At 35.1% G+C, this 59,110-nt stretch overlaps 4 protein-coding genes across 5 annotated transcripts; 2 read left to right on the forward strand and 2 right to left on the reverse strand.

Annotated features, from left to right (window-relative positions):
- Positions 1-1,165: 1,165 nt before the first annotated feature.
- On the forward strand, positions 1,166-11,831 carry LOC138314525 (enolase-phosphatase E1-like). Of its 2 annotated transcripts, none has more exons than XM_069254903.1 (2): positions 1,166-1,643; positions 8,161-11,830. In XM_069254903.1, exons 1-2 carry the CDS (start codon positions 1,599-1,601, stop codon positions 10,429-10,431), a joined length of 2,316 nt encoding a protein of 771 aa, XP_069111004.1. In that variant the 5' UTR covers positions 1,166-1,598; the 3' UTR covers positions 10,432-11,830. The 2 variants fall into 2 exon arrangements, with proteins under 2 accessions (XP_069111004.1, XP_069111005.1); XM_069254904.1 differs by lacking the exon at positions 1,166-1,643 and adding an exon at positions 7,734-7,844 and having other exon boundaries at positions 8,161-11,831.
- Positions 11,832-12,140: 309 nt separating this feature from the next.
- Positions 12,141-20,787, reverse strand: LOC138314527 (COMM domain-containing protein 3-like). The gene is made up of 8 exons (XM_069254907.1): positions 20,583-20,787; positions 17,541-17,652; positions 17,138-17,201; positions 16,527-16,561; positions 14,221-14,281; positions 13,956-14,012; positions 13,361-13,420; positions 12,141-13,083 (listed from the first exon to the last, which is right to left on the reverse strand). Exons 1-8 carry the CDS (start codon positions 20,719-20,721, stop codon positions 13,021-13,023), a joined length of 591 nt encoding a protein of 196 aa, XP_069111008.1. The 5' UTR covers positions 20,722-20,787; the 3' UTR covers positions 12,141-13,020.
- Positions 20,788-21,099: 312 nt separating this feature from the next.
- LOC138314524 (putative leucine-rich repeat-containing protein DDB_G0290503) lies at positions 21,100-29,774 on the forward strand. Its single transcript, XM_069254902.1, has 4 exons — positions 21,100-22,048; positions 22,438-22,575; positions 22,897-23,022; positions 23,223-29,774. Exons 1-4 carry the CDS (start codon positions 21,100-21,102, stop codon positions 24,662-24,664), a joined length of 2,655 nt encoding a protein of 884 aa, XP_069111003.1. The 3' UTR covers positions 24,665-29,774.
- Positions 29,775-33,008: 3,234 nt separating this feature from the next.
- On the reverse strand, positions 33,009-55,681 carry LOC138314526 (cytochrome P450 20A1-like). Its single transcript, XM_069254906.1, is given in 12 exon segments — positions 33,009-36,814; positions 40,000-40,009; positions 40,012-40,063; positions 41,963-42,074; positions 42,203-42,323; positions 46,141-46,320; positions 48,099-48,177; positions 48,854-49,021; positions 49,409-49,554; positions 50,926-51,095; positions 52,852-52,901; positions 55,517-55,681. Coding segments are annotated over 12 exon segments (1,410 nt in total). The 5' UTR covers positions 55,589-55,681; the 3' UTR covers positions 33,009-36,564.
- Positions 55,682-59,110: the final 3,429 nt, after the last annotated feature.

The raw sequence follows: 59,110 nt of genomic DNA on the forward strand, positions 1-59,110 counted from the left end.
GACACGGCTCACTTGGCCGCCATGATGCTTCTCGTTAGAAACTCTCGCGCTCAAAATATGGCAACTAGTACCATATATGGAATGACCTACAAATTTTCACTACGAAAGAAATATAATGTCACAACGTTTTTAACATGAATTTTAACAATTCTTTTTCGCTAAATTCTGAATAATACTTACATTTGTTCAGTTCCACCATGTTTATTCTGAGTTTGTTGGCTTTTTAAAAACTTTTAAACATATTTTACCTGTTGAGTAAATCAAACATGGCGGCGTATTTGAACAGAAATATACATGTGCTGTGTTTGCCTTGGATTTTACTACTAATAGTTGATGAAACATAATAATCGAAAGGTTTGTGAATTGAATATTGATCACAGTTGTCAGAACAATACAGTTACATAAGGATAATACCCGAAAAATATAATTTTATCAGTCTCAAAGTGCGCATGTGGATCACAGCGGGGCTTGCAACACTAGCGGCAACGGGGTGGAAATTCATACCCTGCCGGGAACCGGAGTGGAGGCAGGGTATGATTATTCGTTCTAGCTACCATGACACTATGTCTAATTTAATTTCCTACATGTAAAGGCCCTTGGGCCTCTTGTTAGAAATAAAATTTGTTGAAAGAAATTGAAAATGATCCTGACATGGTCCTGACAAAGTAACACCATCAATTTACCATTGCCAAGGTAGTCAGATGACCGTCAAGGCCCTTTGGGCCTCTTGTTAATGTTGCAATCGTTTAATCGTTTAAGCTTTATCTATAATTCATACCATAAACAAAATTTGATTTATATAGCTTATAACCTATTATAGTATATATACAGTTGCATTTACTAAATATATAAAAAGCAATGTATATTAGTTAATTAAAACTAATTCCTGCCCAGCAAGCAAGATATATGATAATGTGTGTCACAAATATGCACAGTTGATATGTATATAATAACACTTTAAATACTACACACAGTCAAATCAAACGCTTCACCAAGCATGCCCTAAAACTCCTGATCACCTCAGTAAAGTGTAAGAGCCTTCATACCAGAAAATTAAATCCCTGTTATCGAATTAATTCTGAACGTAAATAGATCCATATACAATTGTACGACTGAACATAGACTTATGTACCCACTAGAGTTTTACCCCAAAGTGGCCTTGACACTTCGTCTGACAACGCTGTGTGGCCATTATGCTCTGGTCGTACGTGTAGACTATGCAAGCTTGTTACCTTTCAATATTTGGTCGATAGTTTTGTTATTTCCATTATGTATTGGGATATATGTCGTTAAATTTTAATGTCTTGGTCTTTCAGGTTAATCGATGGCTAAACAATCATGGAATTCAAACAGAACCGTGACTAGTGAAACCGAACAATGAAAGTGACAAACATTTACATCCAGTATTTCATGGAGTGTACTATAACACTTACCAAAAACGTGAATGTTCTGAATATGGATTATTTGGAATGTTGATTCACAAGCCATTATCTGGGTACATGACTGATTAAAACACGTGTACAGTGTAAAGACTTAAGGAGATCAAAGACTAAGGTGTTAACGTTCTTAATGGAATCAAACTACAACTAAAGGGAAATATGCTCACCAATGACGTATCAAGTGATATAGAGAAGATCATTAAGGTAAGATAAGCATATTGTTATACTAATAGGATATAACAATAAGAATTACATAATCGTATTCGTGAATAAGTTATTACATAAAATATAAAAGTATTCGTTTATAATGCAATAATTATAATGTAATCGTTTAACACTTTGGAAATTGGTGTTTATATGCATGTACTATAATACTAGGCATGTACTAAATAATACATATATGATATTGAATTAGTGTTCATTTGATATGGGATGTTATGAAATGAGTTTAAAAGTTCTTATTTTTGCGCGCCTTGGTGAGCAAAAATTACAACTTAATATACTTTTTATCACATAATTACACCAACCCACATTTTAACGTCAAAATGCGTTGCAAAAATTAATCGGAGGCCGCCATTTTGTCACGACGTCCTCGAATTATGACGTCACGCCATTGTTTCCTGTCATGTAATGACATCAGAATGTATTTCCAGTCAATCAACAATGGTCCAGGTTATAGCATACTAGTGTCATATGCAATAATATTACATTGGTAAAGTCACTGGATATCAGGCGGATTATGTGATAAAACGTCATGTAAAAAGTCTATATATACATGCACATTACAGTAAGCAGATAGCATGTGCAAAAAGGTAATCTTGTGCAATAAGTGTGCAATATTGTACTGTAATAAGAAATCGTTAATAACGAGTAAATCTAGCGTATATAGTAAAGAGTTATCATCTACAATAAAAAAAAGAAAACGTGGACAGTAAAAGGAGTAGAAAATATAGGGTGTTCAAATATAGTAAAATCGTGATGAAACGTGATACTAGCTAACATTTAGCAATTAAAATCAAATTATGGCGCATAGGTATGGTTTGCTAGATGGTAAAAAGAAACTAATAAACAATATTAATGTTATAAGTCAATGTCTTATGAGATGGCATAGGTTATTCAAATGGGGACCTACTCAAGGCTAAATGGATATTCATTAAAATCCATGATTGTATCCAGTATTGGGACAGTAAACAACACATGTATCGTAAATCTACCTTTAACACCATACATTACACAGTCATAAACAATTGAATCATCATCTTAAAGGTATTACGACTAGATTGTGCATCGAGTATCGACAAATAAAAATCGATATTTCATATAAAAAAGGCATGCATTTTGTTCTTTTGTACAAATCTATTTAAATAGAGGATCTTACACTCGTGACTATGTGATATGGAGTTTATCAAAAGAGTTCAATAATTCAATATGCCACGAGCCTTTAGGCGAGTGGAATATCCGATTATTTAACGAGTTTGATAAATTTCATATCACATAGTCAAGAGTGTAAGATTCTATTTATCACATAACTTTCAACAATAGAAATAAAAGTAAACAAAAATGGATTTCGTCTCTATATAAAATAGTAGAATTCCGGCTCGGGTGTAACGTTTCCGTCTACTGAGACAATCATGCGACGTCATATATAGATTATGACGTCAAAACTGCTTCTGACGTCACAATAGTGTTATTATACATATGTCTTACGATATTAATGCCATGGCAGTATGACATAGCTGGACAGGCCAGTTATGTGATAAATGTAAATATTGTTTAGTGCGTTGTACCTAATCAACCAACCGATATAAGTACAACATGTTGTTGTGTTGTTATAACATTATATACATACTAAATTATCACGACATTTATTTATCAGTATATCCTAATCGTTATATCTGACAGTGCAACCATTGGATACAATATCTGTATGTAATACAAAATATGTTATTCCATAAAAGTATGCATAAATATTCATGTGTACTCAACGACACATATGTACTAATAAACAGTAATGTAATGTTTATGTCATAGTGCATCCTCGGTCCCAGGTGTACGTCCCACTATCTGGGACCATAGGCAGCATTTGCTGTGGTTTTTAAATATTCATAAAACTACTTACCAATGAACAAGCGTGTTCAAGTTATCAGTGCCCTTTTGTAAGTCGAGTTGATCACTTATCTACTTATCAATAATTCACTGCACGCGTAACTCGTCCAATTGACTATATGAGATGTGGTCACACGATCAACTAGACCATGCTCAAAGCACGTGTTATGTGTTCAATTATTGCTTTTAAGTCCGGGTAAGTTTTTAAACGATTAAACTAATTGATACTTCCACTAATACACAGTTATTGATATGTATCAATAACTGTCACTATTGATAAACAGGCTTTTGAGTGTATCGATATAATGACACCTCTACACATGAATATGTAATACTGGGTCACATATATACAGAGTTCGTCCTTATATAAATAGTCAAGTACCTGTGTATCAAGTGAAAAACTATATGATATCGGTCTGAAAATGCACTCAATCATGACACAGGTATGTCAGCCTTCACGTGCATAAAGACAGGACAGTGCTCTGGGTAGCAGACGACTATTTTGAGCTGAGAAACAAGTATATCTTATCAAACATATATCATAAACAAACGTAAACAATGCACATAATTAACAAAACTGAATTTAAAAGTAATCCCAAATGTAAAGTTATGTAGAAGTCGCGATAGCATTAAATGTATTACAAATTGTAAAGAACGTTCATATGTTGTATATATCATCTACGTCCTTGAAATATATAAACAAAGTGTACCAAATCATACCGAGAGTATGTTTTGAAACACGAAATTTGAATGCAACCGTCTGGTTTTTAACGGAGCCAATCAAATGATCAGGATTTCGGTAATGAATTATTCATTTACCATGGTACAAATGTGGCCTATGGTCCCAGGGGTTAGTAAACGATAGTGCAACGAACACCTAGGACCGAGGATGGTCATGATGCATAATCATGTATTTCGTTTCTTTGATAAGCTATATGTATATTAGTTTTCAACACATCATTTTTTATATCATTTTTCCAGATGTCACACAATTTGCAATCATTTCATATCTAAATATCTTATTTCAATAAACAATAAAACCACATTCAGTTATAGAAGAGGAGGTAGTTATCAACAATTAAATCAGACAAAAGCGTAGGCCCATTCAGTCAAACTTGTCTATAAAGACAACCTAGAGGACAAGGGAAAATCGGTCTCTATAGCCAAATGATCTTAATATACAGGCAAATTGTTTTATAAATGGTCATGTGGGACCCCCAATTAAATGTTCTTAATACGCAGGTGGTCATTATAAAGATACATATTATCTTCCGTATCTTTTAAAGTAAGGGAAGGAATATCATACTGTATATAGGTTTCGCCATTAAAATGACGATATCTCTTTAGGATGATATCTGTATGCCGAAATGCACCAGTTCTTTAAATGGTTTTGTTTGTTTGTTTGTTTGATTGATTAATTTAACGTCCTATTAACAGCTACGGTCATGTAAGAACGGCCTTCCATGTATGCAGTGCGTTGCGTGTATGTTGTGCGAGGTGCTAGTTTTGGGAGACTGCGGTATATTCATGTAGTGTCTTCTTGTATAGTGGAACTACTGTTGCCCTTATTATAGTGCTATATCACTGAAGTATGCCGCCGAAGACACCAAGCAACACACCCCACCCGGTCACATTATACTGACAACAGGCGAACCAGTCGTCCCACTTCCTGTATGCTGAGCGATAAGCAGGAGCAGAAACTACCACTTTTATAGACTTTGGTGTGTCTCGGCCACGGGACAGAACCCAAAGCCTTCCTCACGGGGGCCAACGCTCAACTCAAGGCCAAAAGTGAGGCGGTGCAAAGGGAGGCGTTAGGAATGACTAAGTCAGTTAGGAAGAAAAGAAAAGATAAGATCCTAAATTTAGTCGCCTTTTACGATCACGCAATAGAGGCAGCAGGTACAATTCTATATAACGCCCTACCTGCAGGGCTCTTTAAAAGACTGTGCACGACAGACAGTTTTGTGTATTGGATAAGTGGTCACTTTTACAATAGAGAATCATAGATAATAAAAAGCACTAGGCAAAAATAACACATTGTATATCATGCGATAGAGCTATCAAATGTGATTTGATATAACAGAGGGAAGGAAGCCTGTAGAAAATATTTTTAAAAGTACATAATACCAGTCAATAAAAACGCATATGTACATTATCCATACCAATTTACTGTATGTTAGGAGAAGTACGTTAATAAAATAAAATTGAAACCCTTCCGCACCCGTAGGTATAAGTATTAAGTTACATATATCACCAATACAAAATGGTATCTAAAGTTTTATATAACGTTCTGGTTTAGTTTTTGAAAAAAAATGTCAATTAGCCTGGTCAGTACCTGGTAAGAAACCCATCCGTGCTGAGCACCTTAATATATTCCACATAGAACAAATATTTTATTACCAAACAACACCTGTTGACACAACTTGATCTAAAGTACCTCAGGAAAGTGATTCGGATACACCAAAGGAGAGGGTTATTATATTTCTAGTGAATTGTAAATACGTTTTGTCAGTGTTTCGTATTCATACAAATTGGGTCAAGTGGTGGGGAAGAGAGTCGCAATTATTGGGAAGATCATCTAAGTGAGAATACCACATTGACAAACAGTACATACTTTACCTTAAAAATGTTTTGTTTATCTAGACATTTTATAAACTTATCTATCGATCGATACATTGCCATTGATAGCGTGCACCTTTGCTAATTTCTTCCAAACTTCAAAATAAGATCCGTATTAGAATCAAGTTTATGCAATAAGAAAGCTAGAATATTGAAGATATTTGCTTACTCTTTAGTTGAAAAGTTGAAACATATTTCCGAAAATTGTTCGTTGCTTCAGTTGTTAAAAACAAATAGCATTGAGAGTATTAAAGCAGTTTAATACTGTATCAGTGATATTTTCATTTGAAGTGCAAGAAAAATTTTATGCAAAGAGTGAAGAAAATCGTAAATTTTATGCAAAGAGTGAAGAAAATCGTTGTATCTACATTTTGTTTTCAGAAATTCGATATCGTACAAAATAGAAAAATAATAATATCACTTGCATTGCATCACTTGATTTTTTCTCGTGATAATGGAACCTTAAAACATCGTGATGTAGGGAATACATTTTCATGGTTTTTTGTTTGTTTTGTTTTGTTTTATATAGATTTGGCTTTTTTTGAAAACTGTATGTTGACAAAGAAAAGATTTCTCCAAATTCAATTTTAACAGATATCCCACACAGTCATAGTTAACGGACTCTCTGGTCCCGATGACCTTCTACATTTTGTAGATATATTTGTAATCTGAACCTAATTGCTCGGGTGTATAAAAACATTTTTTTCATATAAACCACTTAATTGCGTAATCGATACTTACACGATCAGTACATGGGGTATATAAAAGTGAGGTATTTTTAGAATACATAAGTAGCTATATAAATAGGTATGACCTTCGGTAAGGCTATTAAAAAGACATAATGTATATAAATCGTTCTGAGATTAAAAGACTGAATTCTCTTTTATTCACAGTTATATATAGAACAAATTGACACGTTCAAAGCCCGTTTTGTTGCTGTTTATTAGGTTTTTATTAGATTCACGTTCTCAAAAATTATCTTGAGAGACCATTACTGTACATATGTCTCACAATACATGATGTTAGTATAATGAGGTTTATTTTGAAAAAAAAACCCGCTGTCTGTATTATTCTGTGTCAGTGATAGAGCATTCAATGAACGATTATTTTTTTGAGTTTCATTCAAATTAATGTATAACAAAGTTTACAGAACGAACTAAAGCGCGAGTTACAAATGCAACTCTTGATAACATACAGTTATCGATATCTGGAATATGACTCTAACACTCATGTCCATCTCTCTAAACACAAACAGCAAATGCTTCCAACTGTTTATGTATGGACAAAATAATGAATTAAACATGTATCAACAGACAGGCGCGTGACATACAATTATCATCTTAGCGGGATCGTAAGGAGTATAAAGATTGTCACGGGTCACACTAGTATAGATTCACACGAAGTATAGACCGATATCATGGTTCACACGGGCCGTTTGATAGTTCGATATGGTCATGGGTATGACTGGCTAGACCCTAAGACAATACATGGCACCGAGTCAAAAGCAACGACCTGGTAACTCGATATTAAATATCTACTAATCACATGGTCCTATCTATTAGATTGTTACGACAATTACACTCGTGTGGCACTTCGTAAGGTCCGCATACATTCATATATCAGTATGTGTTAAACAGGCTATGGGACACTTTTACAAGAATGTCTTTGGAGAACATGGTATATACCTAATAGGATGTAATTTTCAACAGACTGTGACTAGATATGTGAAAGTAATTTAAACAAAGGCGGGTAAATGTTTAAAGAAACTTTGACGAAACTGATAATATCGACTGTTGAAATATATATTCATCACAATACCTCACCGATATATTTTTCTTTAAAAATTATGCTTGCATCGATCCAGTCCCTTAAATACACTGTAATCACGAAGTTCAATTTTCCAGAAGTAAATTTCATGTTTGAGTCGACATTTGGAATTTAAATAATCCATCTAACTACAGACTAACAGTTCTTTTCATTTTTGTATTTTCAGACACAACCGGTAGTGGTTAGTCCGCCAGGAGACGATTATGTTGGTCGTGGAGAACTTCCAGGGAAACTCTCGGCCTTCGAGAAACTTATCCGTCATGCCATCTCCAGGTTTTCTATGGATCGTGTCTATGACCTACTCCGAATAGTGACGACGGAATTACGAACTCAAACAGCAGCACAAGAGGCGGCAGCTGCTGCGGCTGCGCTAGCGGAGGCTGCCGCAACAAAAGAAGAGGATGAAGAAACAATAGATCATCATGGAAATGACTCGGAGAAAGGCAAAGCGGACGGAAGTGAAAATGAAGATGGAAGCGAAGGTGCTTCAGAAAAGGACGTCGATAATAAAAGCGTAAAAAGTGACAAGTCAAATAAAAGTTCAGACCGTGCCTCCGTGAAGTCGTCAAAAAGTAGTGATAGCTCTAACGAGAAAACTGAGCATGTTTCTTCCAAAGCCAAACAAGTAACTAAAACTGTGAACATTACTTCTCTTAAACAGGTTCGTGAGATCATTAAAGGACTAGAAGTGATTGAGGCAGGAGGTGGAAAACTGACGGATAGGCAAATTGTGGCTTTGCGGCACTATGCAACGTTTGCAAAGGATGTGGCATATTTACGTGAGTCAAAGACTTACTTCTATGATAACGTTTACCAATCTCTACTCCAAGACTTCTATGATCCAAATGAACCGACCGAATCACAGAGTAGTGACAGCCCAACAGACAACGACAAAAACAATACATCCACGGATTCTTCTACTGTGGCAGGAACACGGAAAAATAAAAAAGTGAAAAATTCCAATCGTCTTCCAAAAACTAATCAAAGGAAACCAGAGGCTACGAAAGAAAATAACAGGAAACGAATACAAAACGTTGTTAGTGAGTTGGAAGAAACAATGTCTAAATGGACAGGACTATTGGAGGAAGATGATCAGAAATTAGAATATTTTGACCAGGACAGTCACCATGAGGTCGTACATTATTTACATTCTGCTCCATTCGAACTTGTGTTCCGAGTTGTTCCCGATGTGTTTATAAAATGTTATCGAGCACTCGATTTGTCCAGAGAATGGATCAAAATTGCAGAAATGATTTACAAAGGCAGACTTCCTCTTCGTCGCAAGATAACTCAAGACGAAGATGTAACAGCACCTGCTGATGCGGAAGAACAGAAAGAAGACACCCGAGAAACGGAGGAAGCCGAACGAAAAATGAGGGAGGCTACCACAAAAACTTATAACAACCACATGGCAAAAATAAAGGCAAGGATTGTCAATGTTACAGAGTTACTTCAATCCCACGACAATCAAATGACAGAACTGACCAAGGAAATGCAGACATTGAAGGCTAGGGAAGATAGGGTTGATAAACTCAATGCAAACTTCGAAAAAGCTGATAGTAAACTTCAAACTGCACAGAAGGAGTTCTCAAAATATCTCAACGAAAGACAGAAGACAATTGATGAAATTGCGGGAATACCACCTGGTAGCTTGCAGCATTCAGAACTGTCTAAAAGGGCAGAAACACTTGATAAGGAACTTACTAAACGACAAATCGAACTAGGTTTGTTAGAATATCAGAAATCTGTTGTTCAGGAAGATTTTCTATTAGAGCTAGAATTGAGGCCAAATTTTATTCATTTTGTCGGTGATGTCGAGGGGAAAATCGCAGACATTAAGACAGATGCCAAACAGAAGAAGACTGAGAAAGAAAAACTTGAGAAGCAGTTAACATCGATGATGTCTAACACAGATAAGGTTAAGGCCGTCATGGCTGAATATCTTGGCCGTGAACCAAACGATGCGGACATGGAGATTGCCGTACGACTAGCGGGTGCAGGAGAAGCAGACGATCAAGACGGTGAAGAAGAAGAATCTAAGAAAAACGGCGAAATATCGGACGATGATGAAACCGATTACTGGCAGAAAGAAACAAAGAATTACGATTCCGATGGAAGTGTGGGGTTAGAATCCGATCAAAGTTTCGTTTCAGTGTCGGATGATGTAGATCTCACTGAATTTCTTCCGTCAAATGTTGTATTCGGTGAAGTATCGACTGCTGACAGAAAAATGGCGGGAAAGGCAAGGGGTTATAAAGGTACACCTAAAAGGAAGACATTGGTTCCGCAATCATCACAGCAGTTTTCAGATGCGATGCGTGTGCTATCCCCAAACAATAACTCATCGTCTCAACGAGTTTATTCTGGGCCGAAGAAACTAAAGCCACATTCTAAGGTATACAAACAGATGCACGGCACAAATTATAGACCATCATGATGTATTTGCATCTTAGTATTTGTTCTTAAAATTCCATGTGGATACCGCAAAACGTGGCATGTAGCAAATGTGGAAATGTGTTACCAAGTTCTACATATAGCAAGGATACGCTGGTATGTTCTCGGCTATTGTGGAATACTGTGACGATGAATAGATTTACGAAGTAAGTTAGTTGTTATGTGCAGTTCAGTAGCCACTTCTTCAGGTGGCATTGCGGAACATCAACCGATGTTGGAGAGAATCACTTGGAAGTAAATTCTCCATGCATGAAAATTGTGAGATAACGTCGTCCTTTACAGTAAAGTCTGAAAACGACGTCCATATCTTAGCATAGACAGTTAAAATTATTCTGTATACAGACGACATAGTTGAGTGGATTGTACGAGATGAACCAGAACTACATATATGTATCAAGACAATAAAGAAGACAAGGTATAACGATACATAAGCAAACAATTGCAGATGCGTAATGAATCAATATATGAATAGTACTAGTTCATCAATTTATGTTTGATTATTTTTAATGTTGTATGAGAGAGGAATTTGGTTCACATGCTAATGTGTTCATGTTTAATTCCATTCGGTTAATTTTCTACTTGTGAATTTTAGTAAATTAAATGTTGTTTCGGCGTGCGTGATTGGCTAGTATACTGAATAACAATGTTTTATGGAAAGACAATTCACATTCTCAAATCCTTCCATGGTAGTTAATTGGAATATAAATATTAAGTGCTTTTAATCAGTAAAACGCCACTAAGGTTTCATTGAATGGAAAATCAGTTTCATAAGACAATTTCTAACATGTGTTCCTTATACGAGACAAAACTAAACGCCACCTAACGTTTTATTGTAACATATCGTTCAGTTTTTTTCCCGTTCTAAGACAATAAACCTTAACGATCGCAATTTATTAGTCAGGAATCATGTTTTACCTAACATATGCTGCTAAAAAACCCAAAGATTGTAAGAAATACACTCATTGTACGTCCTTGACTGCCATTAACCTGCTAAACTGTCTGTATAAGACATTCTCATTCCAAAGTGGGATTGTAAGAAATACACTCATTGTACGTCCTTGACTGCCATTAACCTGCTAAACTGTCTGTATAAGACATTCTCATTCCAAAGTGATATTAAAGCACACCAACCATCAAACATCGGTCAAAGTACCGTCATAGTATATGGGTACGCAAAAATGTTCATTGAACAGCAAATGAAGACAAAGCCACGTGGTCCGGAAGAGAAAGCGGTCACAGCTTCATTGATGCCAACGCAAATATCGATCATATATAGCGTGAACGTTGTAGAAATCTACAAAGGAACCAGATTAAAATCTTCAAATATGGGGGTAACATGCAGGGCACAATTGTCTTTTTTCTACAAAAACTAGGATACATCTTGAAATGATTTTTTGCTACCATCCTGGTACTTATATCACTTTATATACAGTATGTACAGTCAACTGGAAGTGGTGTGTAACACTTGTAACAATTAAAGGCCATTTCGTCAACCTATGTTCCCTCATAGTTACATGTAATATTCTTTACTAATTTTTTAAAACTGTACAGGGCGCATTTGACCCCAACCTCAAAATGACCTGAGTTAGTGACACATAAACTCCAGAGTTACTACATATATCTAAAAGGTGAACTATTATGCATTTTAGATTTGATAGTTCCACTTAAAGAAAAGAAAGCAACAATATAGTATTTGGGTATTTAATAACTTTATTTTTGTTCATTTTGGATTTAATATGTTGCAATAGATTGGTACATAAATATTTCTGTAACATACATGTAAGAGACGTACAATGAACAATGCCACAGGAATATTGTGATAGTCAACATTATACCGAACTTCCTATACAGCTGCATTGTAGCAGCGTATTTCATTCATCCTAATTTATATCATACACATATGAATTTATTTTAAAAATGCGGCAACATCTACTCTCTCATTCTATTATCTAGAAACACATACATGAAAGACTCTCACTCTGCTAAAACACCTCTCAAATCTTTGATTCTACTCAAAATGGTATACCAGCTAGTGTACAACATTTTCGATGCTGAATAACAAAAATATTATGTATAAGTAGTGATAAAATTACAAAAGAGTGTAATATATATTTTTTCATATTTCAGTAAGCTATTAGTTATTGTTCTTTTTTATTATCAATTCAAAACATGATTTTCAAATTTCTGTGATTAAACTCATTTTTCTAGCATATTCTGAGCAAGAAATATAATATCAGAGACATTGATCTACCAAAGAATTTCTTATTATGTTCCTTCAGCAGCATATCTGGATTTCAAACTTACATACCTGGTATTTAAATGTTTAAGTATTGTATTTAGCAAAATACTATTATCCGTAAGATAATTGTGTTTACACATATTGAACTTTTTAGATTGTTTTACTAAAAAAATAAATTTTAATATCAAACTTAAAATGTCTGCAGGAAATATTATGAAAAACATCAGTGTATCTAAGCACACCTTTCACTCCATTTCCACACACATTCTATACTTGTTATTTGGTCCCAGACAGTACTTAAGGATCTTTACAAATTGCTCCTTGCATTATCCTCTATTGTGATGAACTGATTTTTTCTAGACATTTGGTAGCATCTTTTAACTTTCCAACAAAATCCTGAAAATATAAGAAATAATGATTTAATAGTGAAAACCCAAAAACTGGCCCCTCCCCTCCATTAACAATAAAAAAGACATTTCCAATAAGGGCTGTAGATCTATGAAATGCGGAAGCATCTGAATTGATAGTACAAATCTCAGCTGGACAGGTTAAAATGGTTTTATATTTATAGCTTAACATCTTGATTGTTAAAAAAAAAAGTATTTCTCATTTGCTGAAACACCTGAAGACGACTGATCTACTTTAAGGTGACATTACGACAAAGCGTTCTCACCTGTAGCTGTTCCTGTGTACACGAGAATTGTACATCCTGGATACCTGGCTTCCCTGGTACCTGTAATTAGTCCGCCGGTAAATTATTGTCAATATCAGAATAAGATATGTGACCCTTATTATCCTTGTAGATGTACATTATAATTACTAGCCGCAACCACTGGGACTCAACATTTCCTATTACTCAGAACAAAACAACTGACCCGAGCCTTGGATCACTTTTATAATAATGACATGACATAATAATTTTGTGAAATTTGTCTGAGGGTCAGGTCAATGAATACTGTTTTATTCTTGGGCATACACTGTGTCAGGTCCATGTTACTGCAATATACTGTAAGGCTAGAGAAATGTTCATTTTAGCTTTATTAATAAGCGTTATAGGAGTAGATGTCGTGGGTTTGATCCACAATGAAGGCAGTTATTCCAATTAATACTGATACTGAGCTCTCTTAAAAAATTCTTAGCAAATTTTTTCTCAGTGATAAGTAATTAGTATACAACCATAGAGTTTCAACTGTAGGGGTATAAAACTGATATATCCAGACTGTCTAATCAATGTACTAAACACATACTGCGTGTCTATTTTCTCTTACCTCTGTCTTTAATGATATCAGGTAGACAGCCTCATTTACTTTTTCTAAGTGGTTGTTCTAGAACAGGAAACAATATTAATGAAAAATTATTCATTGAACATACCTAATAAGTGTACAGTGTAATTTTGTTTCACTGATTGATTGATGGGGCTTAATTAACATCATAACAGAGCCTAGGACACAATTTTATTTCTTTAACAAAACAATATCAAATGATTTTGTTAGTTTTTTTTCTTCTTTCCTTTTTTAATAATTGTACACTGACCTTTATGTAATAGTCTAATCTCCAATCCACATCCACAATGTGTGGGGGAGTTACTCCGACGCTGTAACAAAATATCACAGATATTGTACAATGTGTGGGGGAGTTACTCCGACGCTGTAACAAAATATCACAGATATTGTACAATGTGTGGGGGAGTTACTCCGACGCTGTAACAAAATATCACAGATATTGTACAATGTGTGGGGGAGTTACTCCGACGCTGTAACAAAATATCACAGATATTGTACAATGTGTGGGGGAGTTACTCCGACGCTGTAACAAAATATCACAGATATTGTACAATGTGTGGGGGAGTTACTCCGACCCTGTAACAAAATATCACAGATATTGTACAATGTGTGGGGGAGTTACTCAGACGCTGTAACAAAATATCACAGATATTGTACAATGTGTGGGGGAGTTACTCCGACGCTGTAACAAAATATCACAGATATTGTACAATGTGTGGGGGAGTTACTCCGACGCTGTAACAAAATATCACAGATATTGTACAATGTGTGGGGGAGTTACTCCGACGCTGTAACAAAATATCACAGATATTGTACAATGTGTGGGGGAGTTACTCCGACGCTGTAACAAAATATCACAGATATTGTACAATGTGTGGGGGAGTTACTCCGACGCTGTAACAAAATATCACAGATATTGTACAATGTGTGGGGGAGTTACTCCGACGCTGTAACAAAATATCACAGATATTGTACAATGTGTGGGGGAGTTACTCCGACGCTGTAACAAAATATCACAGATATTGTACAATGTGTGGAGGAGTTACTCCGACGCTGTAACAAAATATCACAGATATTGTACAATGTGTGGGGGAGTTACTCCGACGCTGTACAAAATATCACAGATATTGTACAATGTGTGGGGGAGTTACTCAGACGCTGTAACAAAATATCACAGATATTGTACAATGTGTGGGGGAGTTACTCCAACGCTGTAACAAAATATCACAGATATTGTACAATGTGTGGGGGAGTTACTCCGACGCTGTAACAAAATATCACAGATATTGTACAATGTGTGGGGGAGTTACTCCGACGCTGTAACAAAATATCACAGATATTGTACAATGTGTGGGGGAGTTACTCCGACGCTGTAACAAAATATCACAGATATTGTACAATGTGTGGGGGAGTTACTCCGACGCTGTAACAAAATATCACAGATATTGTACAATGTGTGGGGGAGTTACTCCGACGCTGTAACAAAATATCACAGATATTGTACAATGTGTGGAGGAGTTACTCTGACGCTGTAACAAAATATCACAGATATTGTACAATGTGTGGGGGAGTTACTCCGACGCTGTAATGAAATATCACAAAAACTGTACAAAGTGTAATGGGGAGTAACTCTGATACCACTACACAATTATCTGGGTGCTAGGAGATAGAAATCTGAGGTCAAAGTATATTGATCTAGACATGCACATGATAGCCGAGTGATTACAATGTCCCAACATATTACCACAAGCCCTCCAGTCCACCTCTGGCCAGCAAGTTTGAAACCTATGTGGGGCAGTTGCCAGATACTAACTACTGGTTGGTGTTTTTTCTCTTGGTACTCCAGTTCTCCTTCACCATCTAAACTAACCATGTCCTTAAACGATCCTGACTCTTGATATGACAATAATTTAATCAAATCAAAATTAGGACCACCAAGGTACAGCCAAGCCTTGATAAACACTTTGAGTTAATCGAGTATTGGAGTTACGTTTACATAAAATATACAGTTACAATTGTTAGTCCACGCCAACAAAGTGCTTCTTATCAAATTAAATAAATTAATCAAGTTGTATATCTGTTTAGTTACAAGTTCAATTGTATTTGATATTAAAATCCACTTTCACTGTGTTTTAAGTTTAGGCCTTCAAAAACGGCCATGCAGTCGGCAAGAAAACAAGTCTATGGTTGGTAGTTTTCCTTAGGTGAGCTAGCTGGCTTCACTATCATCAAAACCTTAACCTGACATCTCTTTCATATATAGATCACAAATATTATTGGGTAATAATTTTAGGAATAAAATACAAACAAATTGATCAAATTGTGGAAGTATTTACACAACAAGGGGAGATAACTCAATATTTCATTGGAACTCTATGAATCTCATTAAAATCACCCGTTCATGGCTTCGTCTCCTATAGTAAACAATTATTATGCCAAAACATCAAAGGTAATGAAAAAGTCATAAACTGATGATTTTAATGAGATTGAAACATTACCTTCTGTACAGACTTATCTGTGTACTTATCTAACACATTGTTTATTACTGTTACTTACTTTCCGAGTAAGATCTGCAAGATCTGTTTTCTTTCCTACAACAGGAAAATAACACTTGATATCTGTGTGATATTAACAACAATAAACAACTTAACACTTTATTATAGGTTAAGTATACATGTACATGTATTATAAATGTTTGACAATTAAAGTGTAAATTTCGGTAGGGAAAAAGCAGCAGATTGTCTCATTGATGTGCTATACAAAACATCATAATGTGTGATGTAGTTGAAATACAAGTTTCACAGACAAATGTAACTATTATTTATAGAAGTTAACTCAGAGCATAACTATCAGACAAAAATACATTCAATTGATCTTTAATTTTTGGCTAATGTAAAAGTGCTTTACTTTAAAAGCAATTATGTACTGCACATTGGATTTAGGAGAAACAAGTTTTCAATTTTTTTTTTCAATGGCTGTAATGATGACTAAGAAAAGAAAATGTCTAAACTAAAAGAACAAGTTATGATTTAAAGTTGAGACCTATATACAGGTATTATGATTAAAATCATCTGTTCATGGTGTCATTTACAGTATTACTTAGTAATGGAGGTAAGGACAAGTCATGAACAGATGAATTTGATCAGAGTGAATTAGGATGAATTTACCTGATAACTGGCTATAAAGGCCTTTGTTCTGTCAGCAGTAAACTTACAGTCCTCTAACACAGCCCTGAAACAATGAGGTCAAAACAATAACGTTTCTTTATGAAAGATGATGCTTTCAATTTCAGATAAATCTGAATTGCATTTAACTCAAATACAACAATCTGCACAAATCTAGAGTAATTTACAAATACAACATGTAGATTATTATAAATATACAAACGTACAAGCATTACAATTTATATATTTTGATAATTGGCCCTATTAATAATATTGGGTAAAAGTTTATATGTTTTTAAAATGTTCCCATGAACATGGAACACATTCAGCTTGATATAAACAAGTATTAAATATGCTTATACATGTCTATAAAGACCTAATTCTATAGGATAGTGGGAATACTTACTCCAGTGAGGCAGCCTCTGTATCATGTTTAGTGGCCTCAATAATACAAGACACTAGGCCCGCATATGCCTCTTTTAAGATTGCCTGGTCAACACCACTGAATGCTGCTTCTCCTACATTCAAAGATTAAAAGGAATACATTATAATTAGTGTGTCTATTGGAAGCTGCAGCTTACCTGTAGCAGTCTTCCTTGGATTAAATGAAAATGATTTAGCAATCTGATATAAAAAAAGGATTATTTTCATTTTCTCTTAATCTCTTTAAATAAAGTTTATAGAGGATGTTGTATGAGTGGCTATGTAGAGTGGAACTCGGTTAAAACAAACTTAAAGGCACTGCAAGAAAACTTCAAGTTATCCAAGTGTTCAAATTAAGCCATCAAATTAAGCCAGCTCTCAAGTAAACACTGGTAATCTCCTTAGGTACTTTATAGTATATAATAGGTCGGTGTTGTAAAGTGATATAGGCAAGTAATATGTCAATTCAAAATCATCGACGAAGGATGCAATATTATAAATATAAAACCATATACATAATTTTTTATTATATATACAAAATATTGATTTATTTATTCACACACGATGTAACAGAATGATATAAATAGCAGACATCATATATAATCTATATTTAACCGAGGCATGTGTGTTCACATAAAGTTGAATAAAATGTAACTTAATCTTTACATGTCGTCTCAAACAATTGTGTTTTATCATGATCACTGGTGGTTTGTGAACAGCGTAAGGTCTATTTTGCTGAGTAAAAAGTTCAAAGCACTAAATCAATATTGTTTACAGCCAAAGATACAATTAGTTCGACTCGAGTGATCACACAAATGACAACCGTCTGAGAGCACCTGTGGACCATGTCGCTGTGTCAGTCGGAATAATGTTTATGTTAGTAGAGTGCACATGTACATCTACTGCAGTTTTACATTGCTGATCACTGATGATTGTTGCTACAATATAACTCAGGATAATTGCTAAATATTTAACAGAAGTATGAAGAAAGAAATCAGCATTTTTGGCAATCTATTAGTCCAAGAAATGTCACTTGGAGTTATATTAACCAAAATAATATTAACATTATATCTATTATTTTTGTCATATGCATTTGGACCAAAAATTTACATTCATATTATTTGAGTTTTCAAGATTCAAATATTCTGGTTTTTTTTTAAAATAAAGATAAAGGGGGAATTCATTTAGGACCATGCAGCGAAGTATTTCATATAAAGCTAATTTGTCAAATTATCTGAGTTTGTATCAAACAAGTTCAACTTTCATATCCACAAGTGTAAGATTCTATTTATCACATTTAGTATTCATAAGATCGCAGCTCTCTACGCGGCCGAAGGTTGCATAGACCGAAGCTCTACTAACCATAACACGTGTGTAAGCATATAGATTCCAATACATTCCAGTGAAAAAGTCTTGCGCCTCCATGCTTGGACACTTGAAATTGTGTACCCCGTGAAAAAGTCTTTGCCTCCATGCAGGCACCCATCCATCCCCTTGCGCCTCCATGCAGGCATATCGCCATGTTTTAATTCTCGTTTATCAGCAGGAAGAGATTTGTATTTTTCCTATATTAATCCACTTGATACTGATCACATTTCCAATCATCAATATGTTTACCTTTATCAAAAAAAGCTTCCCCCCCTGAAGTTTAACTGCAGGTTACTAATAATTTTAGATGTGTACTTTTTCCTGTATTAATCATTTTAGACTGATGTCATTTTGCGCCTAGTAATAGTCATTAATAATGTCTACTTAATTAGGTATATTCTTCAATGTCTAATAAATAATGTTTCTAAACCACCTCCATTTGACCCGCATCAGACTTTTCTCTACAATACAAAACTTGTTATCAGTTTGATACACTTTGAAATTACTGTAAGTAGTCTTTTAGATAACTTACACAAAGACAAGAAACGACACAACTTAAAGGTACTGGTCAAAATGATATAATGGCTGTGTGTTGTCAAGAGCACTGTCCAGCATTATTGTCACGGAAGCAAAGTTGTTTTGAATGTAATTTAGAGATGCGAATGTGAAACTGTACAAAATGCTAAAGATGACGGCACATTCTACTCCCTACGTAATGTTATTTTTCTTTTTTTAGCATTAAGCATGCTTAGTGCAATTGGAGAGAACCATAGTAACTATACAAAACTCTTTTCTACAAATAAGAACTCATAAATCATTAATAAGTTTTAATTAGTGAATAATATTGGATAAAATGAAAGATATAATACACGAATAAATACTCTAAAAATAAGGTCCCGTTTCTTACGGTCTCGACTTGTCTTCAAAAAAAAATTTTTCACAAAAAAAGACATGTGACAACTGCATATAAGATAGAATACTCATGTCCTCCTTAAGAATCAAGTCCATTCAGGTCTTTAGACTAAAAATCGATGATACAAAACGGACATTCTGTAAGTATTTTATATTACACAAAGACAAGAAACACAATAAAAGGTTGTTGGTTTATAATCTCCTTCTGAGAAGACTGGGTGCTTACAATCTTTTTTTGCTAAGTTTTCTACATTGGCGAGTAAAACCCCAAGTCAAAAAAAAGTTGAACTAATCCAACTGAATAATTCTTTCTGACTTGTATGTGACAACTGGCGCTAGGACACAAATGTTTAGGAAGATAGCATTTAGTAAAAATCGATGATCGGACTTCAAGTTTTAAACATTTTTAATCTCCTTCTGAGATTACAATCCTATTTAACACGGCGATAATGAGAGCGCAGCAACCTGAGAGTTGAAACATTTCTTAAAATCAAGCAAAATAGCCGGCTTACATTACATAGAACCATGCATGCCAGAGATTCACGTGACTTACTGCACTAGGTAGTCCGCTAAAACTGCGGCCTGCGATTATGGTTCTTTTTAATGTAACGCGAATATCAGGCATGCATGGTCACGGCTCGTCTTACAAAAATACCATTGGTCAGTTTTAGCGGACTATTACTGCACATAATTATCAATGGTATTTTTGTAAGAGCCGAGAGCGGCTGTCGACAGTCATTATTACCTGATATTCGATTTCTTTGTTCCGAATCCACAATACCGTTAAATGCAGCATCCAGTAATTTCTGGTAACATTTATCGGGAACATGTGCAGAGTCACCGACAACGGATAAACTGTCGATTACAGCTGGTGACAGCTCCATATTATTCTGAAACAGGTGATCACTCCCCCATACACACTTTTTGGATTTCACAATTGAAGAGTTCCTAAACAGGGAGCACACAGTACGTAAATGTAAACATCACTGTAATATGTTATTTCCCCCCTTCAGAAAAAAAAGTGTTTTTTTTTTTTTTGACATATGGCAATATTAAGTTTGATTATATTTGAAAAGTTAATAAATATATAATTTATTACTAGATATCTACTGTAAGACAAGTAAAAAAAAAAAAAAAATTGGTTGAAATACTAACTGCTCCCTTTTCTAAGTAAACCGAAAGTAAAAGTAAGAAGTTGGGAATTTATCAGTTGAGGGAGTTCCCAAACTATTTTGATCTTTGAAGCATCAACGATCGCAGCGATGAACGCCCAATTAATTTATCAGAGGCAAATTGATGTAAGCAAATTACTAGAGAAGTATACGCCATATTTACGAAAGAAAATCGATCCATTAAATATAATTCATAATTTATCGGAGTTGTCAGTCAGTGACAGACAGCAGGTAGAATGCCAAACAAATCAGCGTGGTGGAATTGCAGGAATGGACAAATTATTGGATTGCATTAGTAAACGTTCTAGAAGATGTTTCTTTGATTTCTTAGTAATTTTAGAAAATGAAAAATATGCAGAACAATCGCAATATGTGATAAAGAGTGCAAATCTGTCTTCATCACAAGAATTACTCGAAGCAAGAAAGCGACACCACCAGCTTAATGAAGCGCATCATATGCCAGGAAATGGACAACATGAATATCATTTACCTGGTGCAGTACATCAATCTGTGCTTCATATGCCCACTTATGAACATTCACCACATACGCATACATATACATGGCCACAACCTTACCAACCAACGATTCCTATACAAACAGGTCCACAGTTCCTTCCAGGACAACCATGTGTAATCCCAGGAATTCCAGGACATGGATATCATCCTAATCCTGATCCGGGAAAAGGAGAAATTAATTTCAGGGGGGGTAATTCCACAAACAAAACCAAGTATGCACTTGATATAGATGTTACTCCATTAAACCCACCAGATACACAGGTTAATGAAGAGTACATTGAATCTAATGGCATGGCTGCACAAAAGGAATATTCATTAATTGGACAAGGCATAGCAGAAGTTCTCAGAGGAAACTCAATACTTCCGGAAGTAGAGTCCAGAAGACAGCTGCCTCAACATATTGATCATCAACAGAGACTTGGAATAGGTGAAATGGGCCAGAACAACTTAAGACAAAATTTCAGGTCAGCAGTGCAAGATCAATCTCAGCCTCTGAATCAGCAAGTGCCCACAAATATCGAAGGTAATGTATATAACAAAAACAATATTAATTTATATATACACATACATTTGTATATGTTCATGTATCCACTAACTGGAATGCATGGCTGGCATTAGCATTTATAACTTCTATTTACCATTATAGCTAAAATTGTTAAGAAAGAGCAATAAAGATATCAAGATATATAGTATATACCTAAAGATGAAGAAAAGAAATAAAAGGATATATAATCAATTAGGATATATAAAGAAAAGTTAAAGATTGAAAACACACAATTGATATTTATTGGTGACCAACCAATATGAATTACTACTAATCATGCTAAATTCTTGTGATCAATTGATTGGGAAGATTTGTGTCTGCATGCATTTTATCATAAATCGAAACAAATAAAAAAAACTCTTCTGTAGGTGATAAAGCTATAGAGGACCTACCGGATGAAGTTTTCAGTAAGCTAACAGCAGTGTTGTCTCGTGGAAGGGAAGAACCTTTATGGAGGAGAGTTGGACAAAAAGCTGGGCTAATAAGAAAAGAAATAAGATCAATTGGTGAGAATATATGTGCAAGTTTATCAGTCAATTATAATAAAATAATTATGTGACTAATGTTGAAGTGTTAATCTGTATTAATTTGTTAATTGTTTTTCAAGTTTTAAAAAATGAAAATGTATTAATGCCTGCTTCTCAGCCCAAACCATCCAGATTCAGAATTTCCTGGAATGCTGCATTCCTCGCTTTGTCATTAATCAAATCTGTTCCTAAAGCATTTCTGTCCAGCTGATCGTGAATTTTCCGATTTATTGGCGTCCAAGATTACTATGGGTCCATTTAGAAACCAATATAATGTTTAAAATTATTTCTTGACTTCAGAAAACAAAACAAACTGTGCAGAAGCATTATTGGATATGCTTAATGACGAAAAAAAGATGACTGTAAAACAGTTATGTGATATTCTACAAGAACTTGGATGCAATGAAGCTTTACACATACTTGAAGGTATGATATAAGATTTGAAAATTAAATAAATACTCAGATAAAAATGGTTATAAAAAAGCCTATTTAGTTTTGCACTTAAAATCAGATAGATATATAGGTGTTTTACTCAATATTTGTACTGCTTTTTCTTTTAATTGCAATGTGATCCTATCAAGTTCTTTATATGTTTTCATTGAGTATGTTTATTTTTATTATCATAGGAAGAACAGAGTTACAGCCGAACATTGAGGCGTATGATAATGATAATGTTGAAATGGATTCTTTAAACCAACTAGGAGGGGAATCGCCCCAGTATGAAGACAAAACCTCACTTGATATCAATACTAAGAGCCTAGAAAAGGAAAATCAAGAAAAAGTTATTGAGAATGTATCTGCTCCAGTGTGTCGAGAGGCCCAAGAACATGAACAGTTAAAATGTGAAGCTAATTTAGAGACATTCTCAACAATGTCTGGATATAGCTCGAAGTCCATAAAGAATGACAAGTATAATTCCATGGCGGATATGAGCAGTGCTGAAATGGAACCAAGTAATGAAATACTAGAAGCAGTATCAGATAAAGAAAAGAAAGGTTCTGAAATGGATGTAGAGTGTCTTTCTAGAGATATTTCAGCAAATTTAAGAGAAGGAAACGTTGAAACAACGATGACCTCCACTGCTCTTTCAGACGCTTCAAACAAAATTCAAAACTTAAATTTGACTGACTCAATGGGGGAGCAACCTGATACAAATGTAGGACAAGCGCAAGGTGATGCCAGCTTTTCTCGTAGCGAAAAGCCATTGAATCATGAAATAGTACAGTTACAACAGGAAATTAGGACACAGCACAACAGCAGCCTTGATCTCCAGCAGAGAGTTCAAACCCAACATGGTGAAGTATCTGGAATACAAGTGCAAGAAGATGCTAACTATTCCAGAAGTGAAAAGCCTTTGAATCAGGAATTGCTGCAATTCCAACAGGAAATTCAAACACAGCCAAATCTATCAAGTTTCCGTAACCTTCAGCAAAGTGTACCCACTTATGGAAGTGACAGTGTATGCACTTTATCTGCTTCGCAACAACAGAGGAATATAAGTAGTGCCGCTGCCAGCGGTTCTGAGGAGGATAAGAAAAGTGATGTCAAAAGCTCAGACATAAGCTTGAAAGGGACTGTTGATGGAAAATCAACTTTATCTGAAAACAAAACTAAAGAAAACATTATGTCAGAAAAGAATCAACAAATTCCAGATCTTGCTCCACAAGAACTTTCTGCCGCTGGTGGACGATTTTCTGATGGAATAAGTGGTGATGTCACTGCGACTGCTGTCCAAGCAGAAGATGATGAATTATTCAAACAAAGTGAACTTCCTCCAAATATTGATCATCAGAAATTTCAAAGGGAAATTGAGACACAGAGAAGTGCAGATGAGGAGAGTATTAATCAGTCACATCAGATTGTTGTTTCAGGAGCCCGTCCAGGAGAGGGCGGGAATTCTGTACCCCACCAGAACAGTTACCGAGACATTCAGAATTCTGTCCCAGTATACAGATCTGACGATCAAGACCATCCTGACGCGAGTGTACCAAGAAATGTGGATAGTCTGGTGATGGATGAAGATGAAACATTTCTGAAAGAAACACACAGGCAGTTACTACATAAATGACATGAGAAGATTCTGTTCTTTAATCAGCTTAAAATTATGCCTGTCTTTTATATTTAGTATACCTTCCCTAACTGCCACACATACACTGGTATAATGCGGAAAATATATAGTATTGTTCATAAATGTACTGGTGTCAAAAGTGTTGCACAGCTGTGTCACATGTGTTAGGTTTGCCATATCATACATAAAACAAAGTTTTAAAGGAATCTACTTAATACAGATTTATTTCAGTTATACATATAGAGGACATGGATGTGATGCAGTGATGTAAACTGCAGATATGTCTGGTTAGGTGTTATGGTGCTGTAGATTGTGAGTCTGAGGCCCGGTGAAGGCACGTGTCATATAATTGTTATCCTTCGTCTCTTGTGTTTCTGGGATAATTTGTGATTACTAAATCCCAATGTATTACAATGTGACTAAATTGTGACGTTGATCTGAAGGTTTAGATTTGAAATTCCTGTCAATGATGTACTTGGTTGATAGAAACATATAAATGTTATCATGATTTACAATCTTACATTGCTTTCATTGACTTGAGCTTGATATAAGCGGTCCCATCCATGTACCCTGTTATCAGTTTGATATGGTAAATATTATCTATAACATGAAACATGTACAGTTAAACCTGTCTTGGAGACCATCTCTATATAAAGACTGACAATTTATAGATAAGATCATATTATTTTAGGGTCCCAAATGATCCTTTTAATATAACACAATTTGACCCCACTTTGTGATAAAGACATCCATTTCCCTTGAGTGGTCTTTATAGACAGGTTTGATTCCCCCTTGGGTGGTCTTTGTAGACAGGTTTGACTGTCCCTTGGGTGGTCTTTGTAGACAGGTTTGATTGTCCCTTGTGTGGTCTTTATAGACAGGTTTTGATTCCCCCTTGTGTGGTCTTTATAGACAGGTTTGACTGTCCCTTGGGTGGTCTTTATAGACAGGTTTGACTGTCCCTTGGGTGGTCTTTATAGACAGGTTTGACTGTCCCTTGGGTGGTCTTTATAGACAGGTTTGACTGTCCCTTGGGTGGTCTTTATAGACAGGTTTGACTGTCCCTTGGGTGGTCTTTATAGACAGGTTTGACTGTCCCTTGGGTGGTCTTTATAGACAGGTTTGACTGTCCATTGGGTGGTCTTTATAGACAGGTTTGACTGTACTTGAAATACAAACTTGAAATATCTTTACCTGGGATAATGCAATCACATATGCATGTTCACATTTTGAATTTTTATCTTGTTCTTGGTAATGGTATCAAAAACATTTTTCTATCAGAACTTTCATGTTTGTTACTCCAGCTTTAATGTTTAATTTGTATTCAGAAAATCAATACACCACATACATAGCTGTATATATCCATTCTGTCTTTGTTAATTAAATAGCTGCCTTGCTTATGGGTAGGTATCAGTTGTGATGTCATTGTTTTGTTAGCAAAATTCACGTCATTTTCTCTGAAATGTATGATGTTATGGTCGCAAACACATGACATCACAATCAATACCTACTCTCAAGGGCAGGTAACTCTATAATTTGCAAAGACATAAGATACACTGGCAGGTACATATCAATTTTATTTGTAGTCTATATTAGTACTATACATGTAATATACGCTAAATATTTTAAGAAATGTAAATGTTAAACTAGTTGCTTTTCAAACAAATTGCTTTCGCAATTAATTTTCCTGTGATATCAGAAACAGAAATTGAATCAATTTTTAATAGATAAATAGTTAAATAGATAAATAAATAAATATTACATTCATCATTTATATATTAGAATAGTCTTCTTTAAAGGCTCACTACCTTTCCAAAACAGCTTTTAGTTTCTAAAATGGGAAAGTAAAACGAGATCGATATTTTTGTATAGTCGCTAAAGTTATTAACTTACCGTTAATACTACACATGTCATCACATTCTAAACAATTTGATTAAAATAAATAAAATGTTAATTTTCATAACGCGGGTGGTCTTATGTTTCCCGCCGTTGTCCTAAATACTGCGCAGTAGTTGACTATCACTGGGCCAGACGGCAAAACAGTGAAATAACTCTCCACTGTTATCAAACATTACACAGGAAATCTTGCATATGTTTGGTGTTGTGACCTCATCTTAGGCTTTTGGTATATATTTTCTGATGTTATTAATGTTTTTAAGAAACCTTTATGTTTTCCTCCGGAAAGGTAGTGGGCCTTTAAAAAAGACGATATATAGAGAGTTTTAGATATAAAATCATGTTTCATTTTTCATGACCTACTGTGCTGTACATGCATGTATTCATTTCACAGATTTATACATTATGTATATAAAATGCTGATGACATGGAATCAAACTGGACGCTAGGTCAATTAAATCATTATTGTGATACATAGATTTTTTCCATAGTATTAAACATTCTTAACAAATCTCATATTATTGTTAACCAGCTTACTTTCATGTGCAATTTAAATTTGCGAATTTTACGATCCAATGAAACATTGTTATCATTTATATTGATAAGAATGACTCCATTCAATCTTAAAATCTGTGAATGTTAATCTTCACAAACTTATTTTGAAATAGTAAACATGAAATTTATTGGCAGCAAAAGAAAGTTGGTTTGCGGTATATAAAAGAAGATGATAAGCTATAAAATTGCATGTATTTAATGTTTTTCTCATCCCATGTGTGATCAGATGAGGCAGAACATTTATATGATATATAACGTCTATCGAATACTTACCTTTGAATTGCACAAGCAATGTTAGAGGATTTACTCTTTCACCCCTGAAATTTGAAAATGGACTAGTCCGGCTTTTCATCTAAAACAATCTAAAGGCGACTTCAGGGTAGAATGAGTAAGTTAATCAGCATGGTACGTACATTATTAACACATTACAAATGGATAGTTTCGTGTGTATACTACCTTCACTTAGTCTATATTTTGAGATATTGTGGTTTTATAGTAATTCTGGAAATCAGTGATTTAAATTGATATACATTACTGTAGTGCTCATATTATATGAACTCTTTGACATTAATTATGTGTGTGAATATTAAAGATGCTCCACCCGCTGACAAAGCATAAACGATACTATTCATTTGAACAATAACTGATGTGTGTATATGTATGTGTTAATTAAAATACATATAAAATCATCTATTTTGCTATTGATGCATGGACAATCAATACTTCATTCCCTATAGAGCATAGTGCCATCAATTCTTTTTCAAGACACATTTTTTATGTTGAAGTAAAATAAGAAGCTCAAACTTTTTAATGGTGGTAATGGTATAAAGTAGGTAACTTTTGTAACTGAAGAAAAATACTAATTTGTCTGTTCTTTTATGTGATAGAGAAAACATACCATTCGTCAGCGGCTGTAGCATCTTTAAATGATTAATCAATCATATGAAATTTAAATAATTTTAGCCAATAATTGTTTGAAGGTTTATGTAAATATTTTCTTTGGGTATTTTGGCTTCATGGTAAAATCACAGGAACTTGGCACAAATTTCCAACCAAAAGTCAATACATGTATGTAATATTATAGATTCTACTGTAACAATAGATGTAAATGTATCTTTATATACATTTTAATATATTAACCATTGGTTAGAATTGTGCCAAGTCCCAATGGGTTAAATCAAAATTGATAGTCAACTTGACTGTGATATCTGTGCTTTAAATTGACAAAAGAGAATAACTGATTTTATTTAAAATTTTATTTTTGTTTTATTTCTGAATAGTTGATTGTGAGGTGCAAATTTGATATAAATGTACTATTATTTTGTATGTGAGGGCATTAAGCTTTTGATAGGTACAGTACACTGTATGTTGAGTGCTTCTGGAAAGCAACCTGGTGCCTATTAGCGCCATTGGTAGAGCATCTTAGGATCTATCAAGTGTTCATATGACTGTTGGAACCGTCTTAAATTTTTACATCAACATAATCTCCCTACACAAGAGTAAATGTAGGTTATACCGAATTACGGTGCACAAAAGGTGCAGTAAAATGTTAACAGCAGCACATTTACTTACCTGGTGCATGCCATATACATTATATAGTACCTTTTGACTACTGGGTTTTCCCATACTGGTATAGTTTCATTTTCCTGTTCAGGTGCTCTGGGTTGTTTCCAGCTGTATATATATATATATATTTAAAAACAGGTAGTAATGATCGGAATAATGAATCCAGAAGAATCATCGTAGCTAGCGAGCTAAAGTTTTATACAGTTGAACAGCTGTTGGTTTAAAATAAATCTGCCTGTTTTCCTCAAGCTAAGACAACTCAAAGTCTTTAAAATTAGATACATGTCTCTTTCTCTCAAGCTTAGACAACTCAAAGTCTTTAAAATTAGATACATGTCTCTTTCTCTCAAGCTAAGACAACTCAAAGTCTTTAAAATTAGATACATGTCTCTTTCTCTCAAGCTAAGACAACTCAAAGTCTTTAAAATTAGATGAATGTCTCTTTCTCTCAAGCTAAGACAACTCAAAGTCTTTAAAATTAGACACATGTCTCTTTCTCTCAAGCTAAGACAACTCAAAGTCTTTCAAATTAGAAACATGTCTCTTTCTCTCAAGCTAAGACAACTCAAAGTCTTTAAAATTAGATACATGTCTCTTTCTCTCAAGCTAAGACAACTCAAAGTCTTTAAAATTAGACACATGTCTCTTTCTCTCAAACTAAGACAACTCAAAGTCTTTAAAATTAGATACATGTCTCTTTCTCTCAAGCTAAGACAACTCAAAGTCTTTAAAATGAGATACATGTCTCTTTCTCTCAAGCTCAGACAACTCTAAAATTAGATGCATGTCTCTTTCTCTCAAGCTAAGACAACTCAAAGTCTTTAAAATTAGATACATGTCTCTTTCTCTCAAGCTAAGACAACTCAAAGTCTTTAAAATTAGATACATGTCTCTTTATCTCAAGCTAAGACAACTCAAAGTCTTTAAAATGAGATACATGTCTCTCAAGCTCAGACAACTCTAAAATTAGATGAATGTCTCTTTCTCTCAAGCTAAGACAACTCAAAGTCTCTAAAATTAGATGAATGTCTCTTTCTCTCAAGCTAAGACAACTCAAAGTCTTTCAAATTAGATGAATGTCTCTTTCTCTCAAGCTAAGACAACTCAAAGTCTTTAAAATAGATAGAAACATTAAAATGTCTCTTTCTCTCAAGCTAAGACAACTCAAAGTCTTTAAAATTTAGACACATGTCTCTTTCTCTCAAGCTAAGACAACTCAAAGTCTTTCAAATTAGATACATGTCTCTTTCTCTCAAGCTAAGACAACTCAAAGTCTTTAAAATGAGATACATGTCTCTTTCTCTCAAGCTCAGACAACTCTAAAATTAGATGAATGTCTCTTTCTCTCAAGCTAAGACAACTCAAAGTCTTTAAAATTAGATACATGTCTCTTTCTCTCAAGCTAAGACAACTCAAAGTCTTTAAAATTAGATACATGTCTCTTTCTCTCAAGCTAAGACAACTCAAAGTCTTTAAAATTAGATACATGTCTCTTTCTCTCAAGCTAAGACAACTCAAAGTCTTTAAAATTAGATACATGTCTCTTTCTCTCAAGCTAAGACAACTCAAAGTCTTTAAAATTAGATACATGTCTCTTTATCTCAAGCTAAGACAACTCAAAGTCTCTAAAATTAGAAACATGTCTCTTTCTCTCAAGCTAAGACAACTCAAAGTCTCTAAAATTAGATGAATGTCTCTTTCTCTCAAGCTAAGACAACTCAAAGTCTTTCAAATTAGATGAATGTCTCTTTCTCTCAAGCTAAGACAACTCAAAGTCTTTAAAATTAGATACATGTCTCTTTCTCTCAAGCTAAGACAACTCAAAGTCTTTAAAATTAGATGCATGTCTCTTTCTCTCAAACTAAGACAACTCAAAGTCTTTAAAATTAGATACATGTCTCTTTATCTCAAGCTAAGACAACTCAAAGTCTTTAAAATTAGAAACATGTCTCTTTCTCTCAAGCTAAGACAACTCAAAGTCTCTAAAATTAGATGAATGTCTCTTTCTCTCAAGCTAAGACAACTCAAAGTCTTTCAAATTAGATGAATGTCTCTTTCTCTCAAGCTAAGACAACTCAAAGTCTTTAAAATTAGATACATGTCTCTTTCTCTCAAGCTAAGACAACTCAAAGTCTTTAAAATTAGATACATGTCTCTTTCTCTCAAGCTAAGACAACTCAAAGTCTTTAAAATTAGATACATGTCTCTTTCTCTCAAGCTAAGACAACTCAAAGTCTTTAAAATTAGATACATGTCTCTTTATCTCAAGCTAAGACAACTCAAAGTCTTTCAAATTAGATACATGTCTCTTTATCTCAAGCTAAGACAACTCAAAGTCTTTAAAATTAGATACATGTCTCTATCTCTCAAGCTAAGACAACTCAAAGTCTTTAAAATTGGAACTTTGTCATCTAGTTCTTTCAAAGTTTAGCTTATGGCAATAAAGGATATAAATATGGTAGACCTATTATTACTTATAATAACTGGCTACCTATTAGTAAGATGTGACCATTAATTGCAGGCATGGTACAGTATCTATGTACCTATCTGTTCCCATACAGTGTGTTATGGGGGTTCAGCAATTCCAAAACCATGTACCATAGGTAAAGCATCTTTTACCATCGATTATATATAAGTCCCAATTTCCAGTGGTTACATGTATGATGTCATCAAAATCCGGTCAAAATATAATGTCACAATTACCGGGAGGTTGGACTAATCGATAGTAAATCTAGATCTTACTGCACTCATATCCCTTTGGGATGCGTATAGCCCTGTATTGATTTTTCTGTGTTATAGCACTATAAAAACCTCTGTGATAGTTTTTATTTTGTGGTTCTATTTTTTATGAATTTGATTTAAGTGTAACCAAACATTCAAATTATCTATCAGCATTTTTTTTTTTTTTTTTGCAATTACATACTTACTGACAAGCTTTCAAGAATGAAATGTAAAAAATAAGGGATATTGAAAATTCCTATAATCTTTCCAAAACAGGAATGCATGCATATGATCTATCTGCAAAGATAGCTGATGCACAAAATATATAAAATATACAATTATATATTTATAGTAATCCTAATGTAGTAAGAGTCTATTTCTTATTAATACTATCATTAGTGATTTCGAAACATTGTCATGATACCAATAAAAATTTTCAATAAATGAATATTTGATGTCTGAATTGTTTTTCTTTTCATACCTATATTTCAAAACTTCAGTTGCAATACCATAACAACCTTCGAATTAATGTATTCAATATACAGCTCTACTACAAACACCATATCGGTCAGGGTATATTTGGGGCTAGATTTCCCCTGGCAATGAAGACAGTATAAGCCAATTAAGTAGTTGACAATTATGTTCTTAAATGATAACCGACCTTGACCTGATAACCCTGTAACCCCACCAAGATTCAACACACACACTGAAATTTCATTTGGTGATGATACAGGAAGCAATTTAATGGAGATGCAAGAAAAGTCCGGTAGATGCATGGATGGATAAGATTGAAGTCCCCTCTGGTATCACTGGCAGGGCATTAATAATTCACTTTCCTCAGCTTATACAATCTTGTATGGGTCAGTAACCATTTTATTGTGGTTACACATACTTGTAGGTGGCACAATTGAGGTGTACCATATCTTGATCTAATCATTGAACTTATAAATGTCTTTAGAATCCTTCTTCAGGTTTTTCTTTTATTGGTCTCCGGAAAAATGGTAGGCTTAGTTAATCATAGCATAATTTCACATGATTTCAAAGCAGCTTTTTTCGAAATATCACACAATGTTAATACAACAACATCCTTGGTACTCCAGGGGTTATATCCACCTCTGGACTATCTCATAGCAAAACTGGAAGCAACAGAACAGAACAGATAATTCCTAGATCAAAAGAATTGTATATATATCAGGTAAGGGTACACTGTGGTTGACTGTGTGGCTTTGAGATTGGGCATCATTCTATCTGTAAGCTTCAAAGGAAGTCTCTGCAGGCCTGTGATAGGTCAGTATTTTTCTCTTGAACTGCCTTCAGATTTACTATGAGATAGTCCGAGGGTGGATTATATAACATCAGTAATAGTATTACCCCTGGAGTATCGAGGATGATAAATTAATAACTCTAAAGATTTTATCTATATAAGAAGTTTATTATGTGAAAAAGCACCATTCTTTGGACAACTGAGCACTATAACCCATTGAACATCATTAGATAAAATAAATTTATCGTCAAGTACTGTAGAAATACCTATTTAAGCAGCTAAAATAATAACAAATATATCTTAGAATGGAAAGTAGAATCATCAATAAGCAGGACTCAAAACAACATATGTATGTTTTGTATTTTTTGAAAACAAAAGGAAAGACTACATTTTGTATTTGCGTAGCACATGCAATGTTCCTTAATAGTTTCGCCCAAAATTTGAAGTTTTCTCCACTCACACGTTTCCAAGTTAAAATTCTACAAAAGAATAATTTACAATTGGTTGCATATAAAACAATTAACTGTATATAAAACATAAATCTATGTATGTAATTTGAGACCACATGCTCATCAACAAGTATATTAAGAATAATTTAGTATAATGTAAGATCTCACTATATGTAGAGAGTTTTCGTGTTATATATATATCCAGTTATTCAAAAGGTGGCAATTAAGCTTAATCATTTAACCAGTTTATACCATCATTATTTTACTGTAAAACCTGTCAATTGATTTCCATTGGAATCGGCTTTTAAGAAAGCGACAGAAATACACAAAAGTTTTATCAAGCAAATGTGATCAAAAATCATTTTCTCAAAATCTGAAATTACTCAAAAAACATGACCATTATCATCCGCTTTTGAAAAGATAATTAGCCCTGGCGTAGTGAGGATGTATCAGCAAAAATTTGATATATATTGCAATTTTACATATTAAAGAGTTATCTGTACTTGTGGCATTAGTATTTTGTGTGAACAATGTATACATGTATAATTATTTCAGAGAAAATTAAGATCACGTTTTTGCACTAAAACTAATATTGAAAACACAATCTATCCCTAACCTCGAGGGAAGATAACTTAAAAAATTAATTTACCAGAATGAAATAAGATTATTTAATTTGGCTTTATATGTAAATGGGCAAATTAACTAAAATATATGAAATTTCCTTGAAAGGAAAATTTTCAGTAAATCTTAACAGAATTCAAAGAATTCAATAATACTATTAGTAAATTAAGCATACAAAAATGACTAGTAATAATATGAAATCGGTGCAAATTTTTACTGATACAGCACATATACATTGCACTAATACAGAGCACTGAAGAGTGTGACCTTGTTATTTAATACAATTTTTAAGGTACTAATATTATTACAATATTGTTTTAATATCAGCAAAATGTTTGTTTTAATACAATGATCTAGACACTCATCTTCTAAAACTAACAATCTGTTCTTGTTACAGGTATAGGAAGAAACAAATGTCATTAATTCTCAGAAAACTATAAACTTATCAATACATAATTAGTAAAACAAGAGATCCCAGAGGGATCTTGGCGCCCACCACAGATTGATCTATGTCTGACAAATGAAAGAGGGATCTTTTCTCTGCTTTTCAAAATTACAATTCTTTTTTCTGCTTTTCAAACTTTAAACTATCAAAATCCAAGATGGTGGTCGCAAAATGCAATAGGCAGAACTAGGGTCCTAGAGGAACCTACATATGATATTTGAGAACAATCCCTTCAATACTTTCTGAGAAATAGCGGTAACAAACTTTAACTATCAAAATCCAAGATGGCCACCGGTCGGCCATCTTGTTGACCGATCAGTCCCAAAATGCAATATGCACAACTAGGGTCCTAGAGGAACCTACATATGAAATTTGAGAAAGATCCCTTCAGTGCTTTCTGAGAAATAGCGGTAACAAACTTTAACTATCAAAATCCAAGATGGCTACCTGGCGGCCATCTTGTTGACCGATCAGTCCCAAAATGCAATATGCACAACTGGGGTCCTAGGGGAACCTACATATGAAATTTGAGAAAGATCCCTTTAGTGCTTTTTGAGAAATAGCGGTAACAAACTTTAACTATCAAAATCCAAGATGGCTACCTGGCGGCCATCTTGTTGACTGATCAGTCCCAAAATGCAATATGCACTACTAGGGTCCTAGGGGAACCTACATATGAAATTTGAGAACAATCCCTTCAATACTTTCTGAGAAATAGCCGTAACAAACTTTAACTATCAAAATCCAAGATGGCTGCTTGTCGGCCATCTTGTTGACCGATCAGTCCCAAAATGTAATATGCAGAACTAGGGTCCTAGGGGAACCTACATATGAAATTTGAGAAAGATCCCTTCAGTGCTTTCTGAGAAATAGCGGTAACAAACTTTTAACTATCAAAATCCAAGATGGCTACCTGGCGGCCATCTTGTTGACCGATCAGTCCCAAAATGCAATATGCACTACTAGGGTCCTAGGGGAACCTACATATGAAATTTGAGAAAGATCCCTTCAGTACTTTCTGAGAATTAGCCGTAACAAACTTTAACTATCAAAATCCAAGATGGCGGCTGGTCGGCCATCTTGTTGACCAATCAGTCCCAAAATGCAATATGCACAACTAGGGGTCCTAGGGGAACCTACATATGAAATTTGAGAAAGATCCCTTCAGTACTTTCTGAGAAATAGCGGTAACAAACTTTAACTATCAAAATCCAAGATGGCTGCCTGGCGGCCATCTTGTTGACCGATCAGTCCCAAAATACAATATGCACAACTAGGGTCCTAGGGGAACCTACATATGAAATTTGAGAAAGATCCCTTCAGTACTTTTAGAGAAATAGCGGTAACAAGAATTGTTAACGGAAGGACGGACGGACGGACGGACGGAAGGACGGACGGACGGACGGACGGAAGGACGGACGGACGACGGACCACGGACGAAAGGCGATTTGAATAGCCCACCATCTGATGATGGTGGGCTAATAAAAAAATAGAAAATTGTACTTCAGAGTGAAAATAGAGCCATTAAATAACAAATAATGTACATATTATATATGTATCATTATGTATCATAAAACCATAATTTAGTGTTATAAGTAGAACTCCAAGAAAGTTGACTAATTGCCTCTTAGAACATTACAGAATTATCTGCCCTTTTTGATTGTGATGTCATGTGTTTGCGATAGTGATGACATACTTTTCTGAGATAACGATGTAAGTATTTTTTTTAAAAATGACTTTACAATACGGAAAACCTATATGTAAGGGGGAGTAATTCTGTAACATGCAGACATTATACTGGCAGTATTGGTGGTAATTTGTTTTTTTTGAAATATTACAGAAAACATCATTTTACAAATGTTAACAATTTTTTAACAAAATTTCAGATAGGGCACTACATTAAAGCTCAAATATCTCGAAATATGATTTTAGAACCCCTTTATACTTTCCATATTTAAAATCATCATCTACACGCAAATGAATGAAAAACCAGTTACAAGATGACATTCAATGTAAGCTTTCCCAAAAGTATGGAACTATCTTCACTCTCCCTCACCACTGACATAAAAAAGAATCAGAACAGCACTACATTAATTAATCACAGAATTTGGTAACCAATGGTTACAATCTACCCATAGCCTAGTAAATATGAGAACTGACTTGTACATGTTTGATGAACAAAATCTTTTCCTGAAGTATTTATATCTCCATATCACATCGCATCAATCTCTTTGAGGAAATCAACCATGCCAAGAAATTACTTTTCAACTTTGATTCAGATTTTGTTAGCTTCCAAGCTACAAAACATTCCCTTCACCATTAGTCTACTTATTTTAGTATGTATTCAATTTCTAAACATGTACTAGAAAATGGACTACATTGATCATCGCTTTTCAAGTTTGATCCAGACTTCCTCCTCTGGGTGAGTGACCAGTCCGTGGACAGGAATGACCACTTGACCGTCCACTAATTTGATTTTGAATTTTCGTAACAAGGTCACAAGGCAGACTGTGGTCTCGGCATAAGCAAACCGATATCCTGGACAGACACGTTTGCCAGCAAATCCAAACGGCTGGAAAGCCAAGGTTGGTCTGTTCTTCACATTTTCTGGAGTGAAACGGTCGGGGTCAAATCTGAAATGACAAATTATCTATTAATGTCAGAAAGAACAATAAATTATTCAAATACATGTAAAGATTTATATCTAATGCCTGTTTTACAGTTTAGAATGTATAGAAAATATCATTTTGTTTTTTAAACTATGGTAATTTATCATTTAAAACATTTAGATGACCCATCAGACATTGCCTTCAAAGCTTAAACCAAAATGAAATAAAAAGCTATATTAAAATTATTTATTCTTACAAAAAAAAAATAATTAAATTTCCACTTTTACCAGCCAATGAGAATAGAAATTAGGCCTTAAAGAAAATATTTGATAAGTTTTAGAATACTTATTTCCAGTATATACTTTACGTGATATTTGGCGGACTTTTACCCCATTCATGTAACAGTCCGCGTATGTGATGTCATACTCTTGAATCGGTGATGTCACATGCTTCAGACAATCGATATCATTAGAAATATGTGCATTCAGTCATTTACCATGCATTGTTTGGTTGTTGTTTTTAATTATTAAAACAGTATGTACAGATTGATCAAAGTTTTTCTTCGATATAACCAAACTATAGTTTTTTACCCGAAATGACTGAATTCGAAGCGTAGATGAAATGGTTAATAATCGACTTAGAACCAGGAGGCACAACATTGGGATAATTTGACACTAGTACTCTCAACGCATATATAGATGGTTTTGTTATATCTTAGGGCATGGAGAAAAAAACCTATTACCTGTAAGTGATCGAAATCAGGTATCTCAGTCTTGGGCTTAGATTTTGTAACATACCAACTTCGGCTAAAGAAAGTTACAAAATCTTAACCTTCAACTGAGATAACCCGATCTCGGATTACTTACAGGTAACAGATTTTATTAGTCTTTGCAGGTCAACTTTTTTTGCAATAATGAGAAAATTTATGTTTAGGCGGACAGGTTTTTTAATTTCTCCATCTCACTATGGTTGATAAAATCATATTTAATACATTTCTCAAAATTTTGCATGACTATTGCAATCAACTTGTTCTGTATAAATTGCAAAAATATCTTCCCTTCGTGAAATAGGGCCTACTATACTGTAAAGTATTAAAATACAACAAGAGGCCCATGGGGCCTTAAGACGTGGTCACCGAGTTTAAATATATAATGAAACAAATTAAAGACATATAAACACTATATCTGGAGTCCTTGAATTTGGGTCAGTGATTTATCTAAATTTCACTTTTTAGGACTATTGAAGAGTATTTGCTTCCATCAAACCTGTGAACTTAGAGTTATTTTTTGGAAATTTTAATAATTTTGTCCCTTTTGGCCCTGCCCCTCTGGTCCCCCAAAGGGGTCCATCGAGGGACGGATATGAATGTTAAAATGCTATATCTTAGGCTAATAATTCTTATCAAGTTTGACTAATTTCCTACGAAAATTGGGCAATAATGTTCACAAATATGTTTTTCCTATATAAACTAAAGTAAACTTGACCCCTCCCCGGAGGGTAACGTGAGACCCCAAGGTCATATAATTCACAATTTTTATAAAACACCTTAAGACCTTTCCATCTATAATTATTTGATTCCACTATATCCAGAATTTTAGAAGATTTTTGAAGTTTTAGCCTATTTGACCCTTTTTTTGCCCCGCCCTCTGCCCCAGGGGATCGGCCAGGACCAATGTGGATATGATATTAAAATGCTATCTCAGGCTAATAATTCTAACCAAGTTTGACTCATTTCCTATGAAAATTGAGCAAAAAATGCTCATTAATGTGTTTTTCCTATATAAAAACTATAGTAAACTTGACCCCCTCCCCAAGGGGAAACGCGAGACCCTAGGGTCATATAATTAACAAATTTTGTAAAGGACCTTAAGACCTTTCTATTTATGAAAAGTATTTGATTCTACAATTTCCAGAATTTCAGAAGAAGATTTTGAAGTTTTAGCCTATTTGACCCTTTTTTAGCCCCACCCCTCTGCCCCCAGGGGTTCGGCCAGGACCAATGTGGATATGATATTAAAATGCTATCTCAGGCTAATAATTCTAACCAAGTTTGAGTCGTTCCCAATGAAAATTGAGCAAAACATGCTCATAAATGTGTTTTCCCTATATAAACTATAGTAAACTTGACCCCCTCCCCAGGGGGAAACGTGAGACCCCAGGGTCATATAATTCACAATTTTTGTAAAGGACCTTAAGACCTTTCTATTTAAGAAAAGTATTTGATTCTACCATTTTCCAGAATTTCAGAAGAAGATTTTTGAAGTTTTAGCCTATTTGACCCCTTTTGACCCCACCCCTAAAGTCCCTGGGGGTCGGCCAGGACCAATGTGGATATGATATTAAAATTCTATCTCAGGCTAATAATTCTAACCAAGTTTGAGTCGTTCCCAATGAAAATTGAGCAAAACATGCTCATAAATGTGTTTTCCCTATATAAAACTATAGTAAACTTGACCCCCTCCCCAGGGGGAAACGCGAGACCCCAGGGTCATATAATTCACAATTTTTGTAAAGGACCTTAAGACCTTTCTATTTAAGAAAAGTATTTGATTCTACCATTTCCAGAATTTCAGAAGAAGATTTTTGAAGTTTTAGCCTATTTGACCCCTTTTGACCCCGCCCCTAAAGTCCCTGGGGGTCAGTCATAGAAAAATTTGTTAATAGGATTAAATGGCCATCTCATACTGATAATTCTGACAACATTTGACTCATTTCCTATTACAAATGACCAAATAATCCGCAAAAATGTGTTTTCCCAATATAAACTATAGTAAACTTAACCCCCTCCCCAGGGGGAAACTAGAAACCCCAGGGTCATATAATTCACAATTTTTGTAAAGGACCTTAAGACCTTTCTATCTATGAAGAGTATTTGATTCTACCACATCTGTGAGTAGAGAAGAAGATTTTTGAAATTTTACTCAATTTTAACCCCTTTTGGCCCCTCCCACAGCCCCCTGGGGGGTGGGGACCATATAATTCACAATTTTAATTGGCCTTATGCCTAAGAAGCTTTGTGCAAAATTTCATTGAAATTGCTTCAGCAGTTTTGGAGAAGAAGACGAAAATGTAAATTGTTTACGGACATACGACGGACGACGCACGACGCACGACGCACGACGCACGACACGACGGACGACGACGGACAAAAGGCGATTAGAATAGGTCACTTGAGACTTCGTCTCAGGTGACCTAAAAATGTGATTTACTTGTTTGGTAGGGCCAGTACTTCTCGTTCTGTAGAGATACACCCAAGGCATGGATCACTGGCGTCTGTGGGGAGTGGAGAAAAAACTTCATTAACTACATTATTATAGAAAATAACTTGTATCGTATAATCTATTATGACAAAAACTGATAAAAAGTTTGATCATGATCCCCACCAAACTAATTCAACAATTTTTCAGTACAAAATATGCCACAGTGATGGATGCTTTTTCAATCTTAAGCCGAGTCTACACGTACTTGCAAAATCTGATGATAAAATTATAAATCAAAGTGCCAAGTCCACTCATAGATGCTGTGAATGAAGGACTCAAACAAGGGAATAAAGAAATTGGTTTTTCATTTAAATATAGAATTTAGTAAACTATACATAAGTGTGCAGTGTTGAATTTCGGAGTTTAATAAAAAATATTTACGATATACCGTATTTATTTATGATATTTGAAGTTTTTCAAGAACAATAAGTTGAATAACTTATTATCCTGAAATAACTGTAATAAATTTTATTTCTAAATTATTTTGAAATAACGATTTCAACACCAATGAAACCGTTCAGAATCTGAGTATCATTTTTTTTTATAATTCTTTATTAATTACTAAATTATCAATTTCATCAATGTCTCTTCAAAGACAAAAAAAAATAATAAGTAAACATTTTTGTATCTTAATATCCACTTAACATTGAAGAATATTTTCAGAAAAATATAACATTAGAAATATTACCATTTCCGGATATGTTTTTGGTTTCCTTTTTAGAAAAATAACACGGGTTGTTTGACGACTTTTGACTAATAAATCATGGCCAGATACTTTTGCCAAATAAAAGGTACATTATTTCATTACGTATATCACTCGGATTTCTTGTAAATTCACAACATAAAATAAAACTTCATGTAATGTATCGGACTTTAGCAAGTCTTCGTTAGCCTAACAGTTACTGGTTGACGAGATATTATCGTGCAAAACACTTTGACTTATCGTGAGTTTTTGCTTTGCCGACTTTTGACTTATAATAAAACATGGCCATATACGTTTGTCAAGTAAAGGGTACATTATTTGGTTACTTATAACAGTCAAATTTCTTTTGAATTCATAAGAACGCTATCATCAAGAAAACTTCCTGCGGACTGTAGCAAGTCTATATAAGGCTACCGTACATTACACGGCAATATAAGTTCATTTGTCACTTTAAGTTGCTCGTACATAAAATAGATCTATATTATCATTATATTTTGTAAGTTTATGTTGATAGATTTGGTACTTTTTCCCATTCGATATACCGCAGTTGTCGATAAACAAAAGACAGAACTCCCGGTGACAGATCAAGGGAGGAGGCACGTACTCAAAACTATTAACTTTTACTGCAAAATAATATCTCAGATATAGTTTTGTCAATACAACCAACGCAAAAAACTTAATAAGCGGTTATAAGAACTTTCTTTTGCAGTTATTTTCCTAACATTTGATTACAATAATCGATCATTAGCATGAATTACGTAAAATTTAAATAAACAAACACAATCCAAGGCGTTGTTCGTGATTTTTCGGGAGACCAGTGTTCTCGGAGTAATACAAATATCATAGAGTCCCAATTGAACACTTAAAAACACTCCATACATGGTGTATACGTATGTACAAATACTATGTATATATATATTCTATATATGAATATTGGGGTTTTATTTTTTCATGCCATCAAGTATTACGTTGTGAAATGAACAAAAAACAACATTTAATTTTCACATGTGCACAGGCTCTCCGAGCGTACCTAAGAATGCTGATTTTCACAGCATCAAAAAACCAAAAAGAGGCCCAAAGAGACATACATCAAAAAACGAGGTTTAGTAACCAAATATCTGGGGAGTTATTTACATGTATTGCTGTCGTCTAACTAATCGTGTCATCACCATCATTATTTATATGAAAACATGATTCTGTAAAACTTACATTCTTTGGTATTTTGTGACCTCCGAGTTCCGAATCAAAGTCTTGGAAACGGGCAGCATATGGGGCAATAACAGCGCATCTTAGAGTCTCATCCAAAATCTGTCGGATGTACCTATACAAAACATTGGAAAATAACTTAAAACTTACACATGTAGAACACTTTAAATGTTTTTTTCTATGACAAAAAGAGAGCAAGTGATAGACCAGACAGTTATAACTAAGTTGAATCGATAGACTTACGGGAGACTGTCTATATTGGTATGATCCACTTCCTGGTTTCCAAGTTCCTTTTTAATTTCCTGGAATGCCTTTTCCTGTACCTCTGGGTGAGTAGCCAGGAAATAGAATGCCCAGGTAAGTGCTTATAACAAAATTGAAAGTAAAGGTCAGAATTACCTGGCAATATATTATGTATAGTACGCTCATTTATTACGTGGAATGGCATTCCTGGATTTATCAGACAGGCAAGTATAATTGACTGATCGCCAGATTGTAAGAAGACACGCCGTTTGCTTGTACACACACTTGGACTTAAACAAGGTCGGAGAAACTCTTGTAGCATACACAATGCAAAATCATATGCTGTTTGATTGACAGCTGGCAAACTGTCAATTATAATTGCAAACTACATGAAGCATATTCTGTCTTTGCAGCAGAGTTTCAGATTTATCTATATAGTAATGTCATCATTTTTTGATCAAAACTTACTGAAAAACTATAAGTATACACTTACAGAAACATGCTAGAACATTAAATACAAAGATAACTCAATAATAAGGAGGTAAAGAATTACACTTATGTATTTTTTAATCAAAATTGTTGCTGACAAATTGATTTGTTGTAAATTTAACTACTGTTGTGCTATTAATTAATGAGAAACAAAGACACTTTAGTGTCACTATCTTCATTTCCATAAAACTTCCCCCACACTAGAGGTACACACAAACTTCCTAAAGGTACACACAAACTCCTCAACTAGAGGTACACACAAACTTCCTCACACTAGAGGTACACACACAAACTTCCTCACACTAGAGGTACACACAAACTTCCTCACACTAGAGGTACACACAAACTTCCTCACACTAGAGGTACACACAAACTTCCTCACACTAGAGGTACACACAAACTTCCTCACACTAGAGGTACACACATACTTCCTCACACTAGAGGTACACACAAACTTCCTCACACTAGAGGTACACACAAACTTCCTCACACTAGAGGTACACACAAACTTCCTCACACTAGAGGTACACACAAACTTCCTCACACTAGAGGTACACACAAACTTCCTCACACTAGAGGTACACACAAACTTCCTCACACTAGAGGTACACACAAACTTCCTCACACTAGAGGTACACACAAACTTCCTCACACTAGAGGTACACACAAACTTCCTCACACTAGAGGTACACACAAACTTCCTCACACTAGAGGTACACACAAACTTCCTCACACTAGAGGTACACACAAACTTCCACACACACATCTAGAGGTACACACAAACTTCCTCACACTAAGGTACACACAAACTTCCTCACACTAAGGTACACACAAACTTCCCACACTAGAGGTACACACAAACTTCCTCACACTAGAGGTACACACAAACTTCCTCACACACTAGAGGTACACACAAACTTCCTCACACTAGAGGTACACACAAACTTCCTCACACTAGAGGTACACACAAACTTCCTCACACTAGAGGTACACACAAACTTCCTCACACTAGAGGTACACACAAACTTCCTCACACTAGAGGTACACACAAACTTCCTCACACTAGAGGTACACACAAACTTCCTTAAACTTCCTCACACTAGAGGTACACACAAACTTCCTCACACTAGAGGTACACACAAACTTCCTCACACTAGAGGTACACACAAACTTCCTCACACTAGAGGTACACACAAACTTCCTCACACTAGAGGTACACACAAACTTCCTCACACTAGAGGTACACACAAACTTCCTCACACTAGAGGTACACACAAACTTCCTCACACTAGAGGTACACACAAACTTCCTCACACTAGAGGTACACACAAACTTCCTCACACTAGAGGTACACACAAACTTCCTCACACTAGAGGTACACACAAACTTCCTCACACTAGAGGTACACACAAACTTCCTCACACTAGAGGTACACACAAACTTCCTCACACTAGAGGTACACACAAACTTCCTCACACTAGAGGTACACACAAACTTCCTCACACTAGAGGTACACACAAACTTCCTCACACTAGAAGTACACACAAACTTCCTCACACTAGAGGTACACACAAACTTCCTCACACTAGAGGTACACACAAACTTCCTCACACACTAGAGGTACACACAAACTTCCTCACACTAGAGGTACACACAAACTTCCTCACACTAGAGGTACACACAAACTTCCTCACACTAGAGGTACACACAAACTTCCTCACACTAGAGGTACACACAAACTTCCTCACACTAGAGGTACACACAAACTTCCTCACACTAGAGGTACACACAAACTTCCTCACACTAGAGGTACACACAAACTTCCTCACACTAGAGGTACACACAAACTTCCTCACACTAGAGGTACACACAAACTTCCTCACACTAGAGGTATACACAAACTTCCTCACACTAGAGGTACACACAAACTTCCTCACACTAGAGGTACACACAAACTTCCTCACACTAGAGGTACACACAAACTTCCTCACACTAGAGGTACACACAAACTCCTCACACAACACAAACTTCCTCACACTAGAGGTACACACAAACTTCCTCACACTAGAGGTACACACAAACTTCCTCACACTAGAGGTACACACAAACTTCCTCACACTAGAGGTACACACAAACTTCCTCACACTATAGAGGTACACACAAACTTCCTCACACTAGAGGTACACACAAACTTCCTCACACTAGAGGTACACACAAACTTCCTCACACTAGAGGTATACACAAACTTCCTCACACTAGAGGTACACACAAACTTCCTCACACTAGAGGTACACACAAACTTCCTCACACTAGAGGTACACACAAACTTCCTCACACTAGAGGTACACACAAACTTCCTCACACTAGAGGTACAAACTTCCTCACACACACACAAACTTCCTCACACTAGAGGTACACACAAACTTCCCACACTAGAGGTACACACAAACTTCCTCACACTAGAGGTACACACAAACTTCCTCACACTAGAGGTACACACAAACTTCCTCACACTAGAGGTACACACAAACTTCCTCACACTAGAGGTACACACACAAACTTCCTCACACTAGAGGTACACACAAACTTCCTCACACTAGAGGTACACACAAACTTCCTCACACTAGAGGTACACACAAACTTCCTCACACTAGAGGTACACACAAACTTCCTCACACTAGAGGTACACACAAACTTCCTCACACTAGAGGTACACACAAACTTACCTCACACTAGAGGTACACACAAACTTCCCTAAGGTAACACAAACTTCCTCACACTAGAGGTACACACAAACTTCCTCACACTAGAGGTACACACAAACTTCCTCACACTAGAGGTACACACAAACTTCCTCACACTAGAGGTACACACACACAAACTTCCTCACACTAGAGGTACACACAAACTTCCTCACACTAGAGGTACACACAAACTTCCTCACACTAGAGGTACACACAAACTTCCTCACACTAGAGGTACACACAAACTTCCTCACACTAGAGGTACACACAAACTTCCTCACACTAGAGGTACACACAAACTTCCTCACACTAGAGGTACACACAAACTTCCTCACACTAGAGGTACACACAAACTTCCTCACACTAGAGGTACACACAAACTTCCTCACACTAGAAGTACACACAAACTTCCTCACACTAGAGGTACACACAAACTTCCTCACACTAGAAGTACACACAAACTTCCTCACACTAGAGGTACACACAAACTTCCTCACACTAGAGGTACACACAAACTTCCTCACACTAGAGGTACACACAAACTTCCTCACACTAGAGGTACACACAAACTTCCTCACACTAGAGGTACACACAAACTTCCTCACACTAGAGGTACACACAAACTTCCTCACATTAGAGGTACACAAACTTCCTCACACTAGAGGTACACAAACTTCCTCACACTTGAGGTACACACAAACTTACAATTCCCTGTTGTATGAAATCCTCCGACAGTGTAACTAATTGTGTCACTTGCAATAAGTTCATCATCATCACCAGCCAGCTTAAGTATGAAGTCGATGATCAATTCCTTTCCTTGGATTGGTGGGTTGTCACGACGATGTTTCACAACCTTCTTTATCAGGACATGGGCTCTTTTAAGTGCTGTCAAAAGTAAATAACAACAAGGGTGATAACACTTGCGCTATTCTCAGAATATCTCTGGATATACTAGCTATATAGCCTCAATGCTAAAGTTAAACACAGTACCTGCTACTCCACTATATCAATAATCTATTAACTTTTTCAAGCATTTATTTCAGAACAATGTCTTTTGGCAAGAGTTTATTAAGAAACTAAAATTACTTTAATCAAAACGTCAATTTACTGTCAAAATACAAGTGTTTGGGGTTGTCACTGAATTACACAGCGCCATAAGTAACGGGGTCTCTCATTGGCTATCGCGGCGACTGAAAGGCGGGGCATATGTTACCTTGATCTGCAGTTTAGCTCTAGGTAGTCCGATTAGTGTTGACAGCCCGATCAGCGCGATGGAATCAACATTCAGGCCGATACAAATACATTTCTTGGATAATACCCGTATGTAAATGTATTGTACTAACAAATATAATCAATTTTCAAATTACAAATCTGCGGATTATAATGGTTTGTCAACTATGAATGGCAAAATCCAAGGCAAATACAACACACACATAATTCTGTTCAAATACACCGCCATGTTTCATTTATCAGAAACCGTGACAAAATGTTTTTATGTATATTTTTTTTTAACAAACTCAGAATAAACATTGTAAAACTGAATAAATAATAGTATTATTCAGATTTTACCCGAAATAATTTTTCAAACTTGAGTTAAAAAAATCTGTGAAATCATCTTTCATAGTAAAAAAATTGTTTGTAGGTTATTCCGAATATGGAAAAGTAATAAGAAGAATCATGCCGGTCAAGTGAACCGTGTTGGAGATGCTAGTTGAAATGTGCTTACAAACATAATTAAGACAAGAAGGTGGGTAAAAGGATAATCAGTTTATTTTAGAAATGTTGGATATTGTTTAATTGAATTGCAAATTTACATGACACACGTGAATTGTATCATTTTCACTGCTGGATGTTTTGGAACACTACGGTCAATGGGACGGAATCGTAGCTCTGACGACGGAGATCTGTCAGAAATCCCCGACTGTCCGTCGTTCAGAGCTACATTGTTGCAGCCAGGTGTTATAGTTTGTTATATAAATATCAGTCTCCGGATTTAATGTAGAGGAATATATGTATATTTCGACTCATGAGACGTGGATTACAGAAAAAACCACCGCTTACGTAAAACTTCACTGCATTCCCAGTTACAAATGCTATCATAGATATCAAAGATTTATTTCTTTGTAATCTGTTGGAAAATTGTGGATATGTGTAAATTTATTTACTATGGAAAAGACTGTTGTGATTGAGACTTACCGTACTAAGCGGTGATATATTTGATAATACCAATTAAAAGATGCCGAAGCGTTGTATGTTGTTGCTATTTTCTGAATTTTACTCTCTTGTGAAAGATGTAGCCATGCCAACGGAGCTATCCTAACCAATCATAGCCAAGATTACATACTTCAATTGTTTAATTGCTGTATCGACTCTCTCACCTGGTAGCTACTGAACCGTGACGTTGGGTGATAGGTCATATCCGATACCAACACTTATTTTGTTTTGTCAGTAAGAATAATTTTTATTTGAAATCCTGTTAGTTACCACAGCCAATGCTCTAGATAGTACACAAATGCTTCACAGATATTATGATCTTGTAATCCATTGATGAAGAGCTAGTTAATGTTATATCATGTCCAACACCTTACTGCTAAACCATTCTTGCCCATATATTGATCAAAGTCATTTAAATCAGAATAAGAAGTACATATCTAGATGGATACCTTCGTCAAATGCTTGAGCCCTTGGACTGCCCTCTTCCGGAACATTTTCGGTCAGTCTTCTTTCCATTTCTGACCAGACCTAAACACATACACATTATCAACAGATAGCCAGAACTGCTACAACACATGTCTGTTAAAGATGAAACATTTCGTAGAAAAATTAAAATGCTATTATACTGTCATCTAAAGATGTCAACTTAATATAGAGGTTAATAATATAAAACCTCAATGAATCAAACTTCAACCAGTCAAATTTCTTGATGTCTCAAACAAATTGTTTGGTCCAGATTGTAGATACCCCCGGGTACATGTAATGTTAATCTCTATTTTCAATGTGTATGATATTCATCCTCATACATTTTTCAGTGGCTGCTAGAAAATAGTTTTGATCCTTTTGGGGTTAAGATGCAAGTCTATTGTCCCACCAGTGAGAGTTTAATTGACAATTCAGTGTTCAATAAGTACATCTAACAACAATAGTAGCATTTTACCATTCAGGCTGTGCGAAACTAATATGTAATATTCCATAATCTCATAACTTCTGGCACCATCCCTATGAACTACTTTCACATTTTACTCTTCTGAATATCTTATATAAACATTCATTGTCTGGGACCCATGGTTGATTATGTTACAATTATCATAGTGTAGTGTGATCAATCATGCGTCTTCAATGATGGGAAAAATTATACATCATATTTAATTATTTACAGAGAGGGTACTTGAGGGTCAAATAAAACAAACTCTGAACTTACAATATCGTAGCAGTGCTTGAACTCCAGAATCTCCTTATCATTGGAGAAAGTTTCACCAAACATTGTGATGAGCGCGATCTTTAGAGCGTAGGCAAACATGTGGACAGACAGCGGGACATGTTCTTCTTTTACCAGGGAAGACCACTTCTTAGCAAGGTCATCTGTCACCTAAACATAGGAAATATCAATAACTTTGGCGGTCTTTAATGATCGTATTTGAAAATATAGCTCTCCATCGTTATCTGCTATATATATACCAAATTACAAATATCTACAAAGTACCATGAACAAAACAATACTCCCTCCCTTTTGTAACTTCATCTTCAATTTTCTGAAAAAGGAACTACAACAATTTCTCTCTCATATGATAGACAAAAAAAGAACCCCTTATTAAACAGTTTCATAAATTCTATTGACTTCCTATTTTTCAATTGATAGCCGGCATTCTCTTTCACTTTTTTGCAATAATTCCATTTCTCCTTTGCCTTCAATATATGTAAACCCCGCCGTTCCCATCTGACCAATAATCAATAAAACATTTGTACAGCGACTTACATCCTGATAAACTTGGTAGTAACTTTTGATATTTTCGTGGGAGAAGGCTCCGTCATACAAACTACGTCTTGTTCGTCCATCAGTTTTATTAGCATACTGAATTGACTTAGGCCCAATCAGTGGTTCAAACATTTTAAACAAGAGGGCTGAAACATGAAAATCACACTTGATTAATGTTCATACTAGACTGAATTTTGTACTGCTCAAATATTTTATATGAATACAATGTACCTGTGGGTGAAAATGATTTTAAACAAATTGAAATGTATGTGTTTGTGCGTGTTTGTGAATGTTCACAGTTTCCCTTTCTTTTTTTCTTTGATAATAATTTGCCATATTTGATGAGCATAATTGTTATTTTTCAATCATCAATTTTAATTGAAAAGTGCAATAACATACAATGAGCCTTACTACCCAGTAGTAAGTATACTTCAGGTTTCTTGAAGAAAAAATAAATGATATAGCAGACTAGATTGAAGGTACTTTTAATGTACATATTTTGGTGCTAGCGATTTTTTGGGTCAAAACTGATTTTGAACAAGTTAGTACAATGATGAATTTATATGCATTCACAACAATTACTTTATCAAATTCCTCATGAAAATATGTAAATTTGTACAATTATAATATTATTTTATTGCAAAGTGTCTTGCAAGAAATGTGCTTAAATGTAATTTTTAAATTACTGTTTAAATTACTGTTCAAATATCATTGTTTAAAGCAATTTCGTCTGTGAATCTAGCTAATCCTTTTCAAATCTGTGAAATGTTATCAATTGGCAGGAAAAATACATTGTATTACAAGTTCACTCCCAGTTTCATCAAATTAATATTAATTAGCTTTAAGGAATTCCTTCATTTAAATTCCCCATACAAAAGTATTACAGAAAATAAAGAAAACACGAAAGTTAATTAACTTCACTTTACTTTTCTGATGTTTTAATTCTGTAAGGAGAATTTTAAAATTAAAAAAAAAATCTTAAAGTAAAGGAATGAAGATGAAATTTTTTTCACTATCAAAAACAGCAGCAGACGATCTAGGTCTTTTCTTCAGTTACAAAAGTTACTTACTTTACACCATTACCATCGTTGAAAAGTTTGAGCTTCTAATTTTTATTTCAAGTTTAAAATATCAAAAATAATTAATTGCATCCCGAAAAAATTCCCTGGCACTATATGCTATATGGAATGATGTACTGATTGGGCATGCACCAAAGTTAAAATAAATTATTTTATATTATTTTTTGTGTTAATTAGACATATATCTACACGATTAAACACCAATTATTGTTCAAATATTGAATACCATTTATGCTCTGTCGGCGGTGGAGCATCTTTAAAGTTAAGGAATGAAGATGAAACTGGGCCTTAATTGTAGCTGATAAAGAATCTTTTAATCCATCACACTTTATTTAAGTTACAAAGATGCATGAGAAAAAGTACTTTGACAGCATCTGATGTGGACCTCCCTATAAGCAAATTACTTCTTTTCTTTTTAAAATAAGAATTAGAACTCACGTGGTCTATCAAAGACTCCTTGATGTTCTTTGAACAGCTCTGGTGATGATATACTGACAATATACTCCGGGCCCATCCAAAACGAGGCTATTGGACCAAATTGTTTATGTAGATCCATTAAAAACTCATGGAGGCTCCCTGCCATCTTGATGTCTGACATGTTTCCATCTCTGAAAAAAACCCAATTTGAATTACCGTATGTGTCATCATCATGATGAATAATCATTGATGATTAATGAACATGTACAAACTTTGATCCATCCATGAAAAGTGCTAAAATGTATTCCTTATTTGCATATTACTGAGTTATCTCCCCTTGTGGGTTGAGTTACCTCCCCATTGTGATGTCATGTGTTTCAGAGGGTGACGTCATAAATTTCAGAGAAAATGACATTGGTTGCGCTCACAAAATAATGAGTCACAACTCACAATGGATATACCTACCCACAAGGAGGCAACTATGCCATATACAAAGCCAGAATATTATATACCAAGAAGATCACAATTATAACGGTGACAAACAAAATGTATGATAAAAATATAGCAATGACATATAATATGGTATTAGTCTTCTCATCCAGTGAAAATAAACTATCTATTTAAGCATTAAACTATCTTCCTATGGCATCTATATAGATCCAGTGCTTTGCAGACAATCTTCATAATGCGCGCTAGCGCATTATGAGATGATTGTCTGCAAAGCTCTGGCATCTACATAGACCATACATGCCATAGGAAGATAGTTTAATGCTTATATTTACATTATCAACTCATTTTAGGGTCTCTGCATTAACATTGTTTAAGCTAGACTAGGAAAACCGTTTATCAACGACGATTTAATCAACAAGATGGAACAGCCATTTTGACGGTGATCAGTTGACGTCACCACGTCAACATTAGTGACGTCATAATGGTCACGTTTTGGGTGTCAGTTATACTTTCATATTCTTCACTTTGCCTTGTTTAGTTTATGTAGGAAAAGTGACAAGTAAATGTAAATACATAATTATAAATGCAATTCTGTTGTTTCACATATTGTTTTTTCGCAATATTGTTTACTTATTTTTCCTTTAATATTCAATTCATTACCAGCCATTTACTATCTATCTGATTCGTTTGTTTGCTTGATTATTTTAACGTTTTTTTTAACAGCCAGAGCAGGGTCATCTAAGGACGGCCTCCAATGTATGCAGTGTGTAGCGAGTGTGAAGTGCGAGGTGCGTGTTTTGGAAGACTGCAGTATGAATGTGTTGTGTCTTCTTGTATAGGGGAACTGTTACCCTTTTTATAATGCTAATTCACTGAAGCATGCCGCTGAAGACACCAAGAAACATCCTCCACTCGTCCCAATCCCTGTATACCGAGCGCTAAGCAGGAGCAGAAACTATCACTTTTATAGACTTTAGTCTTGACCAGGGGACATAACCCAGAGCCTTCCTCACAGGGGCGAACGCTCAACTCAACTCAAGGCCAAAAGTGAGGCGGTGCCAATTAAAGGGAGGCATTAGGAAAGATAAAGTCAATTAGGAAGAAGAGAAAAGATCAGATCCTAAATTTATTCGCCTTTTACGATCATGCAATATGGGCAGCAGGTACAATTCTAACGCCCTACCTGCAGGGCCATATCAATCTGAATTTTGATCTATTCTAATATATTCTTTGTTATATTTTATAATCATGTCTTTGAGAAATAAACTTTTTTCATAGTCTATAAATCTCAAACTAATCATTTACAATATACAGGAACTGCTAGCCTTTTAAGACAACTGCTAAAATTAATATTGTTTATTACACATATTTGAGACAATAGGAAAGTACTGGTATGTTTATACTGTTTGGCCTATATATAGTGTACGTACATTAAAGTGACCTGATGTTGGGAAACAGCTGTAAGCTGATGCATGACTCACTGTATTTGTAACTTACTCTTGTGTTGTTGGTTCCAAACCAGGAATGGTGCTCGGCTTAGCAGACCCCTGAAATTATATGCAAAAGTAAAACATAACATTACTGTCAAATACTTTGATTTGCAAATTATTATTGCAATCAGATGAATATAAATAACACATTCTTTATAGCTTCAATTTCAGCTAAACAGCCTATCCTATAGATTGTTTGTTATATATATATTGTAATGTATACATATATATATCAGTGGGAACACTTGTGGTCAAGGCATCGTTATCATGAAGCAGCAAATTAAATATTATATGTTTTAATTCAGTACTTTAATTTTGCCATCATAAAATCATTTTTCTTGATCCTTGATAATATAACTTGGTTTTTTTATAGAAGCACAATTGATGATTTTCAATAATTTTGAATTCAATATTAACTATTATACATTAAATGCAGGATAAACATTGTACATGTATATGGATAAAAAATGTGTAATTGAATTCCGGGACACGTAGAGTAACTATCAGACACTGATTACTGTACAATTATATGCATTATATGCATACCAATTGATAAAGATAAACATCGTGTTTTATTGCATGGTCACGACAATTCATGTGGACTATATAAAGCCTTTAATCAAGCTAAGAGGAATAACTCTTCCTTTTTAAAACTACATTTTATAAATATACAATTGTATTATAATCTTGCATGCAGACTAATTAATAATGGTGTCATATGCATGATTAAGGAAGTGCAAAAATAGAACCTGCATGGTCATTTGTTTTCTAAGAGCTTCACTGGACTGAACATGAGGGTTGAATTAAAATGTCATGAAATATAGTGCACAATCATATATCAATAGCTAAAGACCACAAGGTCGACACTGGAGGCGTCCATGGCCTATATACCTGTATATATGTTATCATATCACATATATCCCATCTGTATGCTCCACTAGGAACGTACTAAACTATATACTCCTGACCTCTGGCTCTTTCCTTAGCTTACCTGACTTGCACTTTTAAATTTTCTAAAGTTCTATATATTTAGTTTTAGGAGCCTGTGATATATGATACCCATAAACAGATAAAACTTAATTAATATCAAATTATGATATATAGCATGGTTAAACAGTAACACATTTACAGTATAAAGTTTAAAATCAATATTTAGTTCAAATGTACAGTTATAATTACAAGCTATACATGTTGATAGATATAATAGCCTTACATGTCAACATTTTATGCTCTTGCATTGGACACTTCAATGCTATGGCTGACGATGGCTGTATTATTGTAAGCCTGCAGCTGGAGACTATATATATATATATATACATTGTACATGTACATTTTAACTGTGTAATATATATATATATATATATATATATATAGTGTGTGTAATATGGCATGAACATTTATATTCAAGCTAAATCACTTAATATATGTTTATACACGTTATGTATACATATACATGTACCGTGAAAATAAGAAATAAAATATTAACAATAATGTACGTGTACATGCATCTTCGCTAGCCAAGGCTTTCAATTACATTACACTCATGACTCATGGAGTATAATGTTATCAGGAGCCTATAATTGTCTAGCGATGATGATGTACATATTCACAAGTAGATTATATGTCATAATAATAATACTAGTCTGTCCGTAGTAAAAGCGTGATTTTTTGCATGATAGCAGGTGGTTACATGCTGATCAATTTCAGATATACATGGGGCCAATTGAAAAATTGGTACATTACTTATTTACCATTTACATAAAAAGAAGTAATAATCAAATGCTTATGCACTCTTCTTCTTTTTCTTAAACACTTGTTTTTCATTTTTGATCATTTAGAATCAACATTGACTTGTTTTCTTAAATATGACCGACTGCAATAATACTCTAACTTGAATGCCATATAAAATAGGCCTACATGGATTACAGCAAACTGCAGGGTTCTCATTAAAAGCCGGTTGCCGCCAAAAACTACCGTGTATTTCCTTGTTTACAACCGGCTATTTTTGTCAGAAATAAGTATTGGCCCCCATGGGGGCTTGTGGCCCTCAACCACCTATTCTTAATTTTCAACCATCTATTAAAAAACTTCGTGAGAACCCTGAAACTGGCATAAAAACAGTATTTTGTAGAGGTCATTGCAAGTGTAAAAAGAACAACCTAAAATGCACCAGTACTGCATCATGCAAATGTTGAGGTGATTGTGATAATATTGGTGAAAATTCTATCAAAGTATTGGTGAAATTCTAAATTGTGCACCCACATATTTAAAAATCATGGCAGCCATCTTAGATTTGGTAGCCATCTTGGATTTTTAACTCCCTGGTAGCCATATTGGATTTGGCGGCCATCTTGAGAAAAAATTGCTTTGCCCGATGCGAAAATGTTAGGGTGGTGATGCTCTATGTTCATGCAAAAAGTTTTTACTACAAAACCCACAATTCTTCTGATATACATATCTGTCTGTAGGACCAAGTACGATCTACATCGTTTTTGCCGTCTCATTGTTTTTGCACGAGGAGAAACATAAGCATGAGAATTAAAAAATAAAGGCTGCCATTAGACACAGCGATAGTAAGCTAGCAAGGTATATTTTTTTTATCTTGAGTACAAAGGCTCAGGTCTCGTTACTTGGTCAGCATCTTTTATCACTTGTCTAAACTTTATACCTACCGGATACAGATATATCAGCAGTCCCAGTAATGCCACTAAGAAAGTCACGGCAAATATTGCAAAGCCTAACATGATTGGTAGGCTACATATAATAATATCGAGTCCCTTACAGAACTTAACAGCTATGCAAGTTAGCAGAAAATCGGCTACGTGCTGTATATTTTGTTTTTGTCTCCGTCTATCTAATGCTTGCAATGTTATATCGTTTACTGTTAAACGACAAGCTTTCCACTGTACATGTATATGGACATAGGGGGACCATCTCAAAACTCAATTCAGTTGTCCAATTAATTTGGCCATCTCAAACACTTTTAACTGACAGAAATAAACCAAGAATAACTTTTGGTAGTCCGCTAAACCTGCCTATATTGTTAGGCATTCTTTTGCCAAATATATATATATTAGGCAAATAAAAAACAATAAAAATACTAATAATATAGGCAGGTTTAACGGACTAAACTTTTGGTTGCGTAAAACGTAGGTACGTAACTTGACCATATGTAGTGGAAATGTACATATGTAGTGGAAATTTGAATCTTATATAACTTGACCATTATGCCTATATAGCTTCGTATTCTATTACATAATACAATAATGTACTATAAACGTTGGAATATACCTTCATGTATATAACGCTAGAAAGGCGTTTGATTTTTTTTTTTTTTTTTTTAAATGGAGGTTTGATCACATTATTGCTTAGTTGTGGTTTTATCTTGTTTTTATATTAGAAACTTGTAGTCTATGCATATACATTCTAGAACGATTTTTTTTATATGTTGCAGGCTTTTCATATCAAATAGAACAGGGTGCAAAGATTGTCCGCATGATAGTGCTAGGTGAATGACAAGTTTGGATGTCCATGTTGTTACACACCAGCTGGCCATGGGGAGCAACGTTAACGTAAAAACTCGTGAACATGGCCATTCTATAGGATATACGTAACACAGCTACATAACAGGCAAACTTGGTAACCCTTCATCCAAGCATGTCATAAGCCCAAATATCGGGTCTCTAAGCCTCTTAGTTATTCAAATGAGTCGTTTTAAAGATTTTAGCCTATTTGACCCAAATGTGACCTTGAATGGAGGTCAAGGTTTGAACAAACTTGGTAACCCTTCATCCCTGCATGCCACAGGCCCAATATCAGATTTCTAGGCCTCTTAGTTATTCACAAGAAGTCATTGAGATATTTTAGCTTGTTTTACCCTGTGACCTTGAATGAAGGTCAAGGTCATTCATTTGAGCAAACTTGTAGCCCTTCGTCCTAGCATGCTAGAGGCTTAATATCAGGTCTCTAGGACCGTTTTCGTTTATTTGGAACAACCGGTTGGACCGTTTTGTTAAAGTAACTAATATTTCATGTGTTGATAAATCCTGACGGACCTGCAGGTTTTGCTACAGGCCTGTGAGGGCTTTGTCAAGGCTCGTCTGAAAACAACATTAAATCACCAGGTCCGTCTTTAATCCGTTAACGAACAACTTGGCCCAACCAGTTAAAACCGTATAATCGAAAACGACCTAGGCCTCTTAGTTATTCACAATAAGTCGTTTAAAGATTTTAGCCTATTTGACCCCTGTGATCTTGAATAAAGATCAAGGTCATTCATTTGAACAAATTTGGTAGCCATTTGTCCAGGCATGCTACAGTCCAAATATCAGTACCGTAGACCTTTCGGTTATTGAGAAGAAGTTGTTTGAATGAAAAGTTTACGCACGGCGGACGGCCCACGGCGCACGACGACGGACAAAGCATGATGACAATAGGTCATCCTGACCCTTCGGGTCAGATGACCTAAAACGGAAAAGAGTTCCCTGTTCCTGGTATTGTATCAAAGGACGTAATTATAACCTTGTCCGTGGGACGAGTGCGGTCAGGATTATATGCATTGTACAGGTGTACATTGTACGTGGCCTTCTTGGTGTCATGAAAATGCTACTTACATCATGGTTTGACGTTTCGCACAGAGCCCCGCCATTTTCAATCAGGATACATCTTTTAACTGTAAACGAGAGGTTAACCAAATTCCTTAAATCTTAAACAGGATACCAAAACATGTCGATGGCAGTAGAAAGCATCAGAGTTTTGAACATTTCTCCTGTTTTTTGGCATCCAGTTTTGAGCGGATTGTTGCCATTGATACATTTTTCTCGTTTTTGTTTTACCTTCACAAGCCATTTTCCTCCAGTTGCAACAATCCTTAGACATGTCTGGGCCCGGCACCATAAAACTTTCTCAGACATATTTTTTACTCAAGTCTATGTTAAGTCATATACTTGAGTAAAAAATCTGTCTGAGAATAGTTTTTATGGTGCCGCCCTGATACTGGCTGTGCCAGTCATTTTGTCAACAAGCTGAAGTGCTCTACTATGCAAGATATCAGACTTTCATGTCCACTCACTTCTACATTGGACTGATTAAGTTGAAGATCTGGGGCCAATGTGGGCACATTCTTTCTTCTTTTTTTGAGGATTTCAACGAACTTATTTCATAGGACAACACATGTTCAAAATCAGGCGATGTTAGCAGCGTCAATTCAGCAACAAATTCCTCTCCTGCAGAAGACCTTGTAACCCCAGCTAAAGCTGCACAGATATATGTGGCCATGGCACCGAAAAGAACAGTTTCAAAGAAGGAGAACATCACCGAGGCATATTTGTTGTTGGATGTATTGACACTGCTGAACTGTCAAGTAGAAATCTACATTTGGTAAACCAGATTCAGAAGATTTCAAACAGTGGAGTCTAAACAAGAAACAGGGTTTTATTAGTTTAACGTCCTATTAACAGCCAGAGTAATGTGAGAACGTGACAGGTTTTGTTGGTGGAGGAAAGCCATAGTACCCGGAGAAAAACCATCAACCAGCGGTCAGTACCTGGCAACTCCCCCACATAGGTTTCGAACTCTCATCCCAGACGTAAGGGCATATGGTAATATGTAGGGACATCTTAACCACTCGGCCACCGCGGCCCCCTAAACAAGAAATACATAAACCATTATATGTAATGATGCTTCATTTGGATTTGTAAAGTGTTTTCTTAATTGCAACAAGGATAATGGCCAATTAAGTATTGTAAGTGGAAAATAAATATCAAACAGCGACAAAGTGATGAATTTAAGTTGTTTCTAAGCCCTAATTTAAAACCACTTGCTTCTATAAAGGCAAATTGAGTGATACAAGAGGAAACTAAGTCATAAGAACACTATTTACTAATTATCCCCTTACCTTTAAATGGAATTTAAGAGGTTTGTTTTGTAGTCCATGAGAGATAATATGTTTCCCACTAATTTAGTGTAATAGAAGGGAAAAAAGGGAGATTTTAAGTCCCGCTAGCATTTCTAAGCGCTCCTTAGGTTTTTCCTGGGAAGACATATACTTTACTGCTTAGGTACAGTAATTACAGTAAAACCCCTTCAACTTGAACAGCAGAGGACCAGGTCAATAGTTCGAGGTGTTCGACTCATCCGAGGTTGGTCACGATCGACAGTAAAATTATCCGGCCTCAAACTGTGACAATCAATGCACGGCAATGTCATTTTAATTACCCTATCTTTCAGCATTTTAGATTTCTTTCTTCAAGTGTTTTATCTATAGC

This window comes from Argopecten irradians, chromosome 2 (genome assembly GCF_041381155.1).
Source record: "Argopecten irradians isolate NY chromosome 2, Ai_NY, whole genome shotgun sequence".
Lineage (NCBI taxonomy): Eukaryota > Metazoa > Mollusca > Bivalvia > Pectinida > Pectinidae > Argopecten > Argopecten irradians.

What these genes read in the sequence shown, in the direction of transcription:
- LOC138314525 (XM_069254903.1), top strand. Translation starts at nt 1,599, where the DNA reads ATGCTCACCAATGACGTATCAAGTGATATAGAGAAGATCATTAAG. An exon ending in ATATAGAGAAGATCATTAAG is followed by an intron (nt 1,644 to 8,160) that starts GTAAGATAAGCA and finishes TTGTATTTTCAG; the next exon opens with ACACAACCGGTAGTGGTTAG.
- LOC138314524 (XM_069254902.1), top strand. Translation starts at nt 21,100, where the DNA reads ATGAACGCCCAATTAATTTATCAGAGGCAAATTGATGTAAGCAAATTA. An exon ending in AAAAGAAATAAGATCAATTG is followed by an intron (nt 22,576 to 22,896) that starts GTGAGAATATAT and finishes TCTTGACTTCAG; the next exon opens with AAAACAAAACAAACTGTGCA. An exon ending in AGCTTTACACATACTTGAAG is followed by an intron (nt 23,023 to 23,222) that starts GTATGATATAAG and finishes TTATTATCATAG; the next exon opens with GAAGAACAGAGTTACAGCCG.
- LOC138314527 (XM_069254907.1), bottom strand. Translation starts at nt 20,721, where the DNA reads ATGGAGCTGTCACCAGCTGTAATCGACAGTTTATCCGTTGTCGGTGAC. An exon ending in CCTTTATAGCCAGTTATCAG is followed by an intron (nt 16,562 to 17,137) that starts GTAAATTCATCC and finishes TTCCTGTTGTAG; the next exon opens with GAAAGAAAACAGATCTTGCA. An exon ending in GATTAGACTATTACATAAAG is followed by an intron (nt 14,013 to 14,220) that starts GTCAGTGTACAA and finishes TTCCTGTTCTAG; the next exon opens with AACAACCACTTAGAAAAAGT.